The sequence below is a fragment of the Martes martes genome, assembly GCF_963455335.1.
Source record: "Martes martes genome assembly, chromosome: 10".
Lineage (NCBI taxonomy): Eukaryota > Metazoa > Chordata > Mammalia > Carnivora > Mustelidae > Martes > Martes martes.
In genome coordinates, this window is record NC_137898.1 from 20,455,613 (window position 1) to 20,524,127 (window position 68,515).

Sequence of the window (68,515 nt, forward strand, 5' to 3'; positions counted from 1 at the left end):
GACTTCATTCTGCGTGATTCCATTCATATAACATCCCAGGGAAGGCAAAACTGTAGGGACTCCAAATAGACCAGGGCTGGGGGAGGGGTTGATTACAAGGGAAATGGGGAGACATTTTGGGGTGATGGGGATTTTTCTTTTCCCAAGGCCTGACCCTGAGATCAAGATATGAGCTGAGATCAAGAGTTGGACACTTAATCCAGTGAGCCACAAGGCGCCCCAACGGGGGTGTTCCTAACCTTGATTGTGATCATGGCCACACAATTTTATGCCTTCATCAAAACATATAGATAGAAGTAGACATGAAAGGGGGAAAATTTTGAGTTTTTTTGTATGTAATTGTGCCTCAGTAAGAAAGTCAGAAGAAAGGAAGGGAGGGAGGGAAGGAGGAAAGGAAGGAAAAAAAAGAAAAGAAAGGAAGAACGAACCCCACTCCGGCCTGCCCACGGGGAAGTGATTAGGGACTTCTGTTCAGCCTGGTAGACTGAATCTAAGGGGAGCTCCCCTCCCACCCCACAATCACGGAGCAAGTCAGAGGAGCTGGTGAGGGAAAAGAGAGGGGAGGGAAATGCTCTCCAGGAGGCCTCGCTTTATGCTCATTAACCAGCCCCACAGGCATCAGGGGCGTGGGCCTGGTGACCAAGGGGTGTTTATAGGCTGCAGGGAAACTGTTATTTTATGGCTGGGGGTGCAGGCAGGAAATTGGGGTTTTATGGTTCACTAAGCATCAATAGCGATTAATCTCGGAGACTCCATGGCCTTTCATGGGTCCAAAGCACTATACAAACATTAAGTAAGAAAGTCATGTGTTCCATCTGCCACCTAGACTCCTCTAGTACTTCTGCCAAGTACTGCAAACCTAAGTCTTCCTCCTGCCAGTGGGAGCCAGAAGGCCCATGTCAGTGTAGTGAGGTTTGGCTCATTTTTGTTTTCCAAAGAAACAAAGATTTAGCACTTTTTTTGCTTAGAAAAAAAGAGAAAGAAAAACCTGATCCCACCAAAGTGTTCAAATAAAGGGATGAATCATTACAATATTAATTGTTTACATTTTATAGCATTTTACGGTTTTTAACAGGATCTTCCCATTCGGCCTCTCACTTGGCCCTCATCTGTATCCTTGAGGGATGCAGCAGTCATCACCTTCTTTATCCAGAGGAGGAGACTGAGTTTTAAAAGGTGGAGGGATTTGCCAAAGGTCAGTAGGTAATTGGTTAGTTTTGTTATTTGTTATTTTGCTATATGCCTTTGGTTGCAAGTAACAGATTTTTTTTTTTCAAACTGGATAAGACAAGGAAAAGAAAATGTAGTGGCTCATGCCATCAAATATTGGGTTCCCTTCAGACATAGCTGAATGCAGGATTGGTGTTTCTCTCCATCTCTGGATTCTTCCTTCCCCTGCAGGCATGTATCCCAGGCAGACTTCCTATACATGGTGGTGTCTGTCAAGTAGAGATCTGCCTTACAGTTACAGCTATCTATCCTAGGATAAGGAGCTTCTTTTCCCCTGGGGTCCCAATGGAAGCCCCAGAACCAAGTCTCATTGAACCCATCACTGTGGCTGGGGTGGAATAAGCTGATGGCCCAGGTCTGGGCTGTGGCCACTCATGAGATTGGTGAGCTCTCCAATCTAGCATTCTGGAACCTCCCAGTGGAAAGACTAGGTCCTTGACCCATGACAGTTGAGACCAGGGTTACCAGCCAATAAATTATGTATATAGCTCCCCATCAGCTTTTTATTGCTTCATCTTTAAAAAAAAAATGAGTAAACCCTCAGGGAAGAAGAGAAAAATCTGTAACAAAGTGTAAAATCAGTGGTAAAACTGACTCTAAAGGAAGTGGAGTTCTTTCACGGAATGGGTGGTTTTCAAAACTTCTGCAGAAAGCTTTGAGAATATGTTGCAACCAGGAAAACCAAGAATTGTTGTGAAGATGGAATAACAAAGAGCATTTGAAATGTAAGAGGAGAACTGCCAAAATTAAAAATTCAATGACAGGTTTGAAATACAAAGTCAAGAAAATCTTCCAGAAGATAGAACAACAACAACAAAACAATAGAGATGGAAAATATGAGAAAATTAACAGACACGAAAGGTTGATCAAGGAGCTAGAACATCTGACTGACACAAGTTCCAGAAAGAAAGTTGGAAAAGTGAGGAGCACAAAAGCAATCCCAAGGGCTAAGATAACAACTCTTTACATTGAGATTGAGATTAGCATCCACAGAATGCCCAACGAGTGAGTGGAAAGAGACTGATACATGTCACGGTGAAATTTCCAAGCACCAAGTATAAAGAGTAGATCCTGAAAACTTCTAGAGAGAAACAAACACACAAAAAATTGCTATCAGTGGAATGGAATTCAGGCTGGCATCAAAAGATGCAATTAGAACACTAGAGAAAAATGGAGCAAGCCTTTCAAATGGTGAGAGAACATGACTTTCAATTGGGAATTCCATGTCCAAGTGGTCAAGAGAGTTTAATCGAGTCTGAAGGAAGGAGAAAAGTCATTTTCAGATTTACCAGAACTCAGACCATTGTCTGCCACACACGGATTTTTCTGAGGCAGTTACTTGAGGATGTGCTCCAGCAAATCAAGTCCTCTTTCTTGGTCTTGAGAAAGGTGGAAACTTGGTGCCTGACCCATGAGAATAATGAGAGGAAGTTCCAAGATTCCAGAGACACCAGGAGGCTGGGAGAACAATTAATTCGGTTGGGAAGAAGGAGATGGAAGATCCCAAGAGGAAGATACCTGGAAAAACAGGGATTGGAGAGGTTCTATATATCCTGAGACTTCGGTACCATGTAAAAGGGTATTACAAGAAATCAATATACAGTAGTAAGGCAATGAACCATACAAAAACTTTAGGAATATAAACCCCTGAAATGTTAATTAATAGATGCAGGAAAACAAGCTCAGAGCCAGACTGCCAAAACTTGTGAAATCCAGTTCTAGGACTTACCAGCTGTATGGTCCTACATAACCTCTTTGTGCCTCAACTTACTTATCTGTATAATGGGGATGACATCAAAGGATTGATTAATGCATCAAAGGATTGTTGTAAAACTTACAAGGATTAATACATGTAAAGTGATTATTGCAGTGTCTGTTCCAGAGTAAGAGCTCAGTAAATCTTAGCCATTATTATTATAGGCTTTTCTGAAAGAACTCCCATGTGGATAAAAACCAACCAATCAAAACAAAACAAAACAAAAAATCCCACAGAATCAGGAAAACTGCAGTCATTGTGGTGTCCATTTAGAGGAACAAAGATACTGGTTAAGGTCCAGTTAATTACCTTAACAAGCACAGCCAAAATATATAGGGGCTCATACATGATGCACGTTTATTTCTGGATCATTTAAATTCCAAAATCGTTGTTTCCTGGTTGGCAGGCGGCTCTCCTCTGATTGCTGAGTCAGGGCTCCAGGTGTCTGTCATTCTGGGGCCCCGCAGTATTCAGGGTTGCTGGGTTTTCATACACCCAAGCAACGGGACAGGAAAGAGCACAGAGCATCACACACTGAGGTTTTCACCGGCCAGGCCACCAAGGGGCACACAGCTCAGCAGCCCGTGGGGCCATTGTCTAGAGCGCAGGCGCGGGTGATCACGGAGGACGCTGGGGACTGTAGTCCGGCGGGAACAAAGAGTGAACAATTCCGTGAACAGCTTGTCACAAAAGGCTTTGTGGTGTCAGAACACAATGTCAATGCTATGAACTTGGATGGAGTAAATAAGAATAGTATTCAGAGGTGAGGAAGGAAGGTGGAAACATCAACAGTGCTTAATTCCCTCCTCTGAGCAGGGCATCCATCTATGTGGCTTCAAATAAAAACGTGCTGTTAAAAAAAAAGCAAAAAACTAATGACTCCAGTCTTCTGGTTTTTCCACACTCCATTTTTGCACCTTCAAAGAATCCTTTAAATTAATCTCTTATAGAGAAGAGCATGTAACTGAAGTTCAGATAGCACGTAGCCTAACCTCCGTTTCCTTTTCTTCTGATCCATAAAATGAAATTTAGTTCTTTGCAATCAATGAGTGCGTATCTTGATGTCCACACTTATATGGCACTTCCCAAAGCCTGGAAGTCCCGGCTCAGATCTGCACCCTGAAAAAGCCTGAGTGAGATCCCATTAGCCGCGTGGAAGTCCCTTAGCTCCGGGCCCTGCTTAGCCTCTCCATCAGCCACTGCACTGTGGACTGGTCAGGAGGGTCGTGAAGGTGTGGTTTCCAAGAACAGCACCCCTCCTTCCTGCCTTGCACCTTTCCCATGTGCTGGGGTTTACTGCCCTGTGGGAAGGAAAAGTGAATATTCTCCCCCAATAGGGAGAAGTTGGGCTGGGAGGACTCAGGCTCTCTGCAGGCTTGGATCCAAGAAAGGGATGCGGGGCCAGAGTTAGGGGGTTGCTGGAACTGCTGATGTGGATTCTTTTCCTCTTAGAATTGTGGAAATGCTGGGAAGTAGCACTTCCCAGGGCAGGTAGTAATCACTATCCTTGAAAAAAAAAAAAAAAAAGGAAAAAAGAAGAAAAGAAAAAGAAAGAGGGATGTGCTAGAATCAGCAGAGTCCAGATGATTTGCCCTAAATGCTCTGCAAAGCCAACCTAGCATGAACCTTCCACTCAATATCCAGCCCCCAGAGAGACCCAGCATCCCAGGGCTCACCCTCACCTACCCCTTGACCCCTCACCCAGCCTGGGGATCCTCTCTCCTGAGTCTGGAGATTCCTCAGGCAGGGGAACAGCTTTGGTGTCGGGATCCAGCAGTGAACACAAGAAGCCGCCCCAGCCCGAGTGGGGCTTAGATTCTAACTGGGACAGGGTTCCTCACCTTTGGCCCTTCTGACGCGTTGGGCACATAACCTTGGTTGGAGAGTGGGGGCTGCCCCGTGCTTTGTGGGATATTCATCTCCATCTCCCCTTACCAGTTAGATGCCAATAACAACTCCCCTTCTCCCAACTGTGACCACTAAAAAAAAAGTCTCCAGCCACCGCCAAATGTCCCCCGGAGGGCAAAATTGTTTCCAGTGGAGAAACAGTGAATTGGGAAGAAACACACACGCATACACTCTCCCCTAACAATACTTTGAGCATGAGGCTCACCAAGCCGAGGACAGCCTAATGTATTCCTTATGACATGACAACCCCAATATTAACCATCCTCCCCCCATTTTACACATGAGGAGACTGAGACAGAAGGAAATTGGAAGCAACAAGCCACAGCTCCGAAGTGGGACAGCTGAGATTTGAACCCCGGCAGGCAGTCGGACTCCATGCTGGCCTCGTGATCTCCATGTGCTCTGTAAACAGCGGTGGGTGGCGGGTTTGCCTGAGCCGCAGCCCCAGGACGCCAAGAAGCAATACCTACCTCGTGGGTAGGAAGGCAGGGGAGGGTGGTAGCGAGAGGCTTGCAATTCAAAGGTGAGCTTTGGAAATCAAGGGCCTGGGCTGGCCCTGACAGAAGCCCCAGAAGAAACTCGGGGCCAACTTTTATTTCTCCTCCTGGTGCAATTCCTAACACTGTATTTCAGAGCTAATAAAAGTCTATGGTGCGCGAGAATGCAAAATCACATGACTTTTTTGTGGTAAAACTATAAAGGCGTCCAAGAAAATGCATGTTTGCTGCTATTCCTTCAGGTCCTTCAGGCCCATAGTAGGTAAGAGGGGAGAGTTGGAGAAACGTTGATTCATAGTAATAATGACAACAGTCATTAACAGCTAGCGAGCCCCTTTGCATGCAGTGACTGCCCTTTACTTGTGTTAAATCATTTAATCCTTGCAAGAGCCCATTAAATACGAGCAGCGTTTTTGTCTATCAATTATACCTCATTACGGTGTCAAAATGAGTATTAAGCAATTGTTCAGTGCCCAACAGATGTGTATGTCTCATGATGGAATAATTGTAGTTATCTAATTATAAAATAAAATACTATGCTTCTTATTTAAAAAGAAAAAGCACCGAGGCGCCTGGGTGGCTCAGTGGGTTAAAGCCTCTGCCTTCGGCTCAGGTCATGATCCCAGGGTCCTGGGATCGAGCCCCGCATCAGGCTCTCTGCTCAGCAGGGAGCCTGCCTCCCCCTCTCTCTGTGCCTTCCTCTCTGCCTACTTGTGATTTCTGTCTGTCAAATAAATAAATAAAATCTTAAAAAAAAAATCCACAGGGTTGATTAAGGCAAGTGGGGACTCAGAGAGAGGAAGTGACTTTGCCTGAGGTCCTACAGTGAAACTGACCCACAGGGACAGGGCTCGTTCAAGCTCTGAGTTCAGCAGGTAGCTCTGGATGTAGAGCGTGGTGAGCTGCCCGGAACTGAGCCAAGAACACTGGTAGCAGCAGGCAGTGGGGGGGAAGGTGTATCTGGTCCTTGATTCTCTCCTGCACCCAGGTGACTTTCCTTAGGGGCGGGTCGAAAAAGGCTGGAGAGAGAGGCTGGCAGCTCCAGCGGCGGTGCAAAGCTGTAATTAGGGAGTTGGTGACATGCAGGGAGACAACGAAATGAACTCAAGGCCCTGCGCTGGCCCTGGGGCACAGCCAAGGTAGTGACATTTCTCCAGTTAGAGTCCCTGGACTCCCCACACTGGTGTCACCTGAGTCTGTTAGCAAATGCATAGTTCCCTTATGAATTTAAATGACAAAAGACTCTTCACTTACTTATGAAAATAAAAAATCCAACAGAATCATGGGCTTTTATTTTGTTCCCATTATATATGTGGGAGAAGAAGAAAGCCCCATAGTCCTGTCCTGATTTGATAGGGCATGTTTTTTTTTTTTAAGATTTTATTTATTTATTTGGGAGAGAGAGAGCGAGAGACAAGAGAGCAAGATCATAAGCAGAGGGAGTAGGAGAGGGAGAAGCAGGCTTCCCGCCAAGCAGAGACCCCGATGCAGGGCTTGATCCCAGGACCCTGGGAATAGAGCCGGAGCCAAAGGCAGATGCTTCCTGACTGAGCCACCCAGACGCCCCTTGACAGAGCATCTTCTAAGTCTTAATGCTCTTGGCAACTACAGAGATGCCCAGTACAGCATTATCACCAGAGAAATGTCTGGGCTCAAATTGCCAGTTTCTCTTTGAAAGGTTCTTTCCAAAGGACGTGGTGGCAATCTTGGAAGTCTCGTGGCCTCTCCATGTACTTGGCCTTCCCAGCATTTGGAAGCTCATGACCAGTGAATGTTCCTAGAGGCTCCGGCTGAAGAGGGGAGGGTTAGTCCTGGGTCTCAGCGCTTCCCCTGGGCCTTCTGTCGTGAAGCACATCACCAAGGCCATCCCGCTTCAAAGGTGAGGGAAACGGAGTCCACTTCTCCATGCGGGGGTGGCACACATTTACCCATTTCTGGGGAAGAAAGGGATTGATGGGCGTCTTTGGAGATTATCAGCCGCATCCCACCCGTCTCTGCGTTGCATAGAAACCAAGATGGAGAGCCTCACGAACGATCTCAATTTTACCTCATATCAAATGAAATTATTTGCCAAAGAAAGATCTTGCCCCCGCTGTAGCTATAGAGAAGAGGGAACATCACCTTCGTTGGTTTCTGAGATACTTTTGCTTATTATGAACCTTTCAGATTCGGAGGGTGAGACCTGGGATGTAAACAGTGTTATAAGCAATCAGTGAGTTACTCTCAACTCCAGCACAGAACTGGAGCAAAGGAAGGAGAGGATTTTACCTATGAGCAGTTTGGGAGATGCGGATCTCACTGCACATCCACACCAGGCCCATCAGGGCCCCGGAATCAGCCTCTCTCCAGGTAGGGCCCAGAAACGGACATTATGTAATTTTTATCCAGGCATTAGTTCTTCTCCTGCCAATCAGAGCCATTTCCAGGCCTGCTGATGAACATAAAAGGTAATGATGATATTGATCACAATAAATACCTTGTTGATTACTTAGTGCTTTGCCATCTACAAAGTCCTTTTCACTGATTATTCTACTCTGTTTTCATAATAATTCCCAAACCTCCTCCGGCCTCTTTGCTCCAAGACTCCAGATTGACCCTGGCTTTGCCAACAGAGCTTCTCAAGTTCACCAACCTGATTTTGTTTCTGAGATTTCTTCTCCAAACATGACATTAAATCTTTTCCAAAAACCTCCCTCACTCCTCCTGCTTCTCCTTGAAGCACACCATGATTTAAGTGAGGGGAAAGAGATCATCCCTCATGATACCCCACCTCACCCCCTTGGGCTCTTCACTGGCCATCCAAGAAAAACCGGTGAGAAGTTTGGTGGGGGGCTAGCAGAGAACCCTGGTTGTGCAGTCAGAAGCCTGGGAACCCGGCCCAGCTTAGCTACAACAGGTGTGGTCTGGGCAAGGTCCTCCTCCTCTCTGGACCCTGGTGCTCCCAACTCTAAATTGAGGGTGTCCACTATCATCAGTGTCTTTATAGGTGTTTTGGAGTGGCCTTGAAGTGTCTGTGGGTGCCTGGTGTGTATGATGGGGAGAGGGGGCCTGGCCATGAGGGGCCCCAGGTGATTTCTCCCACCTGCACTGCTTGTCTTTTGTGTACAGGTTGAAGTTCCCCATAAAACTAGGGGGAAGGGGGGAATGTTTTTCAACAAAGGCAGTGACCAGTTTCTTCCAGACCACATGACCTCTAGTTTCGCTGCCTGTCCTCACATTTCAATATAATGCCAAGAATTTCCAACAGTCCAGCTTTAAGCCCAGGCCAGACATGTGTCATTATTATTAGTTCATTCTCTCCATTTACAGATGTCATGTCAGTGAGCCTCACAAAGATAAATTGCTTTGCCCAAGGCCACCCAGCTGGATCCCTGGGATAGAAACCAGATTCCCTCAGGGTAGACCGATGCCACGGCCATTTGCCTCAACCACTACCCAGCACTACTCTCCAGCTCATCTGGCCACTCATCTGTCATAACAGAGACCCGGGCATGTGGGGGTCCTGGCCACAGCTCTTCCCACTCTCCCCAGCCCTGGAGCAGTTTATATAGTGCCAGGGGTTTCCAGGCCCCACCTTGGGTGGGACCGGGGGTTGGGGGAGATGACAGGAACTTGCAAAGGACATGTACATGGGGGTGCAGCATAAGCCTCAGGGCTTGCTTGGGTCAAGGCCCCCTGGGCAGGGCTGTGGGACAGGGACAGGGTTCCTGTCTGTCCACTCAACACACTTCTTGAGGCGCTAATATGTGCCGGGCACTATTCTAGGCCTGGGGAATCATCAAAGGATGACACAGGTCCATGTCCCTGGGAGACTCAGGCCATCAACAAGACAAACGACAAACAAGGAAGCTTATATGGACTATTAAATAATGTGAAAATTAAGGCAGAAAGGGGGAACAGGGAGGGATGAGATAAAGGGCAGAGAGCTGGTTGTTTTAGATAAGGTGAGCAGAGAAGGCCTCTTAGGGAAGGTGATACTGGAAGTAAAAACCTGGAGGGGAAGGTCCATTTCCCCCTACCTCCTCTAGGTGGCAGCATCCTCCCGATCGTGGGGCAGCATACGGCGGTCCTCTGCCCAGCCCTGCGGGAGGATCCCCAGGGAAGCTTGCTTAAGTTGGCCGCTGTGGAAACCAGAGCTGCTCCCGTAGCCCATCTGCAAATTCTGATTAAAATGAGGAATCCTAGCAAACAATGCCCTGGGATGTGACTATGTTGTTTCTTGATGTGGGTGCTGGATAGACAGGTGTGTTCACTTTGTAAAAATCCACGAAGTTATGATCTGTGGGGGATGCCTGGATGGCTCAGTCCCTTAAGCAACTGACCTCGGAGCAGGTTATGATCCTGGACCCTGGGATCCAACTGGGCATTGGGCTGCCTGCTCAGCGGGGAGTCTGCTTGTCCCTCTCCCCTGCCCCTCTCCCCACTCAGGCATGTGCGTGTGATCTCTCCCAAATGAACAAATAAAATCGTTAAAAAAAAGTTATGATCTATCCACTTACTGCCCTCGAGTTACACTTCAATAAAAAGTTAAATGTGATACACACACCCTAAGCATTTTCTTTTTATCCAGATCGTAGTTTTTTTCATTATTTTTGCACACCTCTTGCTGATTAGAGAGCTCTGTGCCATCGTTCTTAAGGGTTATTAGATACATTAGAATAGATAGCATGCCCAGAGCCATGCCTGACATGTAGGAAGCTCTTTGTAAATGTTAACACCATTTCCTGTTGTACACGCTGAGATGCACGGTCTGTGATATCCAGTCTTGCCTTCTTTGCAGTGGAGAAAGAACTTAGAAAAACTTGCCCAGTAGCCTAATGGCAAAAATCCTAGACTTTTATGATTTTCCCCAACCTTTCCCAGATAACTTGCCCATACCTATTTCAATAGAAGTTCTAAAGGGAACTTGCCTTTATGGGTCTTTCCAAAGTACTCACCTTAGTTTTCATAGAACTAACTCTCCTTCATACTTTGATTTGATTAGTTGACATATTAATTAAAGTACATCATTCAATAAGGAGATCAACTGGCATAAAAAAAAATTGGAGACAGGGGCACCTGAGTGTTGCAGTCTATTAAGCGTCTGACTCAGTATTGGTTCAAGTCATGATCTCAGGGTCATGAGATCAAGCCCCACTTTGGCTCTGTGCTCAGCAAAGAGTCTGTTTGAGATTCTCTCCCCCTCTCCCTCTGTCCTTCCCACCTCTCTCTCTCTCTCTTTCTCAAATAAATAAATAAATCTTTAGAAAAACAGATTTGGAGGGGCGCCTGGGTGGCTCAGTGGGTTAAAGCCTCTGCCTTCGGCTCAGGTCATGATCCCAGGGTCCTGGGATCGAGCCCCGCATCGGGCTCTCTGCTCAGCAGAGAGCCTGCTTCCTCCTCTCTCTCTCTCTCTGCCTGCCTCTCTGCCTACTTGCGATCTCTGTCTGTCAAATAAATAAATAAAATCTTTAAAAAAAAAAAAAAGAAAAAGAAAAACAGATTTGGAGACAAACCCATCTAACACTAAATGAGTATACAACTCAGTTGGAAGGGGGAGGGAAGGCTGAGGTCAAGGAGAGAGGCTTCCTCCAGCAACAAGAGCTTCAGAAGGAGTGGAGAGCCTGGGCCGGTTGGGAAAGTTGGTTGAGTGGTTGAGTCAGAGAGCTATCTTGTACCCTTCTCAAGTGTTGCAGTCCCCAAGACTGATTCTTTTGTTTAAAAAGATTTTATTTATTTATTTGAGAGGGATATATAGAGAGAAACAAAGAAAGAACAAGAGTGCAAAAGCAGGGGGAGGGAGAAGCAGACTCCCCTCTGAGCAGGGAGCCCCAGGCAGGACCCAGGACCCCAGGATCATGAGCTGAGCAGAAGACAGACGCTTAACCAACTGAGCCACCCAGGCGCCACCCCCGAACCCCGGATTGATTTTTTTTTTAAGATTTTATTTATTTATTTGACAGAGAGAGACACAGCGAGAGAGGGAACACAAGCAGGGGGAGTGGGAGAGGAAGAAACAGGCTTCCCGCTGAGCAGGGAGCCCCATGCGGGGCTTAATCCTAGGATCATGACCTGAACCAAAGGCAGCCACCCAACAACTGAGCCACCCAGGATCCCCCCATACCCCAGATTGATTCTTACACAATACCAATGAGCGGGTGCATCCGCCGAGCATTACTGGAAGTACTTGGCCAGGCAGGCTGCCTTGGGGATCTGGGAATAATCATCACAGCCATTGCCTGTGTACCAAGCCCTGTGCGAGGTGCCTCACGTACCCTGACAGTAACCTTGAGAGGGCTAGATATCATTTAGCCTTCGAATCTGGTAATCTTGATGTGTAAAGAACACTTACAAAACCCCAATTTTAACTTACTTTATAATCCTGTGGTTGGCACTACTTGGGGTCTCGACTGGGTCATTCTAGGTCAGTTGGCCTTGGTCATGTGTCTTTGATGAGCTCTGCTCTCAGGAATTGACTAGTGGCAGGCTGGGGCAACAGAGACACTGGGGCCACTCCCTGGGTCTCTCACCCTCCAGCAGACTAGACTGAACTTCATACAGGGACGGGGAATGGTCCCATGACAGAGACAGGAAGCCTCTGAGGTCTCTTCAGGGCGAGATTTAGACATGGCGCCATGGCGTTTCCACTACCGTCTCTCAGCCAGATCAAGCCACGAGGCTAGCCTGGATTAAGGAGTGAAGCAGTAGACCGCCTCCTTTTTGCAAAGTCATACTGCAAAGGGGTATGCACCCAAGTGCGGGAATAACCGCAGCTATCTTTGCCAACAGTATTCCTCAGTCTTTATACATGAAGAAACAAAGTCTGGAGCAGGTTAAGCTACTCATCTACCTAGGGTCTCTCAGCTGATAAGCGAAAGAACCAGAACAACATGGACCTGTGGGACTTCAATACACGCTCTTCCACTAGGCTAAGTGGCTTAATTAAGAAATTAAAGGATGCAAATGATCGTTTTAATTCTTAAATTAACATTGGTTGAGCATCCTCTATGATACAGCACTAAGTAGAGGTGATCATCCTCATTTGACAGGTAAGGAATTTAAGGCTCAAAACAATTAAGGTTACTCATCAATGGATTATGAAGCCTAGTGCATATAAGGACAAGGGATTGAAACCTATTTCTTCTGGTTACAGATCCACTCTTCTTTCAGTCACACAAAAAACTACTCATCTGGGGCCCATGAACTTCTAGAAGGTGTCACGTGGTCCTTGAACAAGTTAAGCTTCCATACAAAATTTCAAAAATACTGCATTCAAGCATTTTTCTTTATTATTATTATTTTTTAAAGATTTTATTTATTTATTTATTTGACAGACAGAGGTCACAAGTAGGCAGAGAGGCAAGCAGAGAGAGAAGGGGAAGCAGGCTCCCTGCTGAGCAGAGAGCCCGATGCGGGGCTCCATCCCAGGACCCTGAGATCGTGACCTGAGCTAAAGGCAGAGGCTTTAACCCACTGAGCCACCCAGGAACCCCTATTATTTTTTTTAAGGAGGGAGAGTGGAAGCAGTGGCAGTGGGGGGAAGAGCAGAGGGGAAGGGGAACAGAGAGAGAGGGAGAGGGAGAGAGAGAATCTCAAACAGTTTCCACACCCAATGGGGAGTACTAGCCAGGGCTTGATCTCACAACCCTGAGATCCTGACCTGAGCAGAAACCAAGAGTCGGACGCTTAACAAACTGAACCACCCAGGTGCCCATCAAGCATTTTCCTGGAAAAAAAAAAAAAAAGAAAGAAATAGTTCTCATTAGATTCTCAGAGGGATCTATGTCCCCCCACTAAGTTAAGTCCTGCATAAATGCTGTATTTCCTCCCAACCAGACAGGCGAAACCGTTTAGTCCCATAAGCTTTGTCTATTCTAGAAACGTGGAGAGAAAGAGAGCCTTTAGGTTAAGTCCAAGAAAGATCGGGTAGGATTGAGACACTCTGAGAACTGGAATGTGTCACTTCATCTTGTAATGAGATGGTATCAGGGGTGTGAACGCACACTGGGTTGTTGGACATGACCTGTTGGGCACCAGTAGTGGTCAGTAAAGGTACTGCCATTTGCTCTAGAATATTTTTCTACCTTTTACAGACTTGGAATTCTGTATCAGGGGATCCCAGATCTAACTCCTTTCTCTCTTCTGCCTTAAGATGTGGCCCCGGAATTGCTCAGAGCCAGAGCGGGAGTCCTGAGGGTGCACTCCATTCCCGAGCCTCGATGGAGCTCCTTACCTTCTCGCCCAGCTGCCAGCCTTTGACAGGTCCCAGGGCTGGGGAGCCTCCAGTTAGCAGCGATCTAGCATGGAGAACCACAGTCATCAAATTGAGAGTGTAACCACACAGAGCTGAAAAGTGGGACCAGCAGAGAAAGGGACTTGCCCTCCATACTGCCCCCTCCTCATGCCATCAACAACTTCAACCCATTGCATGATGACGCATGTCCTAGAGAAGCTTAGCATCACTCTCCTGGGTGCCTGTTCTGGAAATTTCTCTGGCCCACGTGCATCCACTTGGTCCCTCTTTGATCTGTTCTCAATACTGCAGCCAGAGGGATCTTTTCAAAACACGGATCTGGTCACATCATGCTCCTCTACCTAAAAACACTCAGTGGCCTTCCAGTATGGTCTACCAGCCCTAATGTCTGGCCCCTGCCTCTGCCTTCAGGCTCATCTCTCAGACTTTCTCCCAGCTCTGCACTGGAGCTGGCTCCTAGCACTCCCAGAGCCATCTGGGAAATATTCAGGAATGTGGTGGTAGCTGGAAATTCACTGTAGTGGGATCATTTACACCAGAGAAACCAACAAATGCTGAAAATGAACATTTCCCCCAGAGAGCTGGTTGACCACGCAGCACACTGCGGCCCCATGCCACTGTGTGATTCCACCATGGGGTCCTCGCACAGCCTGCTTCTCTCCCTGGAACACTCCTCCTTCTTTGCTGAGTTAACTTGACTCGTTTAGACCTCAGTCCCATTGATACTTCCTCTGGGAAGGCTTCCTTGGTGTCTCAGAACCCGTCAAATGTCAACCTCAATCCTATCCCTCTGAGCTCGTATCACAGCTGCGATTTCACATGTGTTTGTGTGATGAATGATTTCCCTCACTATCATTGCCCCATCGGCCAGCACAGGACCTGGTACATGGTAGCAACTCAAAACATTTGTTGGATTAATGAAAAAGTTACAGACACAGGCACTAGACAGGAATCTAAAGCTTTGGGATCTGGGGGAGGGACTACTATTACTCCAGTTTCCTTCCCATCCAGAATCTTCTGTTGTTGGCTTTGTCATGTCACCAAATCCTGGCCAGTGCATTAGGGTGAGAACCATATATACTGTTTCCAGCCAGAGCCTCCGAAATGGCACAAGTGGTCTTCAGGGCTCTCTTTTCTCCATCTGCATGGCAGTAGGAAGCAGGAGCCCAGCCTGAGTCACTGACAGGAGACACCTGAACTTCCTTGAACTAAGATAGGAGCGAGCTGTACTTTTATTGTGTTAATCCCTTAGGTTTGGGGGTTACTTCTAACTATTGCAGGACTGCCTCTACCCTGACCTAAAAGACCTCAGCGTTGTCATTAACTCCTGCCCTTTGGCAAGACACAAGCTCTCTGGGCCTCAGTTTTCCTAGTGGTTAAATGAAAGGATCACACAAGATGATGTCTGAGATCCTCCCAGTGTTAAAAATTTGCTGGTTCTGCTTGTTTATTTTCCTCCCTCCTGCCTAGTACTATATGTGGGTATGACAAATGTTTATAGATAAGAGAACCTCCTATGTTTGAAATCCTTTCCCCCAGATAAAAGCATTTTAATACCTTAGAAATTCTGAGTGGATGCTTAGAATATTTAATCATCCAACGAGTAAAATATTGGTCCAAATAACGATGGTGACATTTTATCCAGAGGCTAGGAAACCTTCTGAGATCTACCTCTCAGCCTTCCAGAAACTCCTCCAAGTGTCTTGTTCTGTTCTTGGCAGTCTGGGGGCCCTAGGAATTCTAACCATTTGCAGGCCTCCTCCTTAGACTGTCCCAACTGCTGCTGTCCCAACAACTCGGTCATCCCTCTTTCTCAATAGAGATGGTCCCATTTTTCAAAGGAATCCACTCACGCCTTTCCTTAGAAAGTTGTCATGAAAGGCTACTGCCTGGATATCAGTAACCAAGAAGCCAGAGTCGCATGTTTGATGAGAGGGAGCATAGGAGACACAGAGTTCTGGTAACTGGGTTTCAAATCTCCTGAGGTCTATCCTAGCCCTGCCATCAGTTCATTGTGTGTGGAAAAGGCAAAAGACAAGCGGTTTGTCTTGGGCTGGGGTCCCTCTTCCTGGTAAAAATGAAGGTCACTGCAGTTGCTGTCATCCCAGTAACCATGGTAACAACGAACCACATGACAGGTTCATGATCTCCATCAGACAATGTCTAGAATTAAGTGCTCATCCTTCCCTCCCCGCCCCCAACCCCAGATCCTGCTAGGTGGTATGAAGAATCTCCCAGGGGATTAGCTCAGGCATGGGAGATCCGGGCTGACAGCATTAATTAAACCGCTCATTTCCCCAGAACATTTTGCATTTGCCAGGCCCGGGAGCCAAGAAAACCTCCAAGGGAAGCTCCTCTGAGAGAGAGTGCTAAGTCTACCACCAGGGACCGAGGCACTGCGTTCAGCCCCACAGTTGGCAACAAATGGAGCTCAGTAGGAAAATGTGCCTGGCATACAGCAGGCACAAAATAAATATTTGTCGAAGAGTCGGTTTAATCAAATGGAGCACATTTAGCAAATGGGATTCCTTCCAAACCACTGGAATTCTTGCTTCAGATGATCATGTGAGTCATTCATCCTTTCCACGATTCCTGAGTACCTCCTGTATGCACCCATGGGTGACAGTATGAAGGCTCTAAAGCTAGCAGCTTGCAGAATGAATCCCAAGTTCTTTGAGACTCAGGGCAGGTTGGAAAGTGTGTAGAGGGGAGTCGGAAGGACAGGGCAGGGACCACATCACAAAGGGCTTTGGATTTAACTGGAGGCTCCTGCATTTATTATTGGTGACACTTTGAAGGCCTTTATGCATATGAATGACAGGATCAGCTTTGCATTTCAGAAACGTCCTTTTTAATGCCCTGTAGGGCTTGACCAGAGGAATGATGTTCTAGAACTTCTGAAGCCAGGTCTTAAGAGAACGGGCAGCTCCTGCTTCCTTCCTCGTGGAACCTGGCTGCCGTGCAGCTCCAGCCACATAGAGGGGAACCCCAGTGCACCGCTGACAGCAGCTGTGGCGCCCAGAGGCAGCCAGTACCAGCTGCCCGACATGTGGTTTGCCATCTTGTACGTCCCAGTCCTGCAGAGTGCAGGCGCTGGAGAGACACCATTTGCAGCAGGAAAAACACCCAGGGGAGCCCAGTCAACCCACGAAAGCATGGTTCTAAGCCACCAAGTCACGTGTGGTTTGTCACGCAGGGGTAGATAAGGTACCAGGAGGGGTCCCTTATGCAGCTCAGCACAGAAGGTCTGGTGGAGCCATGCTAGACTCAGGAACCATTGGCTTCATGGGAATTCCAAAGCCCTGCTGTGGATGAAATTCTCTGCCCTTCTCACACGTGCCCAGCACACCTCACACCGCAAATGCTTGCTGAATTAAATGAAACACTCCACATAACACAACACACTGAAAACCACTGTTTTCTGATCTAAGGCAGGGTTCTCATGCCTGGAATTCTAATTTCGCCTTACTCTAAGCATCCTTGTTTTATTTTCTTTCTCTGAATCAAGTGTGGACTCCAGGCCGCTGCATGTGATCCTCTTTGTTCTTCTAAGCCAAGTTCTTTCTCCGAGTGTGACACATGGACTTGGACTCTGCCAACCTGGGTTTGGGTTGAGGATGCCTGGATTTTCCCAGCTGCCTCACATCCCCTACCAGCCGCAGCTTCCTCATCCGTGAATGGAGACCCACAGGCCAAATGGGGTCGGAAAGCATGCTAAAGCACGCTAAAGGAGATCCAGATAGAAACAGAATGGGTGCCGTGATCTTCACCAGGACACTGACACAGTCTCAACCGCAGACAGCAATTCCCTTCTCCCTGCCGCCTGCTTCCCCTCCCCCATTGCAGAGCAAAAGCTGGGCAAGTTCAGGGCAAGGGAACTCTCCAGCCCTTGTGTGTTTGAAAATCTCCTGCAGGACCCAAGTGTCTACTTCTCTGGGGCAAAGAAGGTGAGAAAGGAAGGGTTAGTAGTCTGGTAAAGTGACCCCTACCCAGTCGGAACCGCAGGCCTGGGTCGGAGCCCTGGTTTGCCTGCTCACACAGTGTGACCTCTGCGAGCTCCTGCCCTTCTTGGGGCCAAGCGTCCTCGTACAGAAAGCGTGAAGAACGGCTGCAGACACCCCTAAGGTTTCAGGCATGTGAATGCTCGGCGGCTGTTGGGGTGGAAGGGTCTGGTCACGTGTCGGCGGGCGGGGGTGCGGGTTGACGCGGAGCCGAGTGCGGGAGCACCAGCCTGCTCCCGGCCGGCCTCCTCCTCTGACGTCCTCGCAGCCGCCCTCCCTCCCCGCCCTCCGGCGGCGGGAGAGCAGCCTGCGCGCCCGGATCGCTGGAGCTGCCGGGCGGCGGTCCCGGCTGGGAGGACGGTGCGCGGCGGCAGGACCGAGCCCCGCGCGGGGAACGGGCACCATGGTGCTGTCGGTGCCCGTGATCGCGCTGGGCGCCACGCTGGGCACGGCCACCAGCATCCTCGCTCTGTGCGGGGTCACCTGCCTGTGCCGGCACATGCATCCCAAGAAGGGGGTGCTGCAGCGCGACCGGGACCCAGATCCCGAGAAGGCGAGACCCGGCGTGCTCCGGTCCGCCCAACAGGTGAGCAGGGGCGGCGCCTCGGCCTCCCGGGCGCGGTGGGGTCTCAGCGGCGGCTGCAGCTGCGGAGAAACCGGACGGGGGGAGCGGTCGCCGTTCTTTGCGCCACCAAGCGTGGCGGGGAGGAGGGCGGAGGACGTGCTCCAGGACCCGCGGAGGGGTCCGGAAGGACTGGGGGTGGGGGAAGGGTCAGGGAGAATAGTTAGGGGAGGGAGGCTTGGTGGGGGCTCGAGAGGAATGGGGTCAGCGAGCGCTAAAGGGGAGGGGGTGGGACCAACTGGGAAAGGGGATTGGGGAGGACAAATAGGGGCTGGGAGGAGAGTTGAGCGGCTGGGAGGAAACAGGGGGGAGGGGGTTGGAGGATTAGAAGCTTGCAGAATTGGGGGAAGAGAAATGGGGATGGGAGAGGGAAGAGAAGTTGGGGGGTCTGGTGTAGGGAAAAAGCACTGACTTAGCTGAGGAGGGGGAAAGCCACTGAAGAATGGAAAAAACGAGAAGGGTGGTGGTTGATTGCTGCTCCCGTGGGAGCTGGAGAGGGGCAGCTGGTCGGGGAGTGCCTGGGGTCTTGGGGGAGGCTGGTGAATCTGGAGGGGCCTGAAGGACCTCCGCCCCCTCCCATCAGCCCTCAGCTCCAGCCAGCCAGAGGGGCTTGCTGTGGTCTGTCTGAAGATGTCCCTGGAGACAAGAGGGTTTTTATCCCCTGCATTGGCTTGTACCCAGAGCCCCTTGGAGCAGGAAGTGGGTGGTGTCCCCATTGTGCAGTGCGGCAGAAGGGGTCTAGGGAAGAGGTTTGGAAGGAGACCGTTTAGGACACATTACTGGGTGGAGGAGTGCAAAATGTTCTGTGGAGACCAGGGGGGAAGAGTCTTGCTAGGGTGTTTGAGGAAGGCTGGCCCCAGGGCAGGGATGCGACTTAATGACTTCCCCGAGGACCTCTAGATTCCTTATAGAGATTATAGGTCTGGGAGAGACACAAAAATGCTGTGATTCCACCTTCCCTTTTCCAATCAATTATTCAAAAGCTCTGAGACTCAGTGCTTGGGGCTTCTGTCAGTCACCGGGTTGTGAGAGGGGAAGGAAATGGCTGCTGTCCTTGAGGCACTTATAATCCTAGAAAAGTGACATTGACACTGGCAAGAATAGGAGCCGGCTAGGTATTGGAACACGGGACCCTTCTAGAACCATCTGAGGTGGGATTAGTGGGCTCTCCACCGGCAGGCAGTTGAGGGGGTGGATGAGCCCTTCAGAAGCTGTGGCCCACTGCCTCTCAACCTTCTCTCCCACCCAGTATTAGGGGAAGGCCATCCAGCCTTTCTCAGAGATGGCTGCTCAGGCAATGTCCCCTCCCCTTCCCAAAGAGAAGTGCTAGGGAAGGAATTGGTATAAATGACCTCTGGGATCTCTTCTAGCTACCTATTATTGATGACCAGTAGACCACACATGGGCCAAGAATCTATCAAACACAATCCAGATCACGTCTCTCTTGGGCTCAACACCCCCCCTTCCCCCGCAACTTCTCAACGAGCTTGGAACAAGTCATAGCAAACCATGACATGGCCGGCACTCTCTGTCAGCCACCGTTCTAAGTGCTTTATTCTTAATGCACTTAGCAAGTCAATGAAGGACACATATGATGATCCCTACTTAAAGATGAGGAAAGTAAGGCTCAGAGAGGATAAGTGAGTTGCCCAAGGACACACAGCTAGAGAAGTTTTAGAGCTGTATGGATTCTAGCCAAGGTGGTCTACTTACGGGAATCCATGCCATTAGCCACTCCACTCCCCCATGTGCTTGACCTGGCGGGTGTCTACCTCTCCAGCCAAGCTCACGTGCCTTCTCCCAGGCATCTGAGTCTCCCCCTCCCTGCCTTTATGATCTTTCTCAAAGTACCCCCAGCCCCCATAGCCCTTTTCCTCTGGCTTTTCATACTGATGGCTCCTGCTCATCCTTTATGCCTCTTTCTCCAGAGGACTTTGTCTCTGTCCACATGTAACAAAGTACCTTCTCCTCTATTACCTTCTTCCTTCTTGTTCTTCCAATTCTTTTGTAGTGCTCCTTACAACCAGATGTGATCCTTGCTGTCCACTTACTTGTATGTTATTTATTCCCAGTACCTCCTCAGTGTCTGGAGCCTAGCAGGTGGCTAATAAGAAACTGTTGACCAGTAAAGGTACCCCTGGGTCCACTTGAGATCATGGCTGGGGTCATTTCTCCCACAGGGATTATGGCTGAAGTCATTTCTTCCAATGAGAGTGAACGCACCAGGCTGTTGTCATGCTGTGCTAGCTCAGTAGGGCCACAGTAAGCCTTTGTTGATACGGGAGGCCCCTTCCTTCATATTCCTTCATCTGGTTCCCTTGGCGACAAGGATTTGGGCAACCCGGGCTGGATCAGTGGGCACGGGTACAGCTCAGGGGAGATCTCACAATGTCGGTTGGGCTACCATTGTTCTCAGACTGATTCAGCCACTGACGCAGATAGAGTGAATGGAGGAAAGAACACAATTGCCATTTCCGAAGAAGTGAAGGAGGTGGTCTTAGGGGTAGCAGGTGACAGCAGGGTGACGGAAATGACCCATGTTGACAACAAGTGGAGGAGTCGGGGAAGACTTTCTAAGGGTGTCCCTGGAAGGGAGGGCACAGGGCAGCAGAATGGGGCTCCAGACTCCTTTACGCTGAGAATCACATGTCTGTGGGCTGCAGAGGGACTGTCCATGTGTCTGTGAGTTACTGGTTGTCAAAAATTCCTTGGATATTCACCTTTGCATGGTTGGTTTCAAGTTGAAGCTTGTAGTGATTTTGAGAAGAACTTGGAAGTTCCCCTGGGGGTTCTTTACCTGAGGTCCAAGGACCTCCCTATGGAGTCTGTAGATAGAATGTAAGAGGTTCATGGTGTTGGATAGGAAAAAAATTACACCTTTGTTTTCACTAACTTCTAGCTGAAACTTCGCATTTCCTATAAGGAGGAATATCAACAACACCCCCTCAGAGTGTTTGCAATGTTGGTGCCTTGGCCCCCCAGGGAAATCACAGGTCGTTTCGAGGCAATGACAGCTGCTGTAGATACGCCTCGGGATCATTTCTGTTCATCGCCGGTTCTAAATCATGGTACTTATTAAATCTCCTGCCAGATCCTGTTAGCCAACAAATGGATGAAGGGCACACGTAGAGCCATTTCACAAGCCGATTTTATTAGATGTTCCTCTGTCGTCTGATGTCGTTAATTTGCAAACATTCGGAGGAAGTGTCCAGAGGGCTTCTCTGGAGAGCCAAAGGAATGCCTGGAACAAAAAGAAAAGGGGACGGGGGCAGAATCTCTGCTAAGCAGGAGGAGGGAGAGGGCAGAGAGCCACAGGACGGTGCACGTGCACGCGTACGCACGCAGGAGAGCCTTTCTTTTCCCACTGCTCCAGAATCTACTAGTGAAAGGCAACCAAGGCCCTTGGCTCCGTCCCCCTCAGTTTCCTTTTCACACTGGTCTGACCAGGCGTCCATTCACCTTATCCTGGGTCCCTTCAGAAGAAGCCCTGATTGGGGCTTGCCTCGGTGATAAAGAGTGAGCAGGGAGACCTGCTCTTTCCGACAGCTCAGACCGCTGACCCCCGACCGCTGTCACTTAACAGAAGTTGGGGGTCCTGTTTTCAGAAAGCTCTGGTTTTCGTGTCTGATTTTTCTCCCCGCACAGTGCTTACCTTGCTGTATTCTTGAAGTGAATCTTCATGATTGTGTCTCAAAGGTCCCCAGGGTGACCTGGGCCCTGTCCCCTTGCAGCTAACGTGTAGCTCAAGCCTTTAGCCAAGTTGCTTGGACCCTCGGCGGAAGTCCCCGTGCTTCTTCTCTCCACATCCCCTGGGACCTTACTGCCACTTCCCACCGAACTGTACAATCCTACCCTCCTTCCAGTAGGGTGGGCTTCCATGGAACATTGTCTTAGTCTGCTTGGGCCATGGGAACAAAATACAGATGCGGCAGCCTATAAGCAACAAAAATGGACTTCTTACAGTTCTAGAGGCTGGAAAGCACAAAAGCCAAGCCTCCAGCAGATTCAGCGTCTGGTGAGAGCCCATTCGTAGACTTTGCTCTGTCCTCACCATGGGAAAGAGGTGAGGGAGCTCTCTAGGGCCATTTCTGTAAGGGTATAGATTTCGTTTATGAGGGCTCTGCCCTTGGGACCTGATCACCTCCCAAAGGCCTGCCTCCTCGGAGTATCTCCTCAGGAGCTAAGTTTCAACTGATGAATTTGGAGGGCGGGGGGACATGGACGTTCAGACTTTAGCAAACATGAATAAATTAATTCTAGGTTTTTATGAAATAACGAAAACAAGTGCTGAGTTGGTATCCAACGATATAGGTACAGAGGAATCTTTTCCCCCAAGATCAGGGAGTGTGTTTTTCATTTTTCTGGTGTCCCTGACGACATCCAATGTGACGCTGGGCCCATGATAACCCTTGAATGTATATTGTGAATGAAGGGGTCGTATTGCGACTCACGCTCACTAAGAGGAAAGGCGGAAAGGAGGGCAAAGCGGTAAGGATATATTTCCCTCAGATTTGAAGTCAAGTCCATGTATGTTTGGTCACGCTGGCGGGCAGGCAAGGGCAGGGCGTGGTTGGACAGCTCCTGCCATGTTCATATTCTGCCTCTTGATGGGGATGCTGGTCACCCAAGCGTTTTGTCCACTTTGTGAAAGAAATTTCACCCAGCTCTACATTTAGGATTTGTGCACGTTTCTCTGTAGAGTTAGACTTCAGTGAGGTTGTCATTGAAATTTTTCATGTTGGGATACAGTGTTCGTTGACACTAACTTAGTATCAAGTCACTGTTTTTAATGCCTGGGAGGACTTCGGGGTTATCATCAAGAGACAAGACCCTCCTCTTTTGTGATCTGTTACATAGTACCTGGTCCCTGGCTCTGTCCGCTTTCCGCTGCTACTTCTGTGGCCTCCTTCTTCCTGGGACTGGGGCCTCGAGATTATCAGTGTGGCCCTATCAGCCGTCACCCGTCTTGTTCTCCTCTTCCTTAGACCACTGGAGCCCTGTCCTCTCCGATCACGTGTCTGAATTCATACTTATCCGCATGTGGATGCGTCAAGGACCATATGCTGCGTTTCATTAGCTAATAAGTTCATTCATTAGTGAGCCCCCTGCTAGGCACTGGGCTAGAGCAATAAGGAGACGGGCATGCACACTTTCTGCTGAGTGGGGTGACAGACGATGGAGCCATGGAGCGTGTCACGCTGCTGTCATGATGGGACAGGGGCAGGGACGCAGGAAACCCTTAGGAGGGGCACCCCCTACCTTCAGCTCCAGCAACTTTCTCCTATTCTGACTCACTGCTCTGCCAGGTTCTCCTCTGCACCTAAGTGGTCACAGGAGGCCCCATGAGCAGCGACCCCTCTCCTGGCAGCTGATGGGCCTCTGGGCTGCTCTAAGGTTTGCCCACCACGGATTCTTACCCTTTTAAAGGATCCGTTTCTCAGCTCATCTCCGGGCTGGCAAACTCTCTTGCTCACATTAACAGACAGACAAAAAACAGAAGCACTTCTTTTTTTTTTTTTTCAGGCATCTTTAATTTTTTATTTTAATAAACATATAATGTATTTTTATCCCCAGGGGTACAGGTCTATGAATCGTCAGGTTTACACATTTCACAGCACTCATCAGAGCCCATACCCTCCCCAATGACCATTTCCCCACCACCCTCTCCCGTCCCCCCTCCCCCCCGCAACCCTCAGTCTGTTTCTTGAGATTGAGTCTTTTATGGTTTGTCTCCCTCCCATTCCCATCTTTTCATTTTTTCTTTTCCTACCTCCCCCCAACCCCCCCCCGCCTTGCACCTCCACTTCCTCATATCAAAGAGATCATATGATAGTTGTCTTTCTCCGATTGACTTATTTTGCTAAGCATAATACCCTCTAGTTCCATCCACGTCGTCGCAAATGGCAAGATTTCATGTCTTTTGATGGCTGCATAGTATTCCATTGTGTATATATACCACCTCTTCTTTATCCATTCATCTGTTGATGGACATCTAGGCTCTTTCCACAGTTTGGCTATTGTGGACATTGCTGCTATAAACATTCGGGTGCACGTGCCCCTTCGGAGCACCACGTCTGTATCTTTAGGATATATACCCAGGAGTGCAATTGCTGGGTCGTAGGGTAGCTCTATTTTCAGTTTTTTGAGGAACCTCTACACTGTTTTCCAGAGTGGTTGCACCAGCTTGCATTTCCACCAGCAGTGTAGGAGGGTTCCCCTCTCTCTGCATCCTCGCCAGCATCTGTCATTTCTTGACTTGTTCATTTTAGCCATTCTGACTGGTGTGAGGTGGTATCTCATTGTGGTTTTGATTTGTATTTCCCTGATGCCGAGTGATGTGGAGCATTTTTTCATGTGTCTGTTGGCCATCTGGATGTCTTCTGTGCAGAAATGTCTGTTCATGTCCTCTGCCCATTTCTTGACTGGATTATTTGTTCTTTGGGTATTGAGTTTGATAAGCTCTTTATAGATTTTGGATACTAGCCCTTTATCTGATAGGTCGTTTGCAAATATCTTCTCCCATTCCGTCAGTTGTCTTTTGGTTTTGTTAACTGTTTCCTTTGCTGTGCAAAAGCTTTTGATCTTGATGAAATCCCAATAGTTCATTTTTGCCCTTGAACAGAAGCACTTCTAAAATAGTGACAGTGTAACTAACGTTGTTTAGGTCCTTTATGTGTGCGAGGCCCTCCTTAATCATATTAATTTTATCCACACGGTATAGCCCTATGAAACATGTGGGATTATTGTTTCACTCCTACAGATGGGGAGGGTAAAGCACAGCACCCTTAAGCACCGTTTTGGCGGCAGAGTCGGAAATCAAATTTAGGGAGTCTTGCTCCTGAGCCCACACTTTGACCTGGAGGCTGGAAGTTAGCCAAGAAAAGCTACTCAGAATTATACTTAAACCACTGTGTTTCCCCAGATACGGCATCAAAGTCTCAAAAACATGCATTTTTGCAGGTCAGCTTCTGAAGCCTTTCTCAAAGCTTGGGATGGTTTTGTCGCCTCTCTTCATGTCCATCCCACTTCAGACCATGGGCGCAGCCCAGGGCCCTCCGGAGAGATTTACACAGTAAACATGTTTGGGCTGGTTGCTTAGCAACGTGGAAGACAGTGTGAATTTTTCATCGAGAAATTAGCATGGATTATTTCAGAGAGATGAGCACACGCCCGCCAGAAACACCAGGCCCTTCCAGATATAATGTGGACCCGAAGTCTGTGTCCCCAATCCCTTCCCAGTGGTAGGTCCCAGACCTCTCACGTCTCCCTCCCTTCCTTGTTTCTCCTCCGATGGAGCACGTAGATAATCCAAGATAATACAGGGCCCCGACTCTTCTCTTCATGGGATTGATAGTTCACTAGCACCGTGTGTTTACTGTAGGAGAAAAGACTGCTGCATCTTTAGACATTTTCTGATTTTCAGACCCTGGTCTCATTAACCGTCAAGTAGCTGGGGTGCAGGAAGAGGGAAAAGACAGGCCATTCAAGGAGGAAATGCCCAGAGGAGAATCGGATGGGGGGTAAGGCAAAGTCAGAAGGAAGGGGAGAGACCAGTCGGATGGGGAAGCAGCAGACCCGGAAGACAAAGAGGAGGCAGGGTAAAGAGTGACTGGTCATCCCAGGGTCGGAGACCGGCAGGAGAAATCAGGACACCTGGAGACCATCCACCCACTACTTGACCTGCAATCTCCCAGCCATCAGTAACTGTGCGTAACTCAGTGTCATTGCCTTCACTCCCTGTGGAACTTATTTCTTGCTAACAAAGATTAGGAAACGTTGCTGTGAGGATTAGAGGAGAAGAGCTTCACGGGGATATGTGTCAAAACTAAGGGGTTCTATATGTCCATGTCAGAATCAACATACACATGTGTACGAAGGGCCTCTCTAGACAATATGTTAAGAAATTATGTGTTACAGATTTCTGAAGACAAACAGATAGAAAGGGTAGATAGATTCCTCTGTCTCACCCTCCATTCTTCCCTTCCTCCCTTGATTATGTTTACTGAGCACATACTATATGCCAGGTTCTGGGCTTGGGGGTTGGGATACTGTATTAACTGCTCCCTCCTCAACAACACACTCGCCCATCCTCAGCCCACATGAAATTTATGTTGTAATGGAAAGCCCAAAGTTAAAAGGAGAAGAGCACAGATAAATGAAAATGCAATCGTGGTAAGTGACCTAAAGAGAAAGTTCTGGTGCTATGAGACTGTAAGGTGGAACTGACCCAGTCAGGAAGGTCAGAGAAGGCTTTCCTGGACGGAGCGATGGCCAAGCTGAGAGCTGGATTGAAAGGGAAGTTAACCAGGGCAATGGGAAGGGTTGTGAGAGCTGCAGACAGGAATGAGGCCGTGCAAAGGTCCTGGGACAGAAACCTAGCAACTTCGAAGGACCCAGAGAAAGGTCAGTTTGCCTGAAAGCAGAAAGCAAGGCAGGGCCTGGTGTATGATGAGGCTGGGGAGTGGACGGGGGCCAGAAGGGCATTGTAGACCATGGACAGCTTCACTCATTCATTTATTCACTCCTGCTTCAAACGTGATGAGTGCCTACATGATGAGCGCTGATAACAAGAAAGGTATAGTTATTTTAGAAACTTTTTAAAATTGAGGTGAAATTCACATAAAATGAACTATTCTAAAGGTAGGAATCACACCGTCACATGGTCCTAGCACTTTGTTCTCACCTTCATTCAGCTCTAAAATGTCTTCATGTCCCCTGAAGAGAACTCCATACCTACTGAGCAGACATACTTGCTATCCCCCACTCTCCTGCAAGCCCTGGCTTATATATTTGGGATGATAAAATACATGACCTTTTGCTTCTGGCTTTTATCACTCAGCATTATGTTCTCAAGGTTCATCCATGTTGTGGCTTATATCAGAACTTTATTCTTATGGCTGAATAATATCTCATTATGTGTATTTGCCTCATTTTGTTTATCCATTCATTGGTTGATGGACACCTGGGTGGACATTGGCTAGAGAGGCCCTTTGTATGCATGTGTATGTTGATTCTGACATTCACGTAGAACCCCTTAGGTCTTTTTTTTTTTTTTTAAGATTTTATTTATTTATTTGACAGACAGAGATCACAAGTAGGTAGAGAGGCAGGCAGAGAGAGGAAGGAAAGCAGGCTCCCTGCTGAGCAGAAAGCCCAATGTGGGGCTCGATCCTAGGACCCTGGGATCATGACCTGAGCTGAAGGCAGCGGCTTAACCCACTGAGCCACCCAGGTGCCCCACCCCTTAGGTCTTAACATGTATCCCCGTGAAGCTCTTCTCCTCCATCCTCAAAGCAAGGTTTCCTAGTGCTTGTGAGCAACCCTTTGGTTGTTGTGAATAGTGTTGCCATGGACATTGCTGCACACATATTTGTTTGATAACCTGGTTTTCCTTCTCCCAAGTAGATATCTAGGAGTGGACTTCCTGCATCATGTGGTAATTCTATGCTTAAATTTTGAGGGCATGCCAAACTGTTTTCTCTAGCAGCTGCACTGTTTACATTATCACCAGCAATGTCTGAGACTTCCAATTTCTTCACATCCCTGCCAGCATTTGTGAGTTTCTTTTTATTATTATTATTTTTTTGTTATGGTCATTCTAGTGGGTATGAAGTGGCATTTCACTGTGGTGTTTTTTAGGCTTTTAATTTTTTACAAACCCAAACACTTGTTTTTTTGTTTGTTTGTTTGTTTGTTTGTTTTGCGAGTGAGCGAGTGAGAGCACACGTGAGTAGTTGGGCAGAGAATAAGGGAGAGAGAGAATCCCAGCAGGTGCCAGACTTAGCATGGGACTTGATCCCACCACCCCGAGACCATGACCTGAGCTGAAATCAGGAGTCAGACGCCCAGACCACTGGGCCACCCAGGCACCGCCCACCCCCATCCCCGCCCCACAAACTCTCATATTTAAAATACTCACCAGTGGGACGCCTGGGTGGCTCAGTGGGTTAAAGCCTCTGCCTTGGGCTCTGGTCATGATCCCAGGGTCCTGGGATCGAGCCCCGCATCGGCCTCTCTGCTCATCAGGGAGCTTGCTTCCTCCTCTCTCTCTGCCTGCCTCTCTGCCTACTTGTGATCTCTATCTGTCAAATAAATAAATAAAATCTTTAAAAATAAAATAAAATACTCACCAGTATCTGGCAAGTTTTTAAAACATTTCCTCTTGGTGACCAAACATTGTCACAGGCAATGAATCCACAAGACCACACCTGTGCAAACATTCCATGGCTCCGGAGTCTTACAGAAGGAGGCCATGTGTGGCAGTCCTGGTTCCCCTGTTGGACTATTGGTACCTGCATGCTTACACCTGCTGCTCCGCCCTCAAATACACTGCGTGTTATCACTGTCACTTTCCCCACCCTTCCCCCTGAACTTTACCCCTTGTGGGACGCACTCTGCTTCACCCATAGACCTGGGCATCCTACAAACCCAGGTCTGATTGAGGTTATGGAGTATCTTTCAATATCATTTACTTATGTATTGACATTATCAGACCAGTGCGATGCCAGGAGGAGCCTTGGTCCCTTGTGGGGTCAGTGCGCCACACACACATGCGATCCTTCCCACTGAGGAGGCGTTCCCAATGTGCTAATTAAGTGAAAGGTGTTTTATAGAAAATTCCTGGGAGATTTCTACATGGTGTTTAAGGGTGTGGTATTTTGGGAAGTTGATTGAGGTTCCTGGGTGGACGTGGAAGGCATTATGACTTTTCTCATTGAAAATAATGGACTACGAGTGAGCGCACTCTGACATTTGCTGGGTAGCACATTTCCATGAACAGATCAGGGTCAGATAGTTAGTAGCTGCATATGTGAATATGAATAAGTAAAAAGGGGAGGAACGTCCTATGAGAATTTTGTGAAAGTGAGTTTTGGTCCATTTGGCATAGACCTCAGGGTACTTTGATGTTTCTCCTGGGCTCCCCCTGCTCTCCACTCAGTAAGTCCAAGATGGATTGCTCCTTTGTAGAGAAACTGAGCAGGTCTAGAAGGTGGCCAGAGAAGTGAGTAATATTGAATGGCTTCCTGAGTCAGAGGATGGATGAATGGATAGATGGATGGACGGATGGACGGATGGGTGGATGGTTGGATGGATGGATGGGTAGATGGATGGATGGATGGATGGATGGTTGGATGTTTGGATGTGTGGTTGGATGGTTGGATGGTTGGATGGTTGGATGGTTGGATGGATGAGGTGGAAAGGATCGTGGGACTACCACCTCTTTTTGCAGACAAAATAAAAATCCTAAGCACAGCAACAAGCACACTGAGGCATCTCTTTGCTCACCTTTGGTGATACAGCAAGGAATCGAGACAAGCCTGGAGGCCGTGGTAGCCTCACCCTCTATTTGTTTCCCTCCCTTCCAAGTCTCTGTTCACTTGGCTAACATTGGAGAAAATTTAAAAAGCTTCAGCTGTGAAACCAATAGGATAATGCCCATGGAGACCACATTTTCCTTGGAAAAGCATCATCCACCACATAGTTTTGGATTTGCTGCTGAGAAAGGCGTGATAAGTGGGTGGGGCTTATTGAGGCAGGATCATGGAGACTTGGCTTTTCAGAGAGAAGAATCCCACTTTGGAGAGGACAGAGTTGGAAGATAAAGGTAAGGTTGCAGGACAGCCATGTGGCGGGGCAGGTCGGCAGGTAGGAGACGTCATGGAAACAGCTGTAAGTGTAGAGGGATTTCTGCTCTCTCTCAGCTCATTCTGTGTGTCAGACCCCCTCCTCCCTTCCCACGGTCCACCCGCAAGCATCCTGAGATGCATTTCCTTTTTTAGCTCAGTCCCTTCCCTTATAAGAAAGGGCAAGTCCATCAGAGAGAGACGGCGAAGGCAGCGCAGCATATCAAGACACAAAACTCCATAGTAAAACAGCAAAGTGATCTGGAGGACTTTAAGGCACTGTCCCTGCCAGCGTGCCTTCCAAGGAGCACATTTCTTATCTTGCCAGTGAACAGATCTTTTAAGCAGCGGCATGACTATTGCCTTTTGCTTGACAGCCTCATTGCAAACCATGCAGAAACAAAAAACAGAAAGTAGTGGACATGGGATTCGGTAACCTGCTTGGAACCATGATATGGCAGGCCTGCATTTGATTTTGGATATCCACCAGGATTAGAGGGCCTAATAACAGCCTAGTTTTTTGAGATCACTCAAAAGAGGAAGTTGCCTGAATGAAAATGGTCGTTTTATGTTCAAGTTGCTAAGATCGACTAGCAAGCAGATTAGGCTTAGACCCCCGAACTTGAATTTGAAGGGAGCCTCCACCATTTTCCGGCTAAATTACTTTGACCATTGTGAATTGTACTTTTCTCATCAATAAGCAGGGATAACGATCATGCTCTCTAAGGTCGTATTAAAGACTAAGTAAGGTAACTTTTGAAAGCACTCAGTGGACTCAGCACCTGGCATTGCTCAGAGTATATTTTAAGTATCTTGAAATCATGTTCTTATTGACCTTTTATAAAAGTAGGGACTTGTGTGTGTCTTCACCATGCAGGAAAGAGAGAGTCCATGAAAACCTTCCAGATGTAAGAAATGAAAAGTCTTCTATGAGGATGGCAAGGAGAGCATGAACATTCTACTTCTACGATAATCATTCATTTAAAAAATATTTCTTGATTACCTAGTACCTATGAGGTGCTGAGCACTGGGGGCACTGCAGGAACCAGAAAGACAGTGTCTTTGACCTGCTGTAGCTCAGATTCTAGGGGTAGAGATGTTTCTCACACAGTTGTACAAATGAATATAAGTCTACAGTTGTGTTAGGTGTGGTAAAGGAGGTAGGAGTCTTCCCAAGAAGTGATAGCTGATTACTGCTCTGATCTTCAGCATTTTTGGAGACACTTTTCAGTAAAAAAAAAAATGAGCATGCATGTTGTACATATATATTTAATTCTTCATAAAGTATGTATATATATTTATATATTCTATATATTTTACTCTACTAATGTATCATATACATAATAAAATGTGCACAAATTGGATCTTTTAAGGAAATGAGATAAAAATAAATTATAAAATGAAATTCTGTTATTCTTTTCTATACCCCAAATGAACTATCTTGCATACCCCGATGACATACAGTTAGTGGTATTTACTAGGTAAAGGTGTTGGGGATGACATTTGCGTCCTCTAGGCATGTGCAAACGCCCTGTGGAAAGAAGAAATATCACTCAGGAGGGATGGGATAAAGGTTAAAGTGGGTAGAGTACAAAGAACACAGGAGGGAATGAGGTGAAGGAGCCAGTCAGCAGGGCAGGGGCACCCAGGACCCTCTGGGTCACCAGAATTGCTTAGATATTTATCCCAAGAGCAACGGAAGCTCCTGAAAGGCCTTCAGTGAGATGTGACATGGCTATATTTGGGCTGTGAAACCACCCTTGTGGATGGGGGAAGAGTGGAAAGAGAGACCAAGGGAAGGCCCAGAGAAAGACTGTGACAGTTTAGGTGGATAAGATGGCAGCAGTGGGTTGGCTGGATGTTTTGGAAATAGATCGACTGGGTTTGCCAATGGGCTGCTTGTGGGCTTCAGGAAGAGGGAGGAGTTAGGTATGACACCGAATTTTTTACTTACCCAAATGGGCCGTGGCAGTAGTTAGCAAAACGGGGAACACTCAGCAAGAATGAGGTCATGGATTAGAAGTCACTTCTGTGCAGGGAGAGCGCGAGGAGTCTCTGGGCTATCTGGACCAAGACGTTAATCATGCTGGTGGTCTGGCAGGCCTGGAGCTCCGAGTGTGGCTGTGTTGTATACTGGGGAGCTGACGATGTGTGCTGGGGAGTCATCTGTAGGAGGCAGCAATCATAGGCATGAGCATGGCTGAGACCGCGTAGCAAGAAGGCAGAACGAGAGAGGAGAAGAGCCTGGGAAGTCCTGATTGATCCACACCAGCATATCATGAGAAGGAGGAGTAGAGAGGAAGGAGAAGAACCTAGAGAATGTAATGTCAGAGGGATAATAATAACAGGAGAAAAAGCTTTTTGAAGAGGAAGGGAATCCTCTTAAATGCAAACCTGCCACTGAAAAGTCAAGGAAGAGAAGACTGAGAAAATCCGTAGGAATCAGAAGGTGAAGGTCATCGGTGACCTTGGAGACCAACAGTGACATTCCAGTGGGCTGACAAGGGCCCTATGGGAATGGCTTGTCACACGGATGGAGAGTGAGGAAGCCAGGAGGGCACCAAGTACTGGCGATTGTTTTGAGATGTGTGGCTGCCGAGGGGCAGAGAGGGAGAGGACTGGGGCTGAGCAGGGGACAAGAAGGCCCTGGAATGCTGAGCACATTTAAAAGCTGGTGGGGGAGGAGCCAGTTGAAAGAGAAAGGTAAACGTTCAAGAGAGAGGAAGAGAGAGCAAGCAAATACCTGGGGTGGGACTCCCACAAGTGCCATGGGGACGGGTGCCAGGCTCGGACAGAAGGGCTGGTCCCCGAGGCGGAGAACAAGGGGTACACCTCCCGCAGTGTCACGGGACGGGGGTGGCCACAGCGTCCCTCTGGCTGAGGGAGAGCAGGAGGATGTCTGTGAGCAGGATACAAAGGGACTCCCGTTCTCTTGGCTTCCTTTTCATCAGTGGAGGAAGCCTGAGACGATAGATTCCAGAGTGTGGGGTCGGGAAAGGAGTTAGGGAAATGGTAGGATTGGGGGGCAGGGCTAGGAGCCAGTGTGAAGCTGCTGACCATGCATTTGGTCATGGGACCCCCCCCCCCCGCCCCCGGAGTGACCCTCCCACGGGGCAGGACCATTGGGTGCAGGCATCGCTGTGTAGCGGGTTCATCCAAAGTTAGGCTTTTGCCACGTGGCATCAGGGAAGGGTGGGAAGGCGAGGGGGTCTTTAGACACTAAAGAGGTATGGTTGAAATGCCGGCCTGAGGAATCAAATGGGGAAGGTTGCCAAGGGAAGAAAGGGGAAGAAAGAAGAGGGCTGGTCTGAAGTCCTGTTGGGGGGGGAGAAGAGCTGTGGGGGCTCCGGCAGCGGCTGGAAGAGGGGGCTGCGGCCGCGGGTGCCCTGAGGGCAGTATGCCCCCAGGGTCAAAGGTACCAGGAGCATCCTTCGGTCCCCTCACAGGGCGGGTAAGGGGTGGGGTGAAGGCCCCCCATGGTACGGTGAATAATTGACAGACTTAAATTCTTAAGAAGACCAGAGGAGTCAGCGGCTAGTTAGGTCAGCAGGTGCCTGCCCTGGGGTGTTTCTGGAATTCTTCATTTTATGGCAACACGAGACTCTAAGGAAGGAGTGCCCCGAATCTGTAACTCCTGAGGGCCACAGGAAGGATCGGGAAGGCTGCTTGCTGCGGGGAGCCCTACCTGTGGCTTAGGGTCTGGAAGTCAGGGTTGAGGCCACTGGTGTGTTTGCAGTTCCCTGGGCCACAGCCTGAGATCCAGGCACCTGCCCCAAGTGCACGGGGTGTCCCTGGCAGAGTCATGCCAGGGCCCTTAGCCTCCTCAGGAGCAGAAGGGTGACTCTGCCTGCCACCGCCACTGGAAACCAAACTCCTATGACTCCTCCAGGCAGCCTTTGGGGGGCTGCACTAAATGAAACAGTCCATGAAATTGTTATTAAACTAATTAATAGTATTAATATTAAGTTGTCATCAAAATCACTCTAGTAACCTGATGGGAAGTGACACACGAAATGAGTGGAGGACACCAAGCCCTCGAGCTTTGGGTTCTGGTTTCAGTCTACCCCTTGCTTCCTGTGTGATGGCTGGCTAGTGACTTGACCTCTCTGTGCCTCAGTGTAGCCATTTATGAACTGTGTCATTGTCACCGAGTCCAGGTAGGGCAGTGCCCAGAAATTAAAGGCTGGGCTGGACATTGTCCCTTTGCTTTGAGACCTCCTTCTGTATCCTCCTCCCCTCCCTGCCACTCCTGCCTAAGCCCACCACCTTTCCCTAACGTCCCTGCCCGCATGCCCTGGTCCCAGAAGGCCCAGTCTAGGGCTGTGAACAGCGCCCAACTACCCCTGGCTCCAGAAGTCTCCATTCCGTGTTTTCCTTAACCTTCCCCACCCTTGTAAACACCTGCTTTCTGAAACTCTCCTCAGTGGCCCACTTTGAACATGCCTTGTGTTCTTGCCCAAACCCTTAGGGATAGGGTTTTCATTCAGTGTTCGCTATTATTACCAACCCTGATAATTAATAACAACAAAGGGAGAGTCTGCACATCAGAGAGAGGGGATACAGGCTGGCGAAGGTCAGAGTCAACAATAATCAAGCCCCGTTTGCATAAGTCTCCCTTGTTTAGAAACTGTTCTCATTAGCCTCTTGCCTGGTTTCTGTTTGGTCCAGCCTCTGGCATGGCTTCCATGGGGTCTAACCTCTAGCCCCTGCCCATCTTGGAGTTCATGCAGGGAGGAAAGTTCAGCTGTTTTTCTCATTTCAAGGAGCCTGACATGACCTGAGGAAAACTCTTTGACATTCATAGTAACTTGAAGCCAGACCCTCCAGTATTACTGACCTTCCATAATCAAATCCTATGTTTGTGATAGTCGGTAGCCCATTGGGATGTTGGCCGTGTGATGCAGAAGGGAAATCCACTGGGTGTGCAGGCCATTTAAAAGTCAGCAGCTGCCTGATCCTCTGTGGCTTTGGGTCGCCCGGGTGGCCACCGGGAGGTCAATGTCAGAAGCAGCTCTTTGGTGGCTGTGCCTTGCAATATCTTACAAAATCTCTTAAAATCTCTTACAAAAGTCACATGGAAGAAATGATCTGTTGTGCAATCATTTCTGTGGCTGTAGACCTTTTGTGACCCTCAGAAATGATGTTTTTTCAGGAAAGGAGCCCTGCCGGGTAGAGATGGGTGTGCCTTTCCCTTAATGCAGCTCTCTCAGACTCCTCCCTCTGCCTACACGCCACTCCACCCATGAACACTGTCAAATATTCCTTGGGAATGTGTCTCACATGTAGCTTTCCTCTCTCATCGGGACAGGTATAGCCCAGCCCAGCCCAGCCCCTCGATTCCTCTCACCGGGCTCTGGGCTGGCCTTCCCGCCTCCAGTCCCTCCGGCACGCACCTGCTAGTCTGATTTTACTGCACATAGAGCTCCTATCATTCTCCCATTCCCTAACTGTCTGCGTCTCTCCACTCTTTTAGAAACTAGTATTCAAAATCTGTTGCTGGGTATTCAAGACCCTTCACGGCCTGACCTCACCGTTCCTTTGCAAATCCATTTCTCTAATCCCAATCTTTCTCTTCAGCTGGTTCGCCAGACTCCCAGGGCCCCGGATATGCACCCCCTTTGCCCGCATCATTCCTCTCTCTCCATCTGAGCTACCCCTGCCTCTCCTGTCCATAGTTTTCCTTGAACGTTGGGCTAAAGCCCCTCTTGCAGGAAGTCTTCTCATTAACAAAAGATGAGGACCTCCTCTATAGTCTTTTGCACAGTCTAGACATATGGTCCTTTGAGAATCATGGGAATTCAATCAGACTCTTATCTTTTTATTTTTTTTATTTTTTATTTTTTAAAATATATTTTATTTATTTATTTGACAGAGAGATCACAAGTAGGCAGAGAGGCAGGCAGAGAGAGAGGGAAGCAGGCTCCCCACTGAGCAGAGAGCCCGATGCGGGGCTTGATCCCAGGACGCTGAGATCAGGACCTGAGCCGAAGGCAGAGGCTTAACCCACTGAGCCACCCAGGCGCCCCTACTCTTATCTTTTTATATGTCTGTATCAGGGAAAGCAGAGAGCATCTAGCTTTCATCTTGTATACCAATTCTTATTCCTTTCTAGTGGCTTCCTCAAGCCCTGAGTACAACAGGCCCTGTCTGAGCAGGGAAGTTAAAGAAGTCTTTAGCTGATTGGTTCTGTCTGCCCCGGACACAGGAGAGTTCTCGCGTAAGGGTTTGTCTTTCCCGTATATGAGATATCTCGTCTCCACCAGGGCGTAGTAAACTTCCTGAGGGCAGGGACTTATTCATATATCTGGCGTTGGTTTTAAGGGTGGGTGAGTCCATAGTTAGTGGGCAACAACGTGTATGGATTCCTGTGTTGTTGGCGAGAAATTGGAGGGTTCGGGCTTCAAACCAAAATGTAAGGAGGATCTGGTGAAACAGCCACTGTCCTGTTCTGAAGCCACGCTCTACAACTTGGCTGTTTTTTAAACCACCGGGTTGGAAAATGAGGTGCTTTCCAAGAGCCTGGCCAGAAGTGGATGGATGTCTTCTCTTAGTTGTTCTCTGCACGTGTGTTCTGCACAGTGTCACGTGTGATGGATGACATACCCGCGCAAGGCTTTTACAGAATCTACCTCCTTTCTCTCTTGCTAAGAAAAGCTTATCAGAATGCAAATGTGTGAAGGAGGTATTATGAGAATAACTTTGAATGTGCTCTGATTTTGTAAGTGGGGGAAAAAATATCAAATTTCAGGACCTTCGCTCCCATTCGTAATATATCACCTTAACGAAAAGGTTAAACACGGTTTCCTTTGTCAACAGTTTCATCAATCGTCAAGCATCATAGAATCAAAAAAATCCTATCAGCTGTCCTGAAAGAAGATCCTGAATTCAAAGTCAAGGGAACTGGCCTCTAATGAGATTTCTCAGTCTCCCATGCCAAAATGACATTCGAACATTAGAGACGAGGCACCCAGAGATAAGAAACTGAAAAAAAAATATCTTAAGCATTCAAACGGGCAGTTGACCAATAGTAAACATCTGTGTTCTCATGCTACGGAAACTTTTGATGATGCAGGACTGAGATTTTCCTTCTATACATGGACGCGGTTTCTCAGAAAGATTTTGAAGGCCCCGGGGAAACCAATACAGTGGGTGTAGGGGGCAAGTGCTGACGGTTAAAGGCTGGCTGAGACTGTGCTCGGAGTCAATCCCATTGGCCCCACTAGCCACAGTGCTATGGCAGCTGGACATGGCGGATAAGGATGGGCTGGACGGGGTGTCAAGACTGAGTTTGGGCCCCAGGCTACTGGCCTGAGGGGTTTTCTCTGACCTTTCAAACATCCTGGCTTCGAGGCAACACTTATGACGGATGCTGATGAGCTTACAACATAGTCTTGCCGTGGTCTTGGCTCCTGTTGCAAACGAGACACATTTTCGGCACAAAGAACGTCAAACCCGTATTCAAGACTGAGAGCGGTAACAAAGCTGCTGCCCAAAGATCCAGACACTTCATTAAAAAAATCCCAGACGATAGGGTGGGGAGGCGGGGGTGGGGTTATCAGTCTAATGGTGCGGCACCTGCCAGCCAATTAGCAGCAACTCACGGGAGTCTCCGTTTCCACCTGTTTATGGATGGTATCCAGAGCCGGCCCCCAGGGAGCCATGCTGTGGCGTGTTGTGGTCAGCAGCCTGGCTTTGGGGCTTTCGGGGGACTTGGCTTCCAAGTCCAGAGCAGTCATACATTAACTGTAGGATCTTGGACATGGTTCAAACTCCCTAAGCCCCAATTTCCTCCTTCATAAAGAATTAGGCTGTTTTTCTTTATTAATATGAGGGTGTACAGTAAGGAAATTATTAGGCCCTTATCTCTAACGTTGTGTGAGGTTATGTGAGGTAAAGTCTGTAGCTCTTCAAGGAGCGTCTGGCACACGGGCCGTGGTCCAGAGGCGGCGGCCATATTGCCCTTTCAGCCATTGTGATTCACTAACGAAGTCACCGGGATGGGGGGACCCCCTAAGAGAAGGAAATCTCTAGGCATGGTCTTGCTATCTTGTGGCTTTCGGTCCCACAGAATGGTTTTGTTTTTTGAATTCTGTTTATGCTGGGAATGTTGGGAGAACGGCAATACACCCTATCCCCTTTCTGCTCCCGCGGGGCTTTAAGCTTTAGTTGTCCGCACGGTTCTCTGCACACACTGTAGAGTTTCAAGCCACAGCCTCGGTCCAGAATGTCCTTCTCCCACGTCTCCACCGTCAAACTGCTGCTCCTACTTTAGGGAGCGCCCAACCCAAAGTCACAGCCTCAGGATCTTCCTGAAAATCTCCTCCCTTCAATGCACACCACCCACCCTGAGATCCGCCCCCAGGTGATGTGATGGGCTCCCCTAGACTCTGTCTTCCACTGCTGATCTCATAAATACATGTTTATTATTATACGAACCCCTCCACTGCCCACTCCTCCCTCCACACACAGTGTGTGAGTACCAGGACCAGTGTGGGCTGTGGGCTCCTTTCACATCAGGTTCTCAGTCTCAAACAGTGATTGATGGAATGAATGAACAGCTAGATGGGGTCAGAGGGCAGAGGTGGGACATCCTCCCGCTGGCCCCGGTGGCTTCTCCTTAGAGATTCACCCAACACCTTAGAAAGAAAACAGACTATTTTATCTTTGGTTCCTTGGTTTGACCCAGGCAGGGAAAGTCATGGTCAAGCTATAAAGCCTGTAGGCTCCATGGCCACTTGCTGGGTTCGAATACCAGCTCTGCATCCAGATAACTGTGGGTCTTCAGATGTTCATCCTCTGTGCCTCAGTGTCCTCCTCTGTAAAGCGGGGTTAATAAATAACACCTCCTTCAGGAGGCTGTGAGGTTCAAATGGAACCCTCCAGGTAAACCACTTACACATGTATCCAACATGTGATTAATGCTGGAGAGGGATTTTGCCCACCAATTTTAGCTTAATAATTTAAAGCCTTATCCTGACCCTCACATTCTTTTTTTTTTTTTTTAAAGATTTATTTATTTATTTATTTGTCAGAGAGAGAGAGAGGAGCGAGAGTGAGCACAAGCAGACAGAGTGGCAGGCAGAGGGAGAAGCAGGCTCCCTGCCGAGCAAGGAGCCCAATGTGGGACTCGATCCCAGGACGCTGGGATCATGACCTGAGCCGAAGGCAGCTGCTTAACCAACTGAGCCACCCAGGCGTCCCTGACCCTCACATTCTAAGTGGACACCACTTCTCCTTCCCCACCCCCCACCACCCCGGTCCCATCTGCCTGTGAGATTGCCTTTTTTGCATCCAGTGACTTCTTGCTTTCTACTTCCCTGGCGATGCTCAGTCTATAAGGGAAGTGACCAGACAGGTTGTTCCTGCAGCTGATCAGCCTCTAGAGATTTCATAGATGTTGAACAAATGATTGGATGAATGGCGACCAGCAGAGAGAGGGTTGACACTGGGCTGGCTGCCGTTTTCGCTTGGGTGTCATTCTTGCCCAGTCGAGAGGCACAATGACCCAATTCACAACAAGGCTAATTCACCGACAAACCCCCTTGTCTGTTGCAGCTCCCGGTCTGTTGCATTAGGTACCAGCCAGGGGTCAGGGAGTGTCCTGGTTGAACCACAAACTAGCCTTTTTAGATTTTAAAATAACAAAGAAGGGGAAAGAAAGTAGCAGGTGAGTCCCAAGGGAGTGGGAGTTGAAAAGGGATTGGGGACACAGACTTGCAATAAACAGAGGAGGAGGTGTTGGGAGGGATATTGAAAGATGGAGCGGTGGCTGAGTTGCCATGGAAACCCTGTGTGGTGCCTGGACCTGAAGACAAGCTGCTCCTTCAAAGTGAATTTCAACCTTGCAGCTGGAAGTGTGCCCCTCCCCCCAGAGTACACCCTTCCCTGGGGCCTGACCCTGTGGATTTGCCCATAAGCCTCTAAGACGTAGAGATCTGGTACCAGCAATCCCCTGGGGTGGGAGATCTACCGGACAAGTCATCAGGGAGCCGAGGGGACTTGCTGAGAGACAGGGAGGTTGTGCCCAGGAAAGGCTCACCGCACAAGAGGGCATTTCTACACCTATGCCACCTGGATGTCTGGGACCTTTACAAAATCAGGGTATTCCCACGTGGGCCACAGGGACCACCCCCATTACAGTCACGCTGGGGAGCTTCACAGACATGTAAGTTTCCAGGCACTACCTACCCCCTCTGAATCAAACCCCTGGGCCTGGGGGTTTCAGAAAAATCGGAATTTCTCACTACTGCAGGTGGGAATTATGCACATCCAAGTGCGGGAAGCAGCGCTTACAGCCCTGTTCCTCTGCCTAAAGGGGCAGAATTGGGATGGTCGGGCCACCCAGTGGGCCGGGGCATCAGTCTCCGTGGCAGGAAAACACCAGTGAGCTTTGGTAAAATATGACTGGAGATGAGAGGAGATGAAGAAAGTGGCCGGAAGCAGGGCAGAGCGGTTCAGTGTCGGGCTCTGGAGTGAGTCTGCCTGGGTTTGCATCGAGGCCCGACCACTTACTATCTGGTGGTACATCCTATCTGGAGAATGGGATTGCTCCTAGGAGTTCTTCCTGATAGGGTCATTGTGGGGATTCGGTGAGCTCCTATCCAAACAGTGCAGGGCCCGGGGCAGAACTGCAAGGTGAAAGAGGCTGGGACTCTTGAGTTTGGAGAAGAGCCAGTAGACTCTTTAAGACCGTAAGAAATCAGCTTTCGTTGTGCTCAGCCATTTAGGTGTGGGGGGCTCTTTGTTACATAGCAGTAGGGCTCGCCTAACCAGTACAGGGAGATTAACAATCAGCCTGTTGACTGTGAAGCTTCAACGGTTGTGGGTGTGTGCCAGGGTGTTCTCTAGAGGGAATGGGTGGGGGGCGAGGGGGTCAAGGCTTTGGGCTGGTCAAGAGCTCCTATGGCTGCACCCCAAATTCTCTCTGGTGGTATTATCTATATGGCTGGAAGGACTTCCCACTCCCAGACTCAGCCTCCAGGAGTGCATCCTTCCCTAGCAGCAAAATGAAGAGTTCTGTGAACTCTTATCTCAACCTAATGGACTTACTGCCCGTTGTCCAGACATTAGGGAGAGAATCCTGCTTTTCCATTAGGGGAGAGAGTGCATGTGTGTGCAAGTGTGAGCATGTGTGAGAGCGTGCACGTGTGTGAATGTGCTGGAGGCAACCAGCATCCTGGGAAATTTCTCAAGTCACAAAATACACAAAAGCAAATTTTCCTTCTTGGTGATCATTTAAAACATTTCTGTCCTAAAACAGCCCCGTGGTGCCAAATACGAAGGCTCACATGAATTTTAATGACAGCACTGGAGATTTCAAGAAAGTTTCCCAATTGCTCCAGAAGACTTCCCTGTCTCTAGAGTATGTGTTACCTTTCTCTCCCTCTGGAGCTGCTTTGGAGGGAAAGTTTGAGAAATGCTGACCCAGAGACTGGTAGGTCCTAAGTGTAAGTCCACAGACAGTTCTGAGTGGGCTTTATGCAGGAATCACTTGGGACAGTTGCTGAACACTCAGATTCTTTCTTTTAAAGATTTTACTTATTCATTTGACAGAGAGAGAGCATGAGCAGGGGGAGTGGCAGGCAGAGGGAGAGGGAGAAGCAGACTCCCCGCAGAGCAGGGAGCCCAACGTGGGGCTCGATCCCAGAACCCTGGGATCACAACCTGAGCTGAAGGCAGATGCTTAACCAACTGAGCCACTGAGCCACCCAGGGGCCCCCTGAACATTCAGATTCTTATGCCCATCTCGGAAAGCCTAATGCAGCAAGTTGGATCAAGGTATGTATGTGTGTGTTCACCTCTGTCTAAATTATTAGTGGGGTACAGTTCACATGCAGTGAAAACGTACATATTGTAAGTGTATGGCTTCATCCTTTTTGACAAATATTTATCCCGTAGGCTGTCACCACACCTCTGACATGCCTCTTACCACTCGCTTCTCCCAGAAGCACCCACTCTTCTGATTTCTATCACCATTGATTAGTTTTACCTGTTTTAAAACTTCATGTAAATCAATGTTTCTCAATCGGCACTACTGACATTTTGGGTTGGCTAAGTCTTCGTCGTAGAGACCTGTCCTGGGCATGGGAGGATGGCTGGCGGCATTCCTGGCCTCCATCCAGGAACAGCCTCCACCTGCCCCTTGTAACAAGCAAAAACGTCTCCAGACATGCCAAAGTGTCTCCTGAGTTAAGCACTAGTGATAGAAATTGAATTATGTGGTATGTATTCTTATGTATGGTGCCTTCTTTCCTTCAGCACATTTTGGTGATTTTCCTCTGTTGTTGAGTGTGCACAGAATTCATTTCTTTTTATTTTTGAAGAGTATTCCATCATGAAAACAGGCCACAATTTACTTATCCATTTTCGTGTTAATGGACACGTGGGCTGGTATCAGTGTGGAGCCAGAACGAGTAAAGTTACTACCAGTATTCATGGCTAAGTCTTTGTGTAAACATATATTTTCATTGCCCTTCGATGAATACCCAGGAAAACATTTGTTGGGCCACAGGGTAGATAGGAGTTTACTGTGTCTGAAACTCCCAGTCGTCCAAAGTGGTTTCCTATTTTCCCTTCCGAGCAATGTATGAACGTTCCCATTGTCTCCCATCCTTGTCCGTCCTTGGTGTTACCACTCTGTTTCATTTTAGCCATTCTAGTGGGTGTGTAGTAATTGCTCTATTTTTTATACCTTTTTGGAAAATTCTCCCAAACTGATATATTAGTTATCTAGTGCCCACTAACAAATCATCCGCCAGATTAGTGGCTTAAAATAACACCAGGTCACAGTGCCTGAGGGTCAGAAATCTGGTCCTGACATAGTCGGGTTGTCCAGAGCTGCGGTCATCTCAAGGTCCCACTGGGGCAGGACCTACTTCCAAATTGTTGGCGGGATTCCGTTCCTCATGGGCTGCTCTGCCCCCTTGCCAGCCAGGGCTCCCCAGGCTCCCCGGGCAGCTCTCAATATCACAGCCTGCTTGTCAGAGGGAGCAGACAAGATGAAATCTAATTCTCTTGCAAACTCATCTCCCTTGTGATATCTCATCACATACTCTCTTCACCAGAAGCAAGTCAAGAGGTCCAGCCCACACACGGAGGTGAGGGGCCCGAGAGGCCCCTGTCAGGCCACCTGCCTGTCGGACCACAGCTTGGTCAACACCGGAGCTTCTCACACCATGTGGGGGGAGAAGAACCGGTTTTGTTTCATTTTAACATCTACTCTTCTCATCACAAAAGAGTTCATGGGCAGACCCCAATGCATGAGCCCTACTTCGCATAGCACTAGTCAATACCTCAAGGTCAAATGGGTATTCCCAACATTTGTTGAGGGGTTGTAATGCTCGTCTCTGTGCTGAAAGCTTTAGCCCAGTTCACTTAGTTAATCCTCCATCCAACCCCAGGAAATTGGTGTGTTGTTGTCAGCAACCCCATTTTACAAATGAAGAAACTGGGGCACAGAGAGGTTCATGAATCAGACCCAGGATCATATAGCAAGTAATTGGCAGAACGTGGGCTCCAGCTGTGCTGTGTTGTTCCAAAGCTTGAACACCTGACCCCCAGGCTCCATTTCAACTCTGGGCTGCATGTCAGTGTGCGTCATTACCAGCATCAGGGGCCAGAGGGACGGAAGCTGGCAGGTTCCTTCCTCTAGCACCGCTGGAGGGGGGGCGCTTTGCTCTGCTTGGCTGCAGACCCTAGCCACAGTGGCCTGTGTTTGACATGCTCCAAATGTTCCGTGTCCGACTCTCTCCCCTCTGTCTTCTCCTTTTTTAAGTTCAAGTGAAAGAGAAGAAGCCATCTGTCCCCTTTCCCAGCCGGAGTCTGCTTCGCCCACCCATACCTTCCTGGGTGCTGCGATGCTCGAAGACAGACGCCCTAGCTCAAAAGCCCAATGTAATAAACAGCCTTGAGGTGAAAAAAATTAATCATGTCACGAAAGGGGTCGCCTGACGTCTCTGGTAAGGTTAAGCGTTTGTTTACAGATCATTAGCTGCATAATTAATTTCTCTTTTTCCCACGCAGGCCCCATAAGGGAAGGACAGCATCTGTCTTGTTCACTTCTGTGTTCCTGACACTTAGCATAGAACCTGGCCTGTAGTAGGGCTCAATAAATATTTGTTCATTAAATGAAGGCTCGCCCCTCCCTCCCCCCACCATCTGTCTTAGCCTGGATGAGGGAGAGCTGAGCCTGCCTGGAGGCCTCTGTCCCGCTCTTCAGCAGGAAGTATGAAGGGACGCAGGAGGAAGGGGGAGGAGGCCACACACAGGGGGCGTCACGGAGCCGGGCCACCTCCTGGCATCGGGGCGATTGTTGGAGCTGGCATCTTCCCAGAGGTGACTGAAGATACTTTTGGGAGGGGCAGGCAGGTGGAGAGGAGAAGAACTCATGTCTGGCTTCCAGCTCCCTACGGTCAAGCCCCCCTGCCCAACCCTGGCCCCCTGCCCCGTGGAGTGTTAAGTCTTGGCAAATCAGGGCTGTCCTTGGGTGGGCCCAGAGTGTCCCTGGGTGTCTCACGCGCCTCAGCCGCCACTGAGAGGCCCCAAGACAGGTAGCAAGAGGGGAGTGGGATGGACATGAGGACGGTGAAGCTGCTCAGAGTCCACGCCAGGCAGGAGCAAGGGGCCCGAGGCCCCGGAGACAGGCGAGGCCAGGACAATGTGCAGAGACCCATCAGAGGGGCCTCCTGGCTCCATACAGGTCATGCCAGCACAGGTGGGCGTTTCCCTCATTGTTGAACGTCTGCGCCCCCGGAAACGCTCCCTGATTCAGTCGGTGCCCATATTTCCACCCCGAGTTCAAGGGACAGTGGAGGGAGGGTCCGCACTTCCAAATCCTGTCCCTCATGCCCTGCGAGGTTAGGCTCTAACATGGGCCCTTCTCTGGGGGTCTGCTCCCCCCACCCGGGGAGCCTCCCTCCTCCTGGCCATTCTAGCTTGCCCCCCACTCAGGATGCTTTCTCACCCCTCCTCCCTCACTCCCAAACCTCGTTTCTGCTTCTTGGGCACTGAAGTTCCAGCTGTTAAAAGAGGAAACATAGATGTCCTTGAAAGATGAGGCGGAACCAGGCTTTTGAAAGGCAGTAAATAAGGTTGGACGAGAGGACAGGCGAGGCAACCAACTGCTGCTTTTCCTACTTGGAGAGAGTCATGTAGCAGCCATCAGACTCTGCTCTCAGTCAAGTGAAGGCCCATGAATCACTCTCTTCGGGGAGCCCTCGCCACACGGGATCTTACATTAGCTGGATGCCGAGACATTCGGAAAGCAGGAATGGCATCTTACCAGAGGCAGTGGTGTTCTGGGATGTTCAAGAACGAGGCAGTGTGCCTCAGTTCTGGAGGCTCCTGGCTGCAAATCCCAAAGACCCCAGTCCCAACCGGCGTAAACAAGGAGGACAATATTGCTTGTGTGACCGCTGGTGCAGAGGTGGGACACCAGGCTTGGCTGGTTCAGTGGCTTGAGGACACCGTCCCCAGAGAGAGTTTCCTTTTTTCTCTCCACCCTGCTGTCCACCTTGTCAACTTTGTCCTAAGACTGGCTCATCTCATAGTCGCCAGATAGGGCCACAGGCTTCTTGTCCAGCTGGGGAGAGGATCTCTGCTACCACTGTGAAATGCAAGTCCTTCCATTCTGTCTGGGTTGGCTTTCCAGGACAGGCACCAACGCCTGTGGCGGGAACAGCACCCAAGATCTGGTAGGATTAGGCTAAACAGGTCCCCCCCTCTGCCACCCCACTGCTGGGCCTGCGGTGGGACTCAGAAAACCTGGTGATCTGGAGGAAAGGCAGCATAGAGAGGATGGATCTTGGTGGACACCCAAGAAAACCCCAACTTTGTGCCCTGGGGCTGCATTTTAAGCTTTTATCACAGGCTCCTGAGCTCGTCAGAGGCACACAAATGAAGACCCAGTGAGTAGGGAGGAAGGCCGACCCAGTCCTTGCAGAGACTTGAGGCAACGCAGAGCGAATCTCGCTCAGAACTGAGCCCAATGATTATTTTCCCATGAAAAATGCAGAATGAGCCAAATTTGATCCAGCTGGAAATCCATCAACATAACCCTCTTCTGAAGTTATTGAACTGGGATGAAATCAAATATGAAACTACAAAAGTATCCCCCAAACCAGCCAAACAAGCTTAGTTCTGGACCCAACAAGTGACGACAGGGTGGCTCCAAGAGGGGGCTGGGTGCCCAGCGGCCATGGGAAGCCGAGTGCCTTTGCACTGAGGAACGGGAGAGAGCAGCAGGAGCTTCGCCACTCAGCATCCAGCGTCCAAGACAGACATGGACTTTTTTTTTTTTTTTTTTGAGAAGCAGCTGCAGGGCAGTGGAAGTGACGTACATTCGGTGTCAAAATATCTGGAGGCTGAACTATATACCACTTGTCAATGATGTGACGTTGAACGTCCTCAAGCCTGTTTCCTTGTTGTACAATAGTATAATAAGGATAACCCAGACTTGGATGAAATGTTGGAGGTGGGCGCCACTTTGTGGAGGATAAAAAGATGTGGGGACATCAGTTGTTGCTCAAGTCAGGAGCGCAGCCTCCCCCCCAACCCTGTCCCCTCTCCACTCGCCGCCCTGCTTTCCAATCCGCCCCTCCTTCAAGTCTAGCTCATGCCCTGGCTCCTCCCTGATGCCCTCCCTGGCCTCCCAGACCCCTGCTTGCCCTGTGCATGCACCGTCCGCTCCCACCCTCTCCCCTCCACCGCCACCTACCCAGACTGCCTGTCGCCCCCGCTTCTGGAACTGCTGTCCCCAAAGGCCAAATACACCTGTTATTTACTCTCCAGTGAGTGACCAACTCCCCAGATCACCTGTACCTGCACATAAAGAGCTGTGTCTCCTACGTCCTTGGAGGTCAGAATGTAGGAGTGGCACCAGCCTTAAAATCACCTGTCCTTTGAGGGGACACCTCAGAGAGGTGAGATCACCTTCCAAGAGCTGCTCGGCTCTGGAAGTCGCGTCAGCACCAGGAGCCAGGTCCCTTGATGCCCAGTGACACGGTCAATGGGGTGAGGGTGCAAGGGGGGACCCGATTTTGCAGATCATACGGGTCTCTCTGTGGGGGACTCGTCACGACGTGTAACGGCGACACACGTTTCTGATGGGTGGGTGTTGGGCCTGGCAAAGACTTGAAGGCGGGGAGGGGATCTGGGGTCACAGTGACAGGAGGCTCTGCGGCCAGGCTGGTCTAGGTATAATCCTGCCACCACCCCCACTGTCTGCTCGTTGACAGCTTTGTTCCACTGAAGTCAGAAACGCTTTTCGAGCCTGACCGTGGCAGGCACACCTGGCAGCGATCGGGATCGTGGTGCCCTCGTTTGGTTGTACTATCGTCCACTGGGCAGTGTTTCCGAGAGAGGAATAAAGTGTCTTTTCCCCTCTAAGTCCCTTAGGGAATTGGGAGAAAAAGGACCACCGTGACCTGCATGGTGGCCAGGAGACACCAGCTCCTGCCTCTGGCCCCTGGGAGCCCTGGTGCTCTCCTCATCTGTTATCCAGTCGGTGAGGACAGCTATGAATCCCTTGTCCCCAGGTCTAGCCTCCCTCGAGAATGGTCCAGAACAGAGTGTCAGTGAAGGCAGAACGTCCAGGATTTGTCCCAGGGTAGTGGAATGCAGAGTGTGCAAACACTGTGAACACACACTTTGAAATAGTGTGTGTGAACTTGTAAGCGCTGACCCCCTGCAGGACTGCCTTACCCCAGCCCTCCCCCAGGCCCCACACCCCAGCCCCTGGTCCTGTCACTGGAGAGAGCAGCCTTGACCCCTGACTGGCCCCTCCAGCAGCCACAGAGAGGGGAGAGACAGGAGGGCCAGCGCAGGGGGCAGGAGGCTTCTTGGGTGATGCTGCCATGGCTCCGTACCTGCCCCAACTTGAGGGCTACATTTTGGGGTACCCAGCCAGGATGTTGAGATCCAGGTCCGGCCCTCAGTCCCTGATTTTCCAGGGACTGGGCAGACCTCTGATATTGCTGCCTGGTATATAAGCCTGAATCCTTCTGGTAGAAGATATCTCAGTCCCTAAGGGAGGGATAGAAGATTCCACTTGTCTGTGTGAGGCAGCCCTGCAGACTTCAAGCTTCACAAGCACGAGGGCCTTTGTGTAAAGGAAAAGATGCCCTTTCCTCCAGGGGGACTAAGCTCCCACCTCAGGGCACACAGCTGGACAAGTGGTGCACAGACTGCATTTTGACCCCCATTGCCCCTCATCTAGGCTCCTTTGTGCAGTGCACAAACTATGCAACTAAACATGGCAGCCCTAGCCAGAGTTTTGTATTACATACTCCCTGTGAGCAGGCACTGTGGGCACTGGGGACACAGAAGGAGCAAGACAAGACATGATCCCTGGGCTTACGGGGCTCACACAGGATTGGCCACAAACAGACCAACCTATGACAACAACAATATAGGGTGAGCTCAAGGCTATCCAGCCAAGAGCATGACTTGGGGAAAGGGAGGGGACAGGCATGGTGGAGGGACTTAATTCACAGCAGGTGGGGAGGGGGTGGTTTCCCAGCAATGACGGGTTGGGGCCAGGAAATCAGACCCAGAAAGAGTTCAGCCTATCTGAGAAGCAGGGAGGTCAGTGGCTGGAGGGGTGCAGAGGGAGGATTCTGGGACATCAGAAAGATGAGTGGGGCTGGGTGGGGCAAGTGCTTCAATGTCACTGCTGGAAGTTTGGATTTTGTTCAAAGTGTGGTGGGACCCCTGGCACTTCTGAGCCACTGGGTGGAAGAGGGAGCGGGAAGCGACCAGAGACAAGTAGCCCCGGGGGATAACCCCTGGGGGCTCAGCAGAGGACAAGGGTCAGTGGAAGGAGGGATGGCTGAACAGGGCCCAAATCTCACCACGCTCTGCCACCGCTCATGATGTCATGGATTCTGGTGGGTTTGGAGGTGACATTCGGCTTCTGGGGTGGCTCGCCTTGGAGCAGAAAGGGACCACAGGCCTCACTCTGCCCCTCGTGACAGATCAGGTCATGGCATCTCCTTTCTCTGGGTGGCATGCAGGCGGGAGGTCTTCTCCCGGACTAAGCAGAGTGATGTGTGTTCGCAGTTCAATGTTAAAAAGTCCACGGAGCCTGTGCAGCCCCGAGCCCTCCTCAAGTTCCCAGACATCTACGGACCCAGACCAGCTGTCACAGCCCCGGAGGTCATCAACTATGCAGACTACACTCTGAGGACCACGGAGGAGTCTGCTGTCCCTGCCAGCCCCCAGGCCCCGAAGGACAGTCGCCTCAAGAGGCAGGTCACGGAGGAGCTGTTCATCCTTCCTCAGAACGGTAGGGGTCTCCCGCCCTTGGTTCCCCGCCAGGCGGCGCTCCGGGGGGCGGGGCTAGCGGCGTCCCTGTAGATGCTGGGCATAGCCAGCCCCAGCGTCAGTCCATAGCTTTTGACGCTGGGCCAGCAGGTGGGCCCCAGGCAATATATCCTCCAGATATATTGCTACAGTGCCTCCCTCCAGGGCCTCCAGCTTCCACACTGGGCAATGAAGAGTCCTTTTCAAGTCGTGTAGAGGAGTCCTGATTAGTGATTAGATCACAGGCTTTCAGAGTCATGGGTTCAATTCTCTGCCCTCCCATGTATTCTTTGGGTGGCCTTGGTCATGTTGCTAACCTCTCTGGGCCTCAGTTTCCTCATACATAAAATGGGACTGTACTTTCATCTGCCCCGTAGGCCTGTCGTGAAGTGTAAAAAATAATGCATGTAAAGTGTTCAGCCCAGGGAGTGGCACAAAGGACATAATCACAACACACTGTTACTATGGTGCTCCTCTTCTCCTTCTCATCAGTGTGGACTTCAAGATGTAACACCTTCAGGGGTACGGTGCTATGCTGGGCACTGGGGCAGGTGTGCAAAGCAGACACCATCCCTAAACCAAAGGAGCACACAGGCTTTCATAAGGAGGCAAGAAATACAGCCGGGAGAATGGTGGTTGTGCGGTTTGGGGATTTTGTTTGTGTGGTTGGAGACGGAGATGGCGGAAGAGGAATCAGTGAACTGGTTCTGGTGTGGACCCCAATTTTTATGCATCTTCTGGCCTGGGTCCAACTGTATCCCATGCTGGCCGGTGGACAGCGCCCCCTCCAAAACCCACCCAGGACCACAGTGATTAGTCCGGCATTTCTTCAAGAACAAATTCACATAGTGCCTGTGGCATGAACGAAGCTGCTCCACTTTTAGCCTCCAGCCTACATTTTATTTTTATTTTAAAGATTTTTAAAAATTTATTTATTTGAGAGAGAGAGAAAAAAAAACATGAGCAGGGGGAGGGGCAGAGGAAGAGGAAGAAGAAGACTCCCTGCTGAGCAGAGAGCCCGATTCGGGGCTCGATCCCAGGGCCCTGAGATCATGATCTGAGCCGAAGGCAGATGCTTAACAGACTGAGCCACCCAGGCACCCCGAGAGACCTACATTTTAAATAGATGAAAACAGACCCATTGAGGACTCAAGAGCTTACACTTGGAGGGTGGGGAAGAGCTTGCATGAGGAGCCTTGAGGGTGGATGGTCGGAGTCCTAATTTTTCAAAGCCCAGATGAAGCCAGGATTGGATGCTTTCCACCAGAAAGGACAGGAGAGGATGTCAGAGTCTGGAACTTTGAAAAATTCAGAGCATTAGCTCATCTTCTCTTTGTCATCATTCCTCTTTTTCTTTCTCCCCCCAGAAACCAAACACCAGCCCTACAGAAAGCTATCAGGAATTAACTCTTCAGCAAATATTGACCACAGGCATGGGTGTGCCCCAGAGGGGGATGCCAGATCAATTGGATATTGTCTCCAGGATGCTGAACATGTCCTACTCCCACCCATGATGATCCCCAGCCCCCCGTGGGGCTCAGCATCCTGCTTCTAGAAGCCGAATCCATTCCATATTTCCAAGTGGTGCTGGCTTTGTTCTGGTTTTGGTTTGGTTTTGAAATTGAAGGCTAAGGTCGTCTGAGAGCAGAGAGCTCTGGGTGCCAGGCAGGCCCTTCCTTTCCCTGACCCTGCTGTGTTCCTCTGTGTGGCGCCTTCGGAAGCCACATGGGTCCTGTGTGTGTGTTGGTCTCACTTTACGCGTTGCTCACAGCCCGGCCAATCTGTTCCTGATGTAGACATCAGGGGAATTGTTCACCACTTGCACGAACCTCATAACGAGCCATTTGGGAACTTCAATGGTCCTTCAAGTAGCTACTCTCTAAATTTGTTCTGAAAATCAAAATTTTTAAAATTCCTATCTGCCTCAAGTGGCGTCTGCTACAGCTGCTGGAACCTCTAATTCTTGGAGTGTGTTTGAGTGATGGCAGTCTTCCAGATGTTTGGCTCCTGGGCAAGGGAGGCCAAGTGAACAATCTTGGTGGGTTTAGGAACATCTGAAATGAAGCTGCGGTCATTCATTCGTTCCACAAGCATTTACTGCACCTGCACTGAAGTCACGTCCACAACCCCTGACCTTGCCCCTGACTCATTTCTCTCACATTGATCTCTGTCCGTGAACACCTGGGGAGCAAGGATGAGACTCCAGGAGAGGCAGAGCTGGAGACCTGAGCTTGGTTTGCCTGAAGCAGGGTGCCTGGACCACACACGCTCTGACAGTTTCCCTTCTCGAAAGTTCACCAGGGACTGAGTCCTGGGCCAAGTACTTTCCCCACTTTATTTCATTTCATGCAAGGAAGGAGGAACTATGATCACTCCCATGGTAAAGATGAGGAAACTGAGAAGTCCAGGGTCACATAACTATTACAGGGCAACACAGGTGTGACACCAAAGGCTGTGTCTTGCCCACTGGGTGGTGACAGACCTTCAGAATGTCATCCTGGGACCACCGGTGTCACCCTGGCGTGGCCACCACGATTTGGAACCCCAGCTATGGAGCGTTTGGTTTGCATTCATGGTGTACGTGGCAGATGGGAAAGCTGTGATCTGGAAAACGGAACCTTAACATAGGTAGCAGTGACGACCTTCCCTCTCTTAACAGGTGTGGTTGAAGATGTGTGTGTCATGGAAACCTGGAACCCGGAGAAGGCCGCCAGTTGGAACCAAGCCCCCAAACTCCACTACCGTGTGGACTATGACCGGCAGAAGGCAGAACTGTTCGTGACTCGTCTGGAAGGTATTACTTTTATTTGACCTCCATGGGCTTCCATGAGCCCGTCTGCCCTGGAGGAGCTGGGCGGGAGGGATGGGAGCATCTGCGGCAGAGGGAGCACTCTGTAACCAACAGACCCGGAAATGTGTGGGGTTTTCCCCTCCTCCCATAGAACATCCAAAGTGGAGAATCCTGGTCAGCAAACATCTTTACTCCAAGTGGTGATTCAGAGGCCAGGCTCCTTCCATCAGGGGCCTCTCAGTCCTCTCAGGCCTCCTTGTCATCTGTATCTAGCAGGTGGAAAGAGAGGGAGAAGGAGGAGAGAGCGCAGCCTCCCCCTTAAAAGCTATGACCTGCATAGACCGTGTATCATTCCAGCTCACTCCCGGAACTCATGGTCACTGACTGCCAAGGAGCCTGGGAAGTGTGGCTCAGCGGGTGCTCAGCAGAAAGAGGAAAGGGGGTTTGGGTGACTAGCTAGCTCTCTCTGTCACAGGTGCCTTTGACATTGTATGGAGCTTTGTGCTGGATATGAAGGGTGTTCTGAATGGGCAGCAAAGTTTCTGTAATCCAGGAACCGGGTGGTCTTTCCAAGGGGGTCAGGATGTCCCTGGTGTTCCAACCCCAGCAGTTCACTTTGCCATCAGGAAACAAAGCTGAGGCTTTGCAAAAGAATTGGGGCTAACAATAGTACATTCTGTGGCTCCTGGGAGCTGGGAGCTGTGAGCAGGAGAAATTACACTTCTGTATTAAATGTTATGTTTTTAGGGGGTGTTTTTCTTTATTATTCTCTTTCAAGATTTTTCAGCCTTTTCATATCCTTGAGTACATTTGGTTTTCGCAATAGTCCCATTTAACAGATTAGGTAACTGAGGTCTAGCAACCTCGGGTGACTTGTCTGAGATCACTCCCGCTATTGGTGCTAAAGCCAGGACTAAAAACCCGGTGCCCTTAGAGTCTGGTGGAGAGTTCTAGCTGGATACATGGCCTCAGTCCCTCACCTTCTCTTTGGGAAAGGTCAGCTACCCTTTCTCAGGTGATCATTGAGTAGCCAGCCATAAAAGCACCAGGGGTACAAGTTTCTGGAATAAGCCCACCTTGGGAAGCATTAAAAACACCAGAGTTCAGCAGAATGAGAGAACAACAGAGGTAGCGGCCAAGCGAAGTGTGTCACAAATGGTTGTGTGGTAAATACTGAAGTTACAGAACAAACAAGAACAGGTTTGGAGCACAGAGGTCATCACCGTTCGTGGGTCTTGGCATCTTGGGGACACCTCGGGGTCATGAGGTGGGGAGGGCTCTGGGAAGGACCCTATCCCATCCTTGTTCTCCCGGGAACCAGCACGAGCTGACACGGGCTACCTCGGTGGAGCTCGTTTCTAGGGCGATTCCGCAAAGCCACGGTGGTCAGCCTGGGGGCTCCTGTGCTCCTGGGGCCATGACCGTGAAGCTGGACGCGGCCACTGCAAACCAGCATGAGCCGCCCCCTCTCCCCTAGTTCTTGCGAAGTGCCATGACTGTGTTGCTGTCTCCTTGGCTGCAGCTGTGACCAGCGGCCACGACGGAGGCTGTGACTGCTACGTCCAAGGCAGCGTCGCCAACAGGACCGGCACAGTGGAGGCCCAGACGGCGCTGAAGAAGCGGCAGCTGCACACCACCTGGGAGGAAGGCCTGGTGCTCCCCCTGGCGGAGGAGGAGCTCCCCACAGCCACGCTGCGCCTGACCTTGCGGACCTGCGACCGCTTCTCCCGCCACAGTGTGCTTGGGGAGCTCTGCCTGGGCCTGGATGGGGAGTCTGGGCCTCTGGGGGCCGCCCAGTGGGGTGAGCTGAAGACTTCAGTTAAGGTAGGGTAATGTCTTTCCAGGAAAGGTGAAACCCGTTGGTGGAGCTTGGGGTGATGGGACTGGGCGGGCGCTCACACAGCAAGCTTCACAAACCTTCCCGGTGTGCGTGCATGTGTGTATATGCGTGCAAGGAAGATGAGAGCCGTGGACGGGGTAGAGGGCTGCAGCAGACCCACAGCCCAGGCTGTGGAATTCCCGGCGTCTGGTTTTGCTTCTAGCTTGCTTGCCATTGTGGAAAATGTGTTATGAGTGTGTTATGAGTGTGTGGATTCTAATGCTGATAGTAATACCCCATCTGAATTCATGTACACGCCCTGTGTCCCTACTAAGTGCCAGGCACTGCTGGGGAGACGCCACATAGGACGCCTTTATCCCTAGAACATACAGACCCGAGAGATAAATTGGAGCAGACAAGTGATGAATCCTAAGATGAATCCTAGGTTGACTCCTAAGACACCTACCCGAAGTGCTCTGATGGAGAGTTCTAGAAGGCATGGTGGGAAGTGGTGTTTGTGCTGGGCTTTGAAGGACGGACTGAGCTGGGGGCAACCCTAGAGCCCAGTGTTCTCCTGGGGCCCCTAGCCCTGGTTCCCCGCACCTCTCTGCTGCTGCAGGAGCTGAGAGAGGGAGAGAAGGGTCTGCCCAGAGGCTGAGCTGTTCAGGGAGGGGTTTCTTGGAGAACAAACTGGTATTCCTCATAGGCCCGGCAGTGAGGGGTCAGAGAGGTCAAGGCTGTAGGATGGTATGTGGTTATTTAGCCCATCAAGGCCTAAATCAGGATCATTTAGGATCATTTAGGATCCAGGCCTCCTTCAAGGGTCTGCCACAGTGCAGCCTAGCAGGAGCCTTCCGGGGACCGGTCTCAACCAGTGGATCGGTGCCTTACGGGGGGACTGCATAGCCTATGAAACCCCACGTATTTACTCCCCGGCCCTCTACAGAAAACGTTTGCTGACTGCTATGCTCGAGCAATAAAAGTACTACAAAGGGCATTCATTTTTGAGTACTTACTCTCTGTTCCTCTGTTGCTGTGCTTAGAATTTTACTTCAGTCCTTTCCTAGAGCAGCTAGGCAGGAACAACACTGTGACTTATTTACAGGGGTGTGGCCTGGGGTCACCCAGCTGGGACACCGCCAGCTCCGCCTTCCGGCCAGCTGGGTCTGGCTCTCAGTCCTGTGCTGCCCTCTGGTCACCGCCTACGAGGCCTCCTCCGCGGGGACCTCTCCTGACGGACACTTTCACTCCCCGCTGGCCCCTCTTTAGGCTATCATCTCTTCCTCACCTTATTTTTCTTTCTTTCCCCGCCACAGACACTTGATAAAAATTAGCCACTCTCCGCTGGAGCCAGGCTGATCTGCCGCAGTCTCCCTAATGAGTGTGCGATTTGGGACCCAAGGGGAATCACAGCCCCGGGGTGGGGGAGTGGGGGCTAGGAAGAGGAACAGACACTTGTGGTTCATTCAGCTGCCAAACCAGCTTTCTCTGGACGGGGAGGGCCTCCCCAGGGCTTCGGGGACTTCCAGCCAGAAGGCTCAGACCTGCTGTCACTCCCCCTAGGAGAGCAAAACGCATCCCTTCATCCTGGGAACACCTTGCCCAGTTTCCAGTATGTGCCAGGCCCTGTGCCAGGATCTGGGGGCACAGCAGTCATTCAAGGGGGTGGCCCTGGCCCCAGCTTGGGGTTGTGGGCTGAGGTGAACAAGGTGGATGGAGCCCTCTGTGGCCACAGCCCTGAAGCCTCTCTCCTGTAGGCCAGAATGGGTTAACCCAGGGGCCGTCTGTGCCCCGGTTCTCGCCAGAAGACACTCGGCCAAACAGTGGCGTCACCCGGGATTGTAGAGCACCCCCCTCTCCAGGGGCATCTTGGATGATTCATTGAGAGCCCAAGAGCAAGTTGGTGGGCAGGGTGAGGCTGCAGAGCCGAGGGGCAGGGGCTGCTACAATTGTCAGTCTGGTACAGACAGGGGGACTCCCCTGGGGCTCTAGGCACCCTGGCACGAAGGGGACGAGCCCCTCACAGGCTGACACGCCCAGGATCCTCCCGCTTGGCTTCGGGGGAGCAGGACACGGAAGCCAGATTTTCCTGTGACTACAGCCCAGGCCCACCGTGGACTTCCAAGAAGTGGTCTGGAGCCAGGAGGCTGGGCGCATCCCTCTGGGTGCCTGGACAGGTCCCTGGGCCTAGCTCCTTCATCAGGGAAAGCTCCGGGTTAGAACCTCTCGGGCTGCAGCATCAGGCCAGACCTCCACTAAGGCTTCGCTTTGCTGCTTCCCTTCCTTGAGCTGCGGGACCTCAGGCAGCGACATGCCCTCTGGAGGGTCAAGACCTTCTGTTCAGAATGGGAACAGGTTAGTGTTGCCAGGGTGATTGTCAAGATTAAGGAGGATGTCTCCCCCTACTTTCTCGCAAACATTTATTGCGTGTCAGCTGTCATGCTGGGGAAGGGCTTTGCGGAGCCCCAGCCCAGCAGGATCGATAACACAATTGCACCTAGCACACAGTAAGTGTTCAAATAGTCTTCACGGCTATTATTCATGCCCTTGCAAAAGTCCCTGGTAGCTCCCAAATCATTTTGTCATGTGACTAGTTACTTAGGGCCAGTTGAATCTTTGGGGTTACTGGGGTCATGTTGCAGACATCCCCCCACCCTGGAGAAAAGGGATGACCCGGACAGAGGGCTGGCCAGCTTCATCCTGCCTCACTCCCAAAGCCCACACTGGCTCCTATTCATCCAGAAACAATATTCCCACCTAATCATCTCGAAAAGTGCGGATTGTCCTTCTTCGATGACCGATGGTGATCTTCTGAGCAGACAGTTCCACAGAGATTCACGTGGGCCCCAGGCTCACTGGGTGGATGTATTATTATCCCCATTTTACAGATGAGGCCCTGGAGGCCTGGGGAAGCGAAGTCACGTGCTAGAGCGCAGACAGCATATGGAAGGCAGGATTGCTCCGCCCTCTGTGGTCCGGGGCTAGGGTGTACACACTTTCCCCGTCTTGGGACTGTGACGGACATCTGCCTCCTGGGTCCGGGGGGGCTCTTTGGGTCATTTTTGTCCCTTGGTGGATTTGTTGAAATTCCAAACAATTGCTTGTTGGAATTCTAGTGGAGACACTCTGGAAAGCCACCAACGGAAGCGAAGTGTGTTGGACGCTTCGCAGAGGTGTCTGCCCCTCCCACAGAGCGTACTTATTGCCAGTGACCTCTGGTACCCTTTTTACCATCACGTGCCCAGCTTTTTTGTTGACACGGTTGGCCATTCTGTTGACTGAGCAAGGCCGCGCTCAGCATCTGTCATCACCTTATTGACTCTCAGCCCTACAGGGGCTGGAAGGAATTATCTTCTCAAACAGAGTAATGAATCACACCTCTCCGCGGCCCCCGGAGCCTGACCAGTCGATGCAGTGGTTCTCAAATTGTGTCCCCTAGCACCCTAGTGTTCTATAAAAATACCCCAAGAACTTGTGGGAGGGAAAGACGAAGGGTGAGAAGGGGTCCTGACTCTCTGTTCCTGCCACGTCCTAAGTGGCGTCTCTTCATTCTGTTTTATATGTCAGGTTTGAATATATGATATTTGGAAAATCGCATTTTGTGGCAAATGTAAACCTCTTATTGAAGCTCACGCTCCGTATAATTCCTCTGTGCCCTCCTCCCTTCTGCAAGAAAGCAGCGTTGGTGGGTGAAGAGTTCCTAGGATGCCTATTGGATACAAGACCAGTGGGACCCCAGCGTCAGCGTTAGCTGATGGGTCAGAAGCCACCCCTAAGAGAAGCCCCCTCCTTCATCTTCTTCTCTGTTTCAGGAGCCGTCTGCAGGAACTGGGGAGGTCCTTCTGTCCATCAGCTATCTCCCGGCTGCCAACCGCCTCCTGGTTGTGCTCATTAAGGCCAAGAACCTCCACTCTAACCAGTCCAAGGCACTCCTGGGGAAGGGTGAGTGAGACTACCCTCTCTTCCTTACATTCATTTCCATATACTCCTGGGCCAGTCCCTTCATCAGGCCCGGGTCCGAGTCACCTGGAGCTCCCGACCCTGCAGGTGCACGTGCGGAGAACTGGTCTCACCCATGGGTCAAAGGAAGCAGAGGATTGGACCAAGGAAGCCACAGAGCACAGTACCTGGGCTGTAGAGAGGAAACTTAGCTCAGCCCATTGCCCACACCAGGTGTACTGACCTCACCGGCAGGTGTCGGGAAGGCGGGGTGGTCGTCCCATCTCAGCTCACCATCCCCGTGTGCCCCGCACCCAACCCCAGTCTCTTCTCTCCTCTCAGTCTTTGTCGAGCTGCCGCCCCCACACCAGCTGAGTGTGGGCGCTGGCAGAAGGTGTGTGGGTGCATGGGCTGAGACGGCCTGAAGCTTAGGGCGTCTCTGCCCCATATACCCAAGTAAGCCTCTCTCCAACATTCTGGGAGCCTCGGTTTTTCCTTCTGGATACCCCAGCAGAGACAGACACCCACCCCCCGAGTCTTGGGGACCAAACACGCTCTCTTGTCAGAGCAGGAAAGCAGCTCTGGTTAGCAGTATGATACCTGGACCCCACGCCAAGTGCTCAGAGCAGGATATAAATAACCAGGTATTTATAGCAGGTTGCAAAAAAAGAATTACCACTGTGTTCAGAATCTCTGAGCAAACAATTTTGAGCAAATGAAATCAGAAGCGCTGGTCTTGCCGCCAGATCCCCCAGCTGAAGGCCGGAATTCCGTGCCTCCTTTCCTCATCCCCTCCAGACAATACTTTGCCTCCTGCTCCTTTTTTTTTTTTTTACAGCTCCTGTCAGGACAATTACGACACAACACTTTGTCTCTCAAATCTATCTGCTGAAATAACAAACTAGCCGCATGGGGGTGATAATTATCGCCATAAATACCAAGGAACAATTATTCTCCCATTAGCTTCGGGAACCTTGACTCATGAAAACGTAATTCGGCATCGGAGCCTAGTGAGGTTCCATGCAGGCTTGTCCTGTGACCCGTGCTACTGTCGGGGAGGCAAGGGGGAGCAGCTCTATTGGCCCAGAACCCACGGGGGCCCGGGCAGTCTGCTCTTACCCTCCACATGAAGCCGGGCTGCTCCAGTAACATTTACAAAACAACAAAGGAGAAGAACTCAACCCATCAGCAGGAGATCTTCTATCTTAATAATCAACAAAAATGCTGGGAGGGAGAACCAAGGGGATGAAGACATGGGGATGGCTTTGTTTTGCTGGTTGAGTTGAAGGTCAAGTTGTGGTACATCGGAGGCACTATGTGGGATCTGGGTTGATGTGGGACACGAAGATCCTTGGAAGGGCTCATGGGGGGGGGGTAGTGGTTCTAGCTTGACCCAGTCATGGGCTACCCAGTGACCACGTTGGTGTGTCGTACTATTGTAGGTTTTCCACACTACAGCCTAAGTTCTATGGAGGCAGGAAGTTTTGCTGTAACCCCATGTCTAGTGCCTCACGGTGGGCATTTAATCATTGCTGAGTGAATGCGTGGCCCGGTGAGGAGGGTGGTGCCGGCAGAGGGGGTGCAGAGAGAGGGAGGCTCAGGGCACATCTTTAGCCAGGGACCCTGTCTCTCCAGCCCTCAATCAGAGCATTATCCTGGACCATCCACACCCCAGAGGCTCACCTTTCCATCTCTCTTTCCCCCAGATGTCTCCGTCAAGGTGACCTTAAAGCACCAGGCACAGAAGCTGAAGAAGAAACAGACAAAACGGGCCAAGCACAAGATCAACCCGGTATGGAACGAGATGATCATGTTCGAGCTGCCCGATGAGCTGCTGCAGACCTCCAGTGTGGAGCTGGAGGTGCTGGGCCAGGATGAGGAGGGGCAGAGCTGTGCCCTTGGCTGCTGCAGCCTGGGCCTGCATGCCTCGGGCTCTGAGCGCAGCCACTGGGAGGAGATGCTCAAGAACCCTCGCCGGCAGATCGCCATGTGGCACCAGCTGCATCTCTAGGCAGCGGCCCGGGCTCCTCCCCTTCCGGGCCCCGCCCCGCCCCTCCAGCCCTGCTGTCCTCTGCAACGTCCTCTTTGTGCCCCATCCTCATTCTGACACCCAGGAGACAGATGTGTTTGCAAAGGCTGGGACCCCGTGCCTCTCCTAGTACACTCGTCTTTCCAAAACATGAGCAGGGCGGGGCGGGGCGGTGTGTGGAAACGGGACATTCGGGTGGCACTGAGGAAGGTACGGTGCTCCTCTGTGTTATTGCAGAGACACTTGTCAAATACAGACCACATGCAGTTTTGGCAGGTGGGCTCAGGCCCGATGCAGAGAACACATAATGTGAAGAAGAATGAGTGCAGAGAACGTGGCTCTTTAAAAACGAGCATTTCAAAAACGGTGGAGGACATAAAGCATTCTGGATCAATGCGTAGAGTTAGAGATTGGGAACGGGAAAGGGTGGGATGAAATCTCGGCCAGCATGACATTGTGCCCCTGACCCACAGCCGTCACCCAGTGGTTCTCGAACCCTAGTGTGTGAAGAATCACCAGCAGATTCCCCGGGCCCACCCGCTGACACTCCAGATCAGTATTCCTGGCCACGACCCCGGCACCTGCATTTTTACCAAGCTCCGTGTGGTTTTGATGCAGAGGTTGGAGCACTGCGCTGGGAGAAATCCCTTCTACAACATTCCAAACAGGTTTCCCTGGTCCTTGTCAGGACTCCCAACACCCTGGGGCAGCCGGTTCCGAGGCTGGACATCCCAACTGTCAGTGTGAAATTTGGGAGACCTCTGGTTTTGTTTTCTTTTTAATTTAATCGTTTTAATTCTTAATATTTTTCCTTTGTGCTCTTCAGATCCTGTTCTTGGACGGGATTTTGTGCTTTTTATTGAAGAACTCTGTTGTTTTAACTCAAAATCAGTTTCTGTTATCCTCGGGGAGGTCTTCCTTGACCAGGTGTGGGTGGGATTCTCCGGTTTGTCACAAGGCGCTTGTTGTCACGCCCACCAGCATCACCAAAGTGACCCTCTGAGACAGATCCATCTTTCTCAGCATTCCAGCCACTGCAGGAGGAACGGGAGGCACGTGTTGATTTAGGCTGTTCTATCTGGCTGCCTACAAGTGGCCGAAGAAGGAAACTTGAAATAGGAAAGAAAGTCTTGCGCGAATGTGTCTCCCTTCCTCAATTTTCAGGGCCTGCCACTTTCATCAGTAAGTAACCAGCAACTTGGCTTCAAATTCCTACCTTCTTATTCCAAACAGCTGTCCGCGTGGTCACTTAGACACTGAGTCTCGCTGTTGGGTATACTGTTTGCCCAGGAACGAGGATTCGCGGGTTCTGTTGTTGGCCGTCTGTCAGATGGGACAAATGACATGGCAGCTCTGTCTCTGTGAATGATGTGGCAGATGAAAGAGAGCTCAAACACCAGAGGCTCTCTCTGGCTAGAAACAAACCATGGCCCCCGGCAGGTCACCTTTAAGCGTCAAGATGGCAGCTGACGGTGACTAGAAGGGACCAGAACCATCCCAGGCACTTCCAGAACTCTGGATTCTGCATTTGGGCTCCTCGCTACTGACACCCAAGCTCTGAGCTTTCAAATGTCACCCAGTCCTGTTATCTGCAAGGGAACCCCTGGGTGAGGTGGATAAGGGCCTACTCCAGGCCTGTGACGAGTCAGACCGCTCTTAGCCTCTCCCTGAGAATCGCAGCGGGCACCTCATCACCTTTGGTCATGATTTTCCATTTCTGTGCAGAAGAAGAAAAGCATCCCAAGAGACAGAAAAAATATCGAATCCCTGTTTAATTGGCAAGTTTTTCAGGTAATTGGAGAGTTTGCTCCTTAAGGTTAGTCACCTCCAGCCAACATTTTTTTTTTTTTAACTTTTTTAGGCAAAGCATTTGTTAGTGATTCCCTATGGCATGTTGCTAAGACTCCCCGCACACTCTGGCCTCCTGGTTTTGGCCAGCATGACCCCAAGAAAACAAAGCATTTCCTCTGGGGGCTGACCGGTACTCTCTTCTCTGTAACACCCGCCACTACAGTGTAGAAAAGTCTGGATTCTGGACTTAACATCAGGAAACACAAGTTCTACTTCCTTATAAATCTATGCACCTGCCTCACAGTTACACTGAAGGGTGTTGGAGGTAGGCTGAGCCAGAAACATCAGCTCTACAGACTATGGTCTTTCCATCATGGGCATCCATGTCTTTGTGTCTCAAAGGTTTCATTTTCCAGAATCCAGACTCAAGGTTGCCCTGGACAGGAGTCAAATGCCACCACAGAACATCTCAGTGTTGACCACCACCTCACTTAGCGGGCAAGCGCAGGAACGAGGGAGGTCTTGCGTGGGATTTTGTCTGTTGTCTTCACTGGGGTGTTCTGAGAACCTGGAATACAGCTAGCTGATGGCCCTCAATAAATATCTGTTGAATGAGTTAATGAGTGCAGGATAGATGGGGGACCAGACAGATAAAGACACTGTAAGTGGCATAAAGATCAGCCTGCCCTGAGTTCTCCATGGTAAATGCATCAACCATCCGATGACAATTCACAGCCCTCCATATAAATGTAATGAACGATAGAGGAGGATATAATTGCTGTGGTTTTCCACCAGAGCTCTGTCTTGGAGAATTTTAAATTGCCCAGAGACATCAGGCTGCCAAATCAACGAACTCGAGGAATCTTCGCATCTGGATGCCTTGTACCAGATCCCTTTGCAATTTACTACCAGCTTAGAGTAAGCGGGTCTGGGTGAAATCAACCGATCGTTTTTGAAAGGCACACCTTGTACTTAGCAGGGAGCGTTTTCTAAAAACGGCATGGAGCGAGGTGAAAATAAAGGGAGAACCCACCATAGACCAGGCTGGGGCCGCCAAGGTGACCTGGTTCTCTCCTAGATACAGTGAAGGGGATAGAGAACTGGGAGTCCACCCTCATTAACTTGTGGCTCCACTGCCCACATCAAATCAGCGTGTATCTGCCAGGTGCCCATTGCTCCAGACCTCGCACATGTCTGTCCATTTCACTTTGAGACACGGTCCTTGGCGTGGGCTGAGGGACCCGTCACTCCAAAGGACACAATGTAGATAGGGGAGGATGCAGAAAAGGCTCTCCGGGGGCAGTTTCTTGGGGATGTAGAGGAGTCTGAAGGGGAGGAAGCTGCAGTGTAAGCCGAACTGAGGCGAAGACCCCCAAAAGAGAGACCTAGTCCTTGTGATCTGTTTCTGCTGCCTATGTTTCTTGTTGTCAGTGCTAAGTGTGTGTTTGTTTCTCGATCATGAACCGAAGCACAAAAAGACGCATGAGACATTGTAGTCATATGTCTGGTGTCACACTTGGGAGCAAAAACCTTTCAGTGGTAAATAAATAATTTTCAGTGGGGTCAGGTGCCCAGTGTTTTCTTTTTCCTTTTCGTTTCATATTTGAGACACGTCAGATGCACAAACATAATTTGATAAACACTCATCATTAGCCGCTGCCAAGTTTTAGAAACCTTGACGAATGCCATTGAAGTCCCTTTGGTTTCACTCAGGAGAGTGCCATGTTTCTCCCCGCCCCAAACGTGTCTTCACCCCTTCCCTCCAGATATACATAAACTCTGAGCAGTCAAAGAGTACTTTTGCGTTTTAAACTTTATTTAACTTGCATCCCACTATTTGGGCTGCACATGAAAATTCTGAACTTGACCCCTGCAGGCCTATGTAGGTCTAGCTCGTTTGTTTATTTATTTATTGACTTACGTATTTGCAGCTGTATCCTATTCCATGGTATGGAGAGGCCACGTTCCCATTCTCTTAGTAACGTACATTTAGAGCTTTCTTTGTTTTTTCTATCATAAGGCCGCTAGGAACATTCTCATGCATGTCCCCTTGTTCCCGTGTACAAGTTTCTCTAAAGTATGTCCCCAAGAGTGAGTAGAATTGCTGAATCAGAAAGGGCTCTCTGTGCGTAGCTGTGCACGTGTTAGTGTGTGTGTGTGTGTGTGTGTGTGTGTTTCCATTCTCACGCCCCCTGGTGGCTTTGCTTGAGCACCAAATCCAAGGTCCTACACAGGAGCTGGGATGCCAGCCTTGGTTCTGGCCTCTTGGGGGCTCTGCCTTCATTCTTTAATATATATATTTTTAATTTTATTTATTTATTTGACAGACAGAGATCACAAGTAGGCAGAGAGAGAGGGAGAAGCAGGCTCCCCGCTGAGCGGAGAGCCCGATGTGGGGCTCAATCCCAGGACCCTGCGATCATGACCTGAGCCGAAGGCAGAGGCTTTAACACACTGAGCCACCCAGGTGCCCCTCTGCCTTCATTCTTGAGAAGAAAAATCAGGTAGGAACTAGAGACTTCTTTCTCAAACATCCCCCAAAGAAATACTCCTATCGCTGGAAGGTCAGTGCATCAGCCAGTGGTTCTCCTGCACTCCAGAAGGGGGGCCGAAACAAGAGGACTCCTGGAGGCCTGTCACTCTAGGTCCTCCTGGCGGCTGCCGCAGCCCAGCCTCTGGAGGCAGAGCCTCTGGCATCGGGCAGAGGGCAGGGCCTGAATTTATAGTCAGTAGGGAATTAGCCAGGGCTGATTAAAATCAAAGTTCTCATAAAAGAGAAATGATCCATGAAGAGAGCTATGAGATGTCTTTGCTTTCCAAGTCTGTGTGTGTGCAATTCCTTATTTTATAGGCTACCCATATTTCTTATGCTGTAATGACAATCAGAATTTTTAGTTTCATAATTAAGTAGACATCGGTCCTATCCCACAGAGAGCTAAGTATACAGACTGTATTTCACGGGTAACTATGAGTATGGCCCACCGGAGCCTAAAACTAACATCTAAGAGTCTGGAAGAGAGGAGAAGAGTTCATTAATCACTTGATACAGGGCTTTCCACTGAACCGCCTTATATAATAAGCTCTGTCCCTGCATATAAAACCGACTCACGCCTAGAGCACTGCGGGTAGGAGCCAAGAACCTACATCCCAGCATGGCTGTGTCACTTCGTGGCCTTGGGCGAGTCACTTGCATTTGGGCCTCTGTGTCCACGTCTGTGAAATGAATTTGGACCCAATGATTGCTTGCTTTAAGGTGTTAGGATTCTGTGACCTAGACCGGCAACAATCTACCTTTCACACGTAGCTTCGGTCTCCTGTCTCGTGCAGGAAGCAAGAAAACCCACCCACCTGTGTTCCTGCCCTCTCCGCCCTGTGCCTGGGAGGTCCCGCCAGCATCTCTGACAGTCACCCACTCCCTGAGGCGAAATACAATGTCACCTGAGGCTCTGAGTCAGCCTCTCTCTTGTGCTCTATTCTTAATGGAGCTGGTGGTAATTTTCCACCCAAGAGTTTTTTTTTTTTCTCTTTTTTTCCTGCCAGTTAGAAGCACCACCATTCCAGAAGCTCAGGAGCCCAGCATCTGTTCTGTCTCCCTTCCTGGGCAGACACCTGGCAAGGCTAGAGCCACGGGAGGTGCTACGGATAAACTTGGGCTGTTGGGCATTTTCTTGGTGCGAGTGTTGAAGGACTGGGAGCTCCTTTTCCTCCTGCAGTTGAGCCTGCACAGATGGTCCTTGGCATGAACCTTAGAACCTTCCCCAAGCCAGAGATGGAGGCAGACACCTCTCTGGGGGGAGGTGAGAGGAAGTCGGTCTCGGAGCTGGAAGCCAGGCGTTGCCAAGGAAACGGGTCTGGTGGTGACCACCGTGTGCTCCGGTGGTCCCGGACGGTTCTCCTTCAGCTCCGTGTGGTCTTGCAAGCGGCCTAGGCTGGAGCAAGGCTTCCCGTTCCAGTTTCCCAGCACTCCTCCTTGGTGTTTCAGGACAGCCCCTTGGCAAGTGGGTGTTGGCAGGAATCCTGCTTCAGAAACCCGGGGGCTCAAGCCAGGGACAAGCAAGGAGAAACTGGTTTTTCCAGCCAAAAAACAAACAAACTTCTCTGCAGCCCCCTTTTTCTTTAAAAGCCAGGTGGGATGTGCTCTGGTGGCAGAAGGAGCACCCTCAGGGTCTCTAGGCTGGGAGGGAAAAGGTGAACCCCCCCCCCATCATTCAGGCAGAGGCGTCCAAGTCAGCAGGCAGAGGAAGTGTTGGTGGCTCTGTATTACAAGTCACAGGCAATCCCCTCATCCAGGGTAGCTGCAGGAATTCTGGGGAACCAAGATGGCAGTGGGAAACCACACAGCTTTCTAGCACCTACATCCTGATGTAAGAGGTAACAATATAACGATAATGATGACATACAGCGTGTAGTAGCCCACTGCTCTGTGCTGGGCACTGAAGACACAGACTCAGATAAGTGACAGCTTATAAGAGGCAGAGGGGGGACTGAATGGGGTGTTCTCAAACCCTAAGTCCAGGCTCTGATACATGGCCAGTGACCAAGACTCTTCACTGCAAAGGTAACTTAGAAGCACTCACAGTGGCTTTCAAATGTTGCCTAGGACCGTGGACTGAGAATTGCCAAGCTGGAAAGAGCTGGAAAGATCTCTTTACTGGGGAAAAGAGGGGACACCTGCCTGCATTGGGAGGGACCATTATTCAAGGGACAAGAGCAAGTTGGAGTGGAGTATCACTCAAGGGAGCACCTCAGGGGCCACCGCCAGCATTGTTTAGAGAAGAGGTGGGGTCAAGGTCAGATGTAGCCAGGGGTGGGGTGCACGGTCATCCTGATCAAATGAAGAAACCAGTGCAGAGACAGAGGAAGTGGAAGAATCCAGGACTTCCCCCGGTGGCCGATACAGCACTAATGTGATTATACTTTTGTCAAGGGGCTGCTTAAAGTCATTCGTTCATCCTTTCACTGAACATTGATTAAATACCTACTATGTGACAGGAACTGCACACAGTGGGATATTAAAAAATCTCCACTTTTCCCTTGTGGGCTTTACAATCTCAAGGAGGAAGACTAGACATGAAACAATCACACACACACACACACACACACACACACACACACACACGGTGGCACACAGAGATAATGTCATGAAAGGAAATACCAGGGGGAACACTGAACAGTGCCTCTAGGGTGGCTATCTAGAGAGGGACCCTAAAAGACGAGAAGAGTTGGTTTGCCTGGGTGGCTCAGTGGGTTAAGCCTCTGCCTTCGGCTCAGGTCATGATCTCATGGTCCTGGGATTGAGCCCCGCATCGGGCTCTCTGCTCGGTGGGGGGCCTGCTTCCCCCACCTCTGCCTGCCACTCTGCCTACCTGTGATCTCTCTATTAAATAAATAAATAAAATTAAAAAAAAAAAAGAGGAGAAGAGTTTAGCCATACAACCGTCCTGGGGGAAACCATCCCGGGCGGAGGGTGCGGGGTATTGGGAGGTCCTGAGGCAGAGAAGAGCTTGGTGAGGTTGAGGAACAGAGCAGGGCAGTGTGCCCAGAGCTCTGTGCGAAGGACACAAGCTGAGGCCAGGAGGTAGGCAGGGGCTGGATTATACAAGGCAATGGTCAAGCTCCCGGAGTTTGGAATGCACTCCAGGGGAAATGGGAAACCACTGGAGAGCGTTAAGCAGAGAGGACACCATGACTAGATCTGTGTTTTCCAAAGATCAGTGTAGAAACTGTCCCATGGGAGCTCCTCAGGTCTTCAGGACTGGCCAGCGTCCTGAATCTTCTCTCTGAGTTGAACTCAACTTGTCCTTTGCATCTTGGAGTAGGTTGCTGGGGAGCAGCTTGGGAGAAGGGGGAAGGAAGGGAGTGGGCTAGACTTCAGGGTCTTTACCCCATCCTCCAAACCCTGCTTTGGGGAGAACGACCTCATGGCCAAGTGCAGATGGACGATCTTTCCTTTCTTTGCTTCCCGGTGATGGAATCATTCACAAACTCCAGACACGGTTGCCAATACGTCAAATCTGGATGGCCAGCCGTGCAGTGCAGGCGGACCCTGGTTCACGTGGGCTGCTCAGACATGGACAGCTAGGCCCCTTTGGTCCTTCCTTCCTGCCTGCCTCTCCTCTGGGAAAAGAAGAGAACCGGAACATTCCATGGGAACTGTGCAGTGGCTTTCACAACAGCCTCTGATTGACCAGCTGGAGGGGCTGGGAGGGTCACAGGCTGGGAGGAAGACGGCAGGCACTAAGACAGAGGTTAAGAAAGGGGGAGAGGGATCGGCTCCTAAAAGAAGCCAGACTAAGGGAAGCAGACGCTGAGAGTAGGAGAGCTTCGCATCCTGAGAAGAAGGAATAAAAACACTTATCTGTGTCTTTATTGAATTTATGCCCATCTTCATTCTTAAACAATTTGGGCAAAGCGTTGTTGATCACCCATCACCAGGTCAGTGCCATTAGCAAACCACCGGGGAAATGCTCTCGAGGGCAGGACAGCATGTGTAGAATTGAGCAAGGCGGTTGGAGGGGAAATCAGAACAACAGTCCCTCGGCAACAGCTCTGCGCGCTTCCTCCAAGAGCTTTTGTGGCGTGAAGGCATGTGGGGGCAGTTAGATTTATTTTAAATGGTTTTAGTTACATCTCCTTTGGGTCAGATGGGTGGGTGAGGCATGTAGGTTACCTGCTGAAAATGGACTCCACTGGGGAAAAAGAGTCAAAAAGGGGCTTCTTCTGGTTCCTTCCAATGGGGCAGCAGGCAGGCTCCCAGCCTGACCCTGGAACCCTTGAGATGGGACTCATTCTGAATGGCCTAGAGCCCAGGCCTGGGATGGAGGCAAGGAGGCGGAGATTTGACGTTGGCAAGTAAATTTAAATGCTTTTATTAACAATCTTCTTACATTACAAGGATAATATGACAAAAGGAAAGTTTCTGCGTACATATTATGATAAACCAACATAGCTCTATTTGTATCCAGTGTTCTAGGCC

General features: G+C 50.1%; 1 protein-coding gene across 2 annotated transcripts; it reads left to right on the top strand.

Moving 5' to 3' along the window:
• Positions 1-18,028: 18,028 nt before the first annotated feature.
• On the top strand, positions 18,029-59,730 carry SYT13 (synaptotagmin 13; the record flags this gene model as incomplete). 2 transcript variants are annotated; one of them, XM_080815831.1, is made up of 6 exons in its annotated part: positions 18,029-18,211; positions 48,922-49,153; positions 51,830-51,964; positions 53,484-53,785; positions 57,593-57,722; positions 59,426-59,730. In XM_080815831.1, the coding sequence occupies 6 exons, from the start codon at positions 18,029-18,031 to the stop codon at positions 59,728-59,730; spliced, it is 1,287 nt and encodes a 428-aa protein (XP_080671957.1). The 2 variants fall into 2 exon arrangements, with proteins under 2 accessions (XP_080671957.1, XP_080671958.1); XM_080815832.1 differs by having other exon boundaries at positions 48,928-49,153.
• Positions 59,731-68,515: the final 8,785 nt, after the last annotated feature.